This window comes from Ovis canadensis, chromosome 19 (genome assembly GCF_042477335.2).
Source record: "Ovis canadensis isolate MfBH-ARS-UI-01 breed Bighorn chromosome 19, ARS-UI_OviCan_v2, whole genome shotgun sequence".
In the NCBI taxonomy this organism is placed as follows: Eukaryota; Metazoa; Chordata; class Mammalia; order Artiodactyla; family Bovidae; genus Ovis; species Ovis canadensis.
Window position 1 is genome coordinate 882,088 of NC_091263.1, and position 70,058 is coordinate 952,145.

Here is a 70,058-nt window from a genome sequence, read left to right on the forward strand (position 1 = left end):
TTAGGGGTTGGGAGTTCGGGGTTCGGCTTAGGGGTTTGGGGTGTGCGGTTTGGGGTTTGAGGTTTGGGGTTCCGGCTAGGGGTTTGGGGTTTGGGGTTCAGATCAGGGGTTTGGAGTTTGGGTTTGAGGGTTGGGTTTTGGGGTTTGGGTTTCGGGGTTTAGAATTCGGGTTAGGTGTTCGCAGTTTGGGTTAGGGGTTTGGGGTTTGGGTTGGGGGTGTGGGGTGTGGGGTACGGGTTAGGGGTTTGGGTTCAGGGTTTGGGGTTCACTTTATGGGTTTGCGTTTCCGGTAAGGCATTAGGGGTGTGCGGTCTGGGTGTGGGGTTTGTGTTAGCGGTTTGGGGTTGGGGGTTCGGGTTCCAGATTTGGGGTTCGGGGTTTGAGTTATGGATTCGGGGTTTGGGCTACATGGTTCGGGGTTTGTGGTATGGGGTTTGGGGGTCGGGGTTTGGGTTTGGGGCTCGGGTTAGGGGTTCGGGTACGAGTTAGGGGTTCACGGATCGGGTTAGGGGTTTGGGGTTCGGCCTTTGAGGTTCGGTTAAGGGGTTCGCTGTTCTGGTTAGGGGTTAGTGACAGGGGCTTCTGTTTTAGGGTAGGGGGTCGCAGTTCAGGTTATGGGTTAGGGGTTTGGTGTTTCGTTTTCGGGTTATGGTAAAGGGTTCAGGTAGGGGATTGGGTTAGGGGATTCGGGTTCAGGTTGGGAGTTCGGTGCTTGGGGTTAGAGATTTGGATTCGGGAAATGGGTTGGGGTTCATGGTATGGTGTTCGAGTTAGGGGTTTGGGGTTCGGAGTTTGGGGGTTCTTGTTCTGATTAGGGGCTTGGGGTTTGGGGTTCGGCTTCGGGGTTAGAGGTTTGCGGTTTGGGGTTGCGGTTTGGAGATTGGAGTTTGGGTTTGGGATTAAGGGGTAGGTGTTTTGGTTTGAGGTCGGGTTAGGGTTAAGGTATCAGGTTTCAGGTTCATTGTTTGGGGATTCGAGCTAGGCATTCAGTTTACAGGTTTGGGATATAGGGTTTTGAGGTCAGGGTGGAGTTCCGGGATTGGAGTCGCGATTAGGGGCTACTGAGTGCCGCAGAGGCAAGGGCTCCAGCAGTAAAAGCAGGCTGCGAGAAGCTGGGAGACGCTACTGGCGCCTTTCTGGCCTTAGCTCCACTCCTGCCTTGCCTTTGCACCTAGGCCCCAGGCGTCCTTGGGAAGGGCTTAAGGGCCGGTGGCTTGCACACTGTCAAGGGCTCCAGCAGGGAGAGCTCTGTGAGAGGGAAGGGAAGGGCAAGTGCAGGGCTCCTCCAGCAGTTGCTTGGCCGCCCAGACTCAGCGCCGCACGGAGTGCACCAGGCTCCCAGGGCCCCTGGCTGGGGTCTGCAGCCCCGCACACCTGGAGGCTGATTCCCTGGGCGCCTAGCAGCTGCCTTACACACTTGGCTTCCCTAGCGCTCTCCTCCCCAGCAGAGACGTGTGCAGCTGGTTGGGGGAATGCCCCTGCGTGCCTGGGCTCCGGCCCACAGCCCCAGCTCAGGGCAAGCAGCCACTGAGCCAAGACCTGCAAGAGGCGAAGAGCGCCCCCACCTGGAAGCCGAGTGAAGAGCTGGCGGGGAGGCGAGCCTCCTCGAGGGAAGAAGAGGCAGCCCAGCCTCGTTTGGCTCAAGCCCTACTTGGCTGGAGCCGAGTGCGCCTCCAGAACGGCAGAGCTCCAGCTCTGCTCAGAGGCCCGATCTGGCAGAGATGCTGGCGCGAGGCTGCTCTGCCCTGGGCGAGCCTTGCCCAGACTTGCCTGGCTGCTAGGCTTCCTGCCCAGGAAGGAGCAGGCTGCGCGAGGCTGGGAGACGCCACTGGCGCCTTCCTGGCCTCAGCTCCGCTCCTGCCTCACCTTTGGATCTAGGCCCCAGGCGTCCTTTGGGAGGGCTTAGGGGCCGGTGGCTTGCACATGCCAAGGGCTCCAGCAGGAAGAGCTCTGTGCGAGGGAAGGGAAGGGTTAGTGCTGGGCTCCTCCAGCGGTTGCTTGGCCGCCCAGACTCAGTGCCGCACGGAGTGCACCAGGCTCCCTGGGCCGCTGGCTGGGGTCTTCAGCCCCGCACACCCGGAGGCTGACTCCCTGGGCGCCCAGCAGCTGCCTCACACACGAAGATTCCCTAGCGCTCTGCTCCCCAGCAGAGACGTGTGCAGCTGGTTGGGGCCTGCCCCTGCGTGCCTGGGCTCCCGCCCACAGCCCCAGCTCAGGGCAAGCAGCCCCTGAGCGAAGACCTGCACGAGTCGCTGAGCCCCCCCACCTGGAAGCCTAGTGACCAGCTGGCGGGGAGGCGAGCCCCCTCGAGGGAAGAAGAGGCAGCCCAGCCTCGTTTGGCTCAAGCCCTACTTGGCTGGAGCCGAGTGTGCCTCCAGGACGGCAGAGCTCCAGCTCCGCTCAGAGGCCCAATCTGGCAGAGTTGCTCGCGCGAGGCTGCTCTGCCCTCGGCGAGCCTTGCCCAGACTTGCCCGGCTGCTAGGCTTCCTGCCCGGAAGAAGCAGGCTGCGCGAGGCTGGGAGACGCCATTTGCCCCTTCCTGGCCTCAGCTCTGGTCCTGCCTTGCCTTTGCACCTAGGCCCCAGGCGTCCTTAGGGAGGGCTTAGGGACCGGTGGCTTGCACACTGCCAAGGGTTCCAGCAGGGAGAGCTCTGTGAGAGGGAAAGAAAGGCAAGTGTAGGGCACCTCCAGCGGTTGCTTGGCCGCACAGACTCAGCGCCGAACGGAGTGTACCAGCCTCCCAGGGCCCGTGGCTTTTGTCTGCAGCCCCGCACACCCGGAGGCTGACTCCCTGGGCGCCCAGCAGCTGCCTCACACACGTAGCTTCCCTAGCGCTCTCCTCCCCAGCAGAGACGTGTGCAGGTGGTTGGGGCCTGCCCCTGCGTCCCTGGGCTCACGCCGACAGCCCCAGCTCAGGGAAAGTAGCCCCTGAGCCAAGACCTGCAGGACGCGCAGAGCGCCCCCACCTGGAAGCCGAGTGAACAGCTGGCGGGGAGGTGAGCCTCCTTGAGGGAAGAAGAGGCAGCCCAGCCTCGTTTGGCTCAAGCCCTGCTTGGCTGGAGCCGAGTGCGCCTCCAGGACGGCAGAGCTCCAGCTCTGCTCAGAGGCCCGATCTGGCAGAGTTGCTGGCGCGAGGCTGCTCTTCCCAAGGCGAGCCTTGCCCAGACTTGCCTCGCTGCTAGGCTTCCTGCCCAGGAAGGAGCCGGCTGCGCGAGGCTGGGAGACGCCACTGGCGCCTTCCTGGCCTCAGCTCCGCTCCTGCCTTGCCTTTGCACCTAGGCCCCAGGCGTCCTTTGGGAGGGCTTAGGGCCCGGTGGCTTGCACACTGCCAAGGGCTCCAGCAGGAAGAACTCTGTGCGAAGGAAAGGAAGGGCTAGTGCCGGGCTCCTCCAGCGGTTACTTGGCCGCCCAGACTCAGCGCCGCACGGAGTGCACCAGGCTCCCAGGGCCCCTGGCTGGGGTCTGCAGCCCCGCACACCCGGAGGCTGACTCCCTGGGAGCCCAGCAGCTGCCTCACACACGTAGCTTCCCTAGCGCTCTCCTCCCCAGCAGAAACGTGTGCAGCTGGTTGGGGCCTGCCCCTGCGTGCCTGGGCTCCCGCCCACAGCCCCAGCTCAGGACAAGCAGCCCCTGAGCCAAGACCTGCAGGAGGCGCAGAACGCCCCCACCTGGAAGCCGAGTGAACAGCTGGCGGGGAGGCGAGCCCCCTCGAAGGAAGAAGAGGCAGCACAGCCTCTTTTGGCTCAAGCCCTACTTAGCTGGAGCCGAGTGCGCCTCCAGGACGGCAGAGCTCCAGCTCTGCTCAGAGGCCCGATCTGGCAGAGTTGCTGGCGCGAGGCTGCTGTGCCCTGGCCGAACATTGCCCAGACTTGCCTCGCTGCTAGGCTTCCTGCCCAGGAAGGAGCCGGCTGCGCGAGGCTGGGAGACGCCACTGGCGCCTTCCTGGCCTCAGCTCCGCTCCTGCCTTGCCCTTGCACCTAGGCCCCAGGCGTCCATTGGGAGGGCTTAGGGGCCAGTGGCTTGCACACTGCCAAGCGCTCAAGCCAGAAGAGCTCTGTGCGAGGGAAGAGAAGGGCTAGTGCAGGGCTCCTCCAGCGGTTGCTTGGCCGCCCAGACTCAGCGCCGCACGGAGTGCACCAGGCTGCCAGGGCCCCTGGCTGGGGTCTGCATCCCCGCCCACATGGAGGCTGACTCCCTGGGCGCCCAGCAGCTGACTCACACACGTAGCTTCCCTAGCGCTCTCCTCCCCAGCAGAGACGTGTGCAGCTGGTTGGGGCCTGCCCCTGCGTGCCTGGGCTCCCGCCCACAGCCCCAGCTCAGGGCAAGCAGCCCCTGAGCCAAGACCTGCAGGGGGGGAAGAGCGCCCCCACCTGGAAGCCGAGTGAACAGCTGGAGGGGAGCCGAGCCTCCTCGAGGGAAGAAGAGGCAGCCCAGCCTCGTTTGGCTCAAGCCCTACTTGGCTGGAGCCGAGTGCGCCTCCAGGACGGCAGAGCTCCAGCTCTGCTCAGAGGCCCGATCTGGCAGAGTTGCTGGCGCGAGACTGCTCTGCCCTGGGCGAGCCTTGCCCAGACTTGCCTCGCTGCTAGGCTTCCTGCCCAGGAAGGAGCCGGCTGCGCGAGGCTGGGAGACGCCACTGGCGCCTTCCTGGCCTCCTAGGCCCCAGGCGTCCTTTGGGAGGGCTTAGGGGCCGGTGGCTTGCACACTGCCAAGGGCTCCAGTAGGAAGAGCTCTGTGCGAGGGAAGGGAAGGGCTAGTGCACGGCTCATCCAGCGGTTGCTGGGCTGCCCAGACTCATCGCCGCACGGAGTGCAAAAGGCTCCCAGGGTCCCTGGCTGGGGTCTGCAGCCCCGCACACCCTGAGGCTGACTCCCTGGGCGCCCAGCAGCTGCCTCTCACACGTAGATTCCCTAGCGTTCTCCTCCCCAGCAGAGACGTGTGCAGCTGGTTGGGGCCTGCCCCTGCGTGCCTGGGATCCCGCCCACAGCCCCAGCTCAGGGCAAGTAGCCCCTGAGCCAAGACCTGCACGAGTCGCTGAGCGCCCCCACCTGGAAGCCGTGTGAACAGCTGGCGGGGAGGCGAGCCCCCTCGAGGGAAGAAGAGGCAGCCCAGCCTCCTTTGGCTCAAGCCCTACTTGGCTGGAGCCGAGTGCGCCTCCAGGACGGCAGATCTCCAGGTCTGCTCAGAGCCCCGATCTGGCAGAGTTGATGGCGCGAGGCTGCTCTGCCCTGGGCGAGCCTTGCCCAGACTTGCCTCGCTGCTAGGCTTCCTGCCCAGGAAGGAGCCGGCTGCGCGAGGCTGGGAGACGCCACCGGCTCCTTCCTCGCCTCAGCTCCGCTCCTGCCTCGCCTTTGCACCTAGGCCCCAGGCGTCCTTGGGGAGAGCTTAGGGGCCCGTGGCTAGGGCTCCAGCAGGAAGAGCTCTGTGCGAAGGAAGGGAAGGGTTAGTGCAGGGCTCCTCCAGCGGTTGCTTGGCCTCCCAGACTCAGCGCTGCACGGAGTGCACCAGGCTCCCAGGGCCCCTGGCTGGGGTCTGCAGCCCCGCACACCCGGAGGCTGACTCCCTGGGCGCCCAGCAGCTGCCTCTCACACGTAGCTTCCCTAGCGCTCTCCTCCCCAGCAGAGACGTGTGCAGCTGGTTGGGGCCTGCCCCTGCGTGGCTGGGTTCCCGCCCACAGCCCCAGCTCAGGGCAAGCAGCCCCTGAGCCAAGAACTGCAGGAGGCGCAGAGCGCCCCCACCTGGAAGCCGAGTGAACAGCTGGCGGGTAGGTGAGCCTCCTTGAGGGAAGAAGAGGCAGCCCAGCCTCGTTTGGCTCAAGCCCTACTTGGCTGGAGCCGAGTGCGCCTCCAGAACGGCAGAGCTCCAGCTCTGCTCAGAGCCCCGATCTGGCAGAGTTGCTGGCGCGAGGCTGCACTGCCCTGGGCGAGCCTTGCCCAGATTTGCCTCGCTGCAAGGCTTCCTGCCCAGAAGAAGCAGGCTGCGCGAGGCTGGGAGGCGCCACTGGCGCCTTCCTGGCCTCATTTCCGCTCCTACCTTGCCTTTGCACCTAGGCCCCAGGCGTCCTTAGGGAGGGCTTAGGAGCCGGTGGCTTGCACACTGCCAAGGGTTCCAGCAGGGAGAGCTCTGTGAGAGGGAAGGAAAGGCAAGTGCAGGGCACCTCCAGCGGTTGCTTGGCCGCCCAGACTCAGCGCCGAACGGAGTGCAGCAGCCTCCCAGGGCCCCTGGCTGGGGTCTGCAGCCCCGCACACCCGGAGGCTGACTCCCTGGGAGTCCAGCAGCTGCCTCACACACGTAGCTTCCCTAGCGCTCTCCTCCCCAGCAGAAACGTGTGCAGCTGGTTGGGGCCTGCCCCTGCGTGCCTGGGCTCCCGCCCACAGCCCCAGCTCAGGGCAAGCAGCCCCTGAGCCAAGACCTGCAGGAGGCGCAGAGCGCCCCCACCTGGAAGCCGAGTGAACAGCTGGCGGGGAGGCGAGCCCCCTCGAAGGAAGAAGAGGCAGCCCAGCCTCTTTTGGCTCAAGCCCTACTTGGCTGGAGCCGAGTGCGCCTCCAGGACGGCAGAGCTCCAGCTCTGCTCAGAGGCCCGATCTGGCAGAGTTGCTGGCGCGAGGCTGCTCTGCCCTGGGCGAGCCTTGCCCAGACTTGCCTCGCTGCTAGGCTTCCTGCCCAGGAAGGAGCCGGCTGCTCGAGGCTGGGAGACGCCACTGGCGCCTTCCTGGCCTCCTAGGCCCCAGGCGTCCTTTGGGAGCGCTTAGGGGCCGGTGGCTTGCACACCGCCAAGGGCTCCAGTAGGAAGAGCTCTGTGCGAGGGAAGGGAAGGGCTAGTGCAGGGCTCATCCAGCGGTTGCTGGGCTGCCCAGACTCTTCGCCGCACGGAGTGCAAAAGGCTCCCAAGGTCCCTGGCAGGGGTCTGCAGCCCCGCACACCCGGAGGCTGACTCCGTGGGCACCCAGCAGCTGACTCACACACGTAGCTTCCCTAGCGCTCTCCTCCCCAGCAGAGACGTGTGCAGCTGGTTGGGGCCTGCCCCTGCGTGGCTGGGCTCCCGCCCACAGCCCCAGTTCAGGGCAAGCAGCCCCTGAGCCAAGACTTGCACGAGTCGCTGAGCGCCCCCACCTGGAAGCCGAGTGAACAGCTGGCGGGGAGGCGAGCGCCCTCGAGGGAAGAAGAGGCAGCCCAGCGTCGTTTGTCTCAAGCCCTACTTGGCTGGAGCCGAGTGCGCCTCCAGGACGGCAAAGCTCGAGCTCTGGTGAGAGCACCGATCTGGCAGAGTTGCTGGCGCGAGGCTGCTCTACCCTGGGCAAGCCTTGCCCAGACTTGCCTCGCTGCTAGGCTTCCTGCCCAGGAAGGAGCCTGCTGAGCGAGGCTGGGAGACGGCACTGGCTCCTTCCTGGCCTCAGCTCCGCTCCTGCCTTGCCTTTGCACCTAGGCCCCAGGCTTCCTTGGGGAAGGCTTAGGGGCCGGTGGCTTGCACACTGCCAAGGGCTCCAGCAGGAAGAGCTCTGTGCCAGGGAAAGGAAGGGCTAGAGCAGGGCTCCTCCAGCGGTTGCTTGGCCGCCCAGACTCAACGCCGCACGGAGTGCACCAGGCTCCCAGGGCCCCTGGCTGGGGTCTGCAGCCCCGCACACCCGGAGGCTGATTCCCTGGGAGTCCAGCAGCTGCCTCACACACGTAGCTTCCCTAGCGCTCTCCTCCCCAGCAGAAACGTGTGCAGCTGGTTGGGGCCTGCCCCTGCGTGCCTGGGCTCCCGCCCACAGCCCCAGCTCAGGGCAAGCAGCCCCTGAGCCAAGACCTGCAGGAGGCGCAGAGCGCCCCCACCTGGAAGCCGAGTGAAGAGCTGGCGGGGAGCCGAGCCTCCTCGAGGGAAGAAGAGGCAGCCCAGCCTCGTTTGGCTCAAGCCCTACTTGGCTGGAGCCGAGTGCGCCTCCAGGACGGCAGAGCTCCAGCTCTGCTCAGAGGCCCGATCTGGCAGAGTTGCTGGCGCGAGGCTGCGCTTCCCATGGCGAGCCTTGCCCAGACTTGCCTCGCTGCTAGGCTTCCTGCCCAGGAAGGAGCCGGCTGCGCGAGGCTGGGAGACGCCACTGGCGCCTTTCTGGCCTCAGCTCCGCTCCTGCCTTGCCTTTGCACCTAGGCCCCAGGCGTCCATTGGGAGGGCTTAGGGGCCGGTGGCTTGCACACTGCCAAGGGCTCCAGCAGGAAGAGCTCTGTGCGAAGGAAGGGAAGGGCTAGTGCAGGGCTCCTCCAGCGGTTGCTGGGCTGCCCAGACTCAGCGCCGCACGGAGTGCAAAAGGCTCCCAGGGTCCCTGGCTGGGGTCTGCTGCCCCGCACACCCCGACGCTGACTCCCTGGCCCCCAGCAGCTGCCTCACACACGTAGCTTCCCTAGCGCTCTCCTCCCCAGGCGAGACGTGTGCAGCTGGTTGGGGCCTGCCCCTGCGTGCCTGGGCTCCCGCCCACAGCCCCAGCTCAGGGCAAGCAGCCCCTGAGCCAAGAGCTGCAGGAGGCTCAGAGCGCCGCCACCTGGTAGCTGAGTGAAGAGCTGGCGGGGAGGCGAGCCTCCTCGAGGGAAGAAGAGGCCGTCCAGCCTCCTTTGATTCAAGCCCTACTTGGCTGGAGCCGAGTGTGCCTCCAGGACGGCAGGGCTCCAGCTCTGCTCAGAGGCCCGATCTGGCAGAGTTGCTGGCGCGAGGCTGCTCTGCCCTGGGCGAGCCTTGCCCAGACTTACCTCACTGCTAGGCTTCCTGCCCAGGAAGGAGCCGGCTGCGTGAGCCTGGGAGACGCCACTGGCGCCTTCCTGACCTCAGCTCCGCATCTGCCTTGCCTTTGAACCTAGACCCCAGGCGTCCGTGGGTAATGCTTAGGGGCCGGTGGCTTGCATACTGCCAAGAGCTCAGGCAGGGCGAGCTCTGTGAGAGGGAAGGGAAGGGCAAGTGCAGGGATCCTCCAGCGGTTGCTTGGTCGCCGAGACTCAGCGCCGCACGAAGAAACGCACCTCCCAGGGCCACTGGCTGGGGTCTCCATCCCGGCATACCTGGAGGCTGACTCCGTGGGTGCCGATCAGCTGCCTCTCACATGTCGTTCCCTTGCGCTCTCTTCCCCAGCAGAGAAGTGTGCAGCAGTTTGGGGTATGCCCCTGCGTGTCTTGACTCCCGCCCACAGCCCCAGCTCAGGGCAAGCAGCCCCTGAGCCAAGACCTGCAGGAGGCACAGAGCTTCCGCGCCTGGAAGCCGAAGGAAGAGCATTCAAGGTGGCAAGCCTCCTCGAGGTAAGAAGAGGCAGCCCAGCCACGTGCGGCTCAAGCCCTGCTTGGCTGGATCTGAGCGCGCCTCCAGTATGGCAGATCTCCAGCTCTGCTCAGAGGCCCGATCTGGCAGAGTTCCTGGTCTGAGGCTGCTCTGCCCTGGCCGAGCCTTGCCCTGACTTGCCTGGCTGCTAGGCTTCCTGCCATGGAAGGAGCAGGCTCCTTGAGCCTGGGAGATGCCACTGTCGCCTTCCTGGCCTCAGCTCTGCTCCTGCCTTGCCTTTGCACCAGGCGTCCTTGGGGATGGCTTAGGGGCCGGTGGGTTGCACACTGCCAAGGGCTCCAGCAGGGAGAGCTCTGTCAGAGGCAAGGGAAGGGCAAGTGCAGGTCTCCTCCAGCGGTTGCTTGACAGCCCAGACTCAGCGCCGCACGGTGAGCACCAGGCTCCTTGGACCCCTGGCGGGGCTCTGGAGCCCCGCACACCTCGAGTCTGACTCCGTGGGCGCCCAGTAGCTGCCTCACACACGTAGGTTCCCTAGCGCTCTCCTCTCCAGCAGAGACGTGTGCAGGTGGTTGGGTCCTGCACCTGTGTGTCTGGGCTCCTGCCCACAGCCCCAGCTCAGGGGAAGCAGCCCCTGATCCTAGACCGTAAGGAGGGGCAGGGAGCCGGCGCCTGGAAGCCGAGTGAACAGCATGCGGGAATCGAGCTTCCTAGGGGGAAGACGAAGCAGCCCAGCCGCCTTAGGCTGCAAGCCCTGCTTGGGCGGAGTCGAGTGCGCCTCCAGGATGGCAGAGCTCCAGCTCTGCTCAGAGGCCCGATCTGGCAGAGTTCCTGGTGCGAGGCTGCTCTGCCCTGGGCGAACCTTGCCCAGCCTTGCCTCGCTGCTAGGCTTCCTACCCAGGAAGGAGCAGCCTTTGCAAAGTTGGGAGACGCCACTGGCGCCTTCCTGGCCTCAGCTCCACTCCTGTATTGCCTTTGCACCTAGGCCCCAGGCGTCCTTTGGGAGGCCTTAGGGGCCGGTGGGTTCCACACTGCCAAGGGCTCCCATAGTGAGAGGTCTGTTCAAGGGAAGGGATGGGTATATTTGGAGTACAATCCTGTATCAGATGTGAGGCCCACACCTTCACCCTGAACGCTCACTCTGAACCCTCACCCCGAACCCTTACCCTCACCCACGCCCTCACCCTGAACCCTCACCCTCACCCTCTCCCTGAACCCTCACCCTCACCCTCTCCCTGAACCCTCACCCTCACCCTCTCCCTGAATCCTCACCCTCATCCTGAATCCTAACCCTCACCCTGAATCCTTACCCTCACCCTCATCCTGAACCCTCACACCTCACCCCTCACCCTAACAAGTTTGGAGGGCTGTTCCACGAACTCTAACCTTTACCCTACCCTAACCGGACCCCCATCCACATCCTAACCCTAACCCACATCATAGTCACGCCCTCAGCCCTATACTTACCCTTGAAGTACCTACCCGCATCTTCTTCATTTTTGACACTTCCCATGCATAACAAAAGACGAGGTTGTAAGGTTTCAAACATGGATCCAAGACCCATTATCCACATAAAAGGGATATAAATACTATGATCACATCATTTAAATCTCTTGCATCACCAAAATACCTCTCCACCACTTATCCAGTCGCCATTGATGGATCACATCTATCTCATACATTTTATAACTTAGCAATCAAATACGCACCAGGACTCTGGGTAATTATAGAGACAAGATTTATTTATACCATAAATATTTCAACAAATTCCACTTTCTACGATGAGTTCAATCTTCACAAAAGTAGGATGAACAGCACCTGTTTCCACTAGGATCCATAGAGCGTGAAAATCTTAATGATGACCACCAGAAAGGTCAGCACGGTTGATATCACAGATTTTTCAGTGTTCCAATACAAGTTCTACCCAAATCCATAAAGAAAGACATACGCATAGGAAACTACAAATTGAAAGCAAGTCTATTGAGATAAATATTGGACATCAATTGTATGAATCTTTAAGGCATAACTGCAGACATTCTTCAGACATTCTTCAAATTCATAGAATGACAACAAAGTATGGCTACGTACAATCCATTCGGTTTTATGAACCACTCATGAATAACCTCACAAGCCATTTGAAACCAGATGACAATTTCAAATAGCTTTGATCTACAAACAAGGCTGTGAGACAGAAAGTTAAAATCGAAATACATGAAGTAAATCCTCAATAGATATGAAAACATCCCATGGTAGTGAAGTCAATTAGCATTAGTTATTAGGGCTTTCATGCACAGACTCATCTCTGATCGATGTGATCCCAATTCATATTTGGCAAAAAATACGAAAGCTGATCTTAACAGTCATATTATTTTTCTTTGTACCCCTAAAAAGAAAAATGAACATGAAAAACTAAATTAAGCTTGGAGGCTCACATTTCCCAATCGGTATACAAAGCAACAGCATGTCAAACTTTCTAATTCACATATGCATTTAAATGAAATTGGATGAAATACCCCTAAATAAACACATACTTCTATGCCCAATGTTTCACAAGGCAGAAAACGCTCAATGAATGAAACTGAGAGGGTAACAGCCAGGAAGGCCAGGGGTCTCCAAAGGGAGGAAATGGGGTGCAAGTGTCAGACAGTTGTTATCTGTCACTTCCGAGGCAGGAGGAAACAAGCTGTTATCTTTTTTCCCCTTCTTGATACAAATTTAAACAGAGATTTTCTCTTACAATTCTGTGTTGCTATAATGACACCTGGTTCCGCCTGAACTTCACTTTTCTCATACTTTGAGCTGACCAAGGCATTTTTCTCATGGAAAGGTTTGCCTTAAGCTATGTGAATGTACTATGTATTTACCCTAGACTCTATCTTCAAGTAGGTTCTGCCTAAAGGCTCAGAACTGACTTGACAAACCAATATGCTTTACTCATACATGGCTCTCCTGATCTATGTGAATGAAGCTATCCATTTGCTCATATCAATCGTTTTATGGCCCAGGATGACTCACCTGGTGCCACGGTCATCTCCATATATCTTGTGGGTGAGGGGTCTGCTGCCATTCCTTTCTCTAATGAGTAGACTGCTAGTAGCTAGATAACATCCAGCCAAAGATGAGTAGGGGGGCACTCTTTCTGCCCCCTTCTGATGTCTATGTCAGAAGCTTTCTCTCTTTTATACTTTAATAAAACGTTGGGACACAAAAGCTCTGACTGATCAACCCTCATCACTGGCCCCGGGTTGAATTCTTCCTCTAAGGAGCCCAAGAATTCAAGCATCTTTCATGGTTAGACAACAACCTTTCCAAACAATGGTCTTTTCAAAAAAAAAAAATGATGATAAGTGATGAGTATGCATATGTCTACGAATGAAATGGGACCTATATGTCAAACCACATAAAAATATATCTTCCCTCAACATACATATAACACAACCAGGCCTTCACATGCATCGATTCTCCAACTATCAAGTCATACAAATATGGATGTAAAATATCACAATACATTCCAAAGTTTAAAAGTGATGGATATTGACTTTCGCCCGCTGGTGCTTCTTTTTATGTCATCTCCATTATATTAGCTATGACAACGAATCATGTGCTGTGCGAAGTCACTTACATTGTGTCCAACTCCTTGGGATCATATGGACTAGGCCCCACCAGGCTCCTCTCTCCATGAGATTCTCTAGGCAAAGATACTGGAGGGGGTTGCCATGCTCTCCCTCAGGAGATCTTCCTGCCCCAGGGATGGAATCCATACCTCCCATGTCTCCTGCATGGGTATGTTCTGCATGTTCTTTACCACTAGAACCACCTGGGAAGCCCCAAGACACATGAACATCAGTGGATTTGGGGATCCACGGGGCATATACAGAACCATTCCTCCAACAAAACTGAAGAATGACTTTAAAATCTCAAACAAAACATGAGTATATGTGTTCACAAACTTCATGGAGCAAGGGTTTCTTCGATCTGAAAACTGGCATCGATGAAGGACTGTGTGAAGAATACTTCAAAGTCTATTTGGCAAACACAGCCTACGTTGGCTATATTTAGTCCTCAGTTGAATGGAATGTCATGAGTACTGGTCATTTCAAATAAGTAGCCTATGACGCTGTTTACACTTATTGGGACGCGTGGTATACCACATTCACACATTTCAGTAGCATTGGTGCAAAAACGATACATTTCTCAGGGGAAGCTTCTACATGGACTCCTGGGATCAGAGCTCTAACTCATACACACATACTTTTCCTTTTAAAATGATCCTGCATGATAAGCAAACAAAACACTGGATGAACACCTAGACGGTGAGCTCTGTACTAAATGATTTTAAAGCCAGTAGATGGAATGAGCTGATGAGGAAGACTACAAACGAGTCATCTTCTTCAACTTGGTCAAACCGCTCATAGTCATACAAGTGAATGAAAAGTTGAGCCTGTTGTCATTAAATCTGTTTAAAAGAAATAGAATAATAAAACAAATTAGTAACTCTTATTTTCTTAATAAACATTGTATTATTTCTGCACAGCTTTGTTACTGGCATGAATAGAATATCTACAATAATAACTTGTCACAGTGAAATGGATTCACATTCGATATCGATTCACATCTATAATTGATGCCATAGCTGTTTGATACTATTGCTTGAATGAATGCAACTTATGTGACTTCACAAACTACAAACACGACTAACATAATAGGTATTAAAAAACCTTGAGTGACATGAGCGTGAAGACTTAGTAGAGTTGCTCTCAAGAATAATGATACTATTATTCGCTCTAGCCATAGTACTGGAATCTGTACATTAACACCCCTGCAAAACAAAAGGAAAGGATAGAATAATAATAAAGGAACTTCATAACTATATTCCTACTGTAAACATTCAACACTATGTTTTCTTTTAAACTGACTTTCATATTTGGTCTACTGTAACCTCTTCTGTGTTCATTTTATGCTAAACTTATTGCTAACAGTAAAATTACCATACGAGCTCTAATTAATTTTTTTTTTTACTTGCAAAGCTACTGATAGAACCAAAGGCCAATATCTACATCAAACAGGAGAAACGGAATGGAAACTGTAAACAATTTTATGGAAGAACATTTCCGTGCTCCTATTCAGTCAAATGGGCATTCAAAAGGATGTGATTTTTCTGAAAGTTTATTTCAGAAACTTGGAATTGGATGACTGCAAACAATAAAACTAACAATATATTGATACATAATATTAATAATATACAGTGGGTCATTCTTTTTTTATTCTGCCACAGCTAACAGACAGAAAGTCAGTTGTCATAACTACTACTAACATAAGACCCTCACCGATAAGTGAAGATATATAGGAAAATCCATAATAGCTCTAAAAACCATCAAAGATAAAATGGTAATTAAAAAATACACTGACAGTTTAGCTGGTATAAGAAACAGGATGATTATGAAAGCAAAGCCAACAATCATGGATAGGCCATGGAAGCCCGTGGCTGTCACCAGTGTTGACTTATATCCTTCATCTGAGGTTGTTAAAAGCGCTTGGTAAAATCCAGAGGTTTGCAGCAGTGGTAACCTCCTGAACAGACTGAAATAAAAAGGGTTTCCAGAATATCCTGATGATTTCCATCTACTAGGCTGTGATGAGCTCAAGCAATGCATACTCCAGAGGACAGAAGACAGACAGGTTGGGAACACGTCTACTGCACTTACGGAGAAAGGGAATGTTGCTGCTCAGCCTAGTACAAGTGTAGAAGCAACACCTTGGTGATTCGACCTTTAAAGACTCGATACATATGAGAACGACTGGTATGAATAAACCTTCAGAAGTGCTTTCTCAGACCTCCTCCCATCATAAGCACAAGCATAATGAAAACACTGAGTTTTCATGGTCTCACCCAAAATAAGACTCACTTATGGCTTTGCTTTGAGAATAGTTGAACTACTCATTGTTCAAGAGAAATGATCCTTTCTTCTCTGAAGATTTGTGAATCATTCACAGGGTGTGGTGAATAAACTACTTAAGGGTCTAATACATAAAAATGCAATAGGCTAAGCACAGAGATGTTTTTCTCCCTTTCTCAAAGGATGGAATGGAACATTTTGTATTTGCACTGATTTTATGTCTTGACTTCATGTACAATTATATACTGATTTTTTTAGTTGACATACAATAGGACTAAAAATATTGATATAATACTGATAACTCATGTTGGTATGTGTGGTTGTCACATAGGATTCACAGGAGATTTAAATTCACAGTTGTCAACGTAAAGGATGAATGCTATTTAGCTTCTTCGTGAATCTAGACCACGAATGAAGAGTTTTCCTCAACATATTTCACTGAGAGAAATACAAGGATGATAGGCATAATACTATGCTTCGACTCATGGATATCTAAGCATTGCTCACAATACAGATCTGATTTTCAACATCAGGGTTCTTTCAGTGTCCTTGAACAGCATTTGTTTTTCTGTATACAGAAGAAAAAACTCATGAGTATCAAACTGGTTCACATAAAACATGTGTATGAATTGTTATCTTCCTGAACCAGGGATCAAACCCACATCACTTCCCCCTCCTGCACTGGTAGGCAGATTTTTTATTTATCAACTGTGCCACCTAGGAATCGACATACATTTCAAGGACCACTGCCATCAGCTTCTACTGTTCATGACCAAAGTAGGAGAAACAACATTGGAAGAAGTACTCATAAGGGTACTCATAGGAAGTACTCATAAGTCAAGGAACTGTTATACTGGGTACTCTCGTTGTTACTGGGACAAGTCAGTTCCTCCGATGATGATGGGTATAACTGAAAAATTATTACAAATGCATGGGCTGCGATGTCTACGTGATAAATGTGTTCCTCTTATACTATTGCTTCAGGGATGCCTACTTCAGCATGAAGGAATGCACTTCAAGGGATGCCCGCTATTCCAGCTCAAGCAACAGATAGTGAAGTGCAGATCATTGTCCTTTGTTGAAAATAATCAGCACTTTGTCAACATAGGGAACATGCCAGAGGAACCCTTGGGATGGAACTCTAAAAACAGGTTGGGCCCTCTTTTTGCCAAGCCCTGCGATAAAATACAAATCAGAAAAAGAAAAATAGCATCGGTTTTGTCAGGACTTCCTCATCTTTTCTTTCTTGGTAGCAGGAAGCAGACATTGAGGCCAGAGGACTGCAGGATTTCATTGTGAACTAACGTTGGGTGGGGTGGAAGCTCATCACTCTAGTAAGAATGTGGTTCAAAAAAATGGAATTTCATTCACTTCATGGACATAGAGTTCTATAATCCTTCATTAAGGAATTCAATAAGCTATATTTCCTTACACCTTCACAATCTCTTGGTTTACGAGAACATCAATTGCTAGTCCAGCACTTATACAATGAGTGTTACAGGTAGTATGAATGTATAAATGATGATGAGCAATGACAGGAAGTTTATTTAATCTCTGTTTGAATTCTTGATTTTTTATATAATTTTTTATAATATCCTTACAGATGTGAATATTTTACTGACATGTATAAATACACGTTGAGTAGTGCTATGATAACTCATAGTGTTGGCACAATAAATATCATGGTTACTATGTGCTTTTCATATATTCCTTTTGAGATTCTCTTCCATTATACATTATCATAAGATATTTAATAGTTTCCTAAACTGTACAGTAGGTCCTTGTGGCTTCTTTTATATATAGTAATGTACTTGTTAATAATTCAAACAAAAACTGGTACACAAATACTCATAGTGACATTCACAATAGCTCAAAGGTAGAACTCATTCAAGTGTCCGTTGGTGGGAGACTGAATATGCAACACAAGGTATATTCAGAAGCTTGAACGGTATTCCACCATACGAAAAAGTACATTAAATGGTGCTGCCACTCTGCAAGACATTACAGAAATGGCTCCAAAACAAACACATGGAATAAATACATAGTTCGATTCCAATTCAAGCTATGTACCCAAAAGGATTGGGAAAGGGGGCTGAAAAAATGGATACTTCTTCCGTCATACTCACAACAGCATGATTCACACTGGCAAACAAACAGAAGTGATCTAAGTGTCCATGGCAGCCAATTCCATAAACAAACTGTGGTATACACACAATGGAATCTGATTCGGCCCTTCAAAGTCAGTAATTCTGACAATGCGACAATGTGGACAAACCTTATGGTCATTAGATCATGTGAAATAAACCAGACCAAGAAAAGACAAACGTTCTGTGATTCCACTCATATGAGATATCCAAACAAGTCAAATCTGTCAGAAATAGCAGAGAGTGATTCCGACCGATCGAAAAGAGTTCATGTTTCATGGACCTCAGTTTCCCTTGGAAAAACTGACTTCCCGTGATATCTCCAAAACCAATTAGACAAATAATTGGAAGCTATATCCAGTCAAATGAATGTAGACATAATGTTATATACAGTGTACACCAAACTCACTCAAACTTCTTAACAGACAAAAGGCAAAACTGTATCTATGGTACCTCAGCTTAGCTTAAAACTGTATCTACAGTACCTCACTTCTGCTTATAAAATTTAACAACAACACACTAAAGTCTATCCAAAAAAGGATATAAAACATATATAACATTAACTTTAAAGAATTAGACATTTAAACTGTGAAAAACCTTATTCACAAAACTTAAACACAAGCCACAGGAAAATATATTTATAAAATACATATCTGATAAAGGATTGTACTCCAAATATACCAAAAAATCTAGAACAATCTCATAAAAAATGTATACACCTAAACACCTGTCCTACAAAAATATAAAGATAGTAAATAAGCCTATCAAAAAGACTCAAAATCACATATCATTAGGAAATTACAAACTAAAATAACAGTGAGGTAGCACTGCACACCTATTAGATCCAGTAAACTCAAAAAAAAAAACGGGGGTAGGGCACAACTTCTCCGGTGGCTCAGTGGTAAAGAATCTGCCTGACAATGCAAGACACTCTAGTTTGATCCCTTACCCCAGAAGATCCCACATGCCACAGAGAAACATAGCTGGATTTTTCCACAGCTAAACAAAGCTCACCTGTGACCTGAATACTATATGGCTAGCACTTACTAAACAGCTTTGAAAACGTCCAGACAAAAAGTATCACATGATTATATACAACAGCTCTACTTGTAATAACTAAAAACTTTCAAATATCAGGATGTCTTCAGTAGATGACAGTGTAAACAAATGGGGATACATCCAAAGTGAAGGGGAGCAAATGCTACCACAAAATATACCACCTCAGCATGATAATTAGTGGGACCCAATTAACTTTTTTTTTTAGAGGACACATGATCATCTCTGAAACCCAAGTTCAAGACAGCTCTTCTGTGAGTCACATTTACCAGAGAAATCTCATTTCAAAGGAATCCTCTCTATATGCCAGATAGAAGGATGAGACACAGTCTTTTGAAACTCTTTTTTCTTTTCTATCGATAGGGAAAGCTAAGCCGTAAATCTGCACAACAACCATACCCTTCCTTTCCTTTGGTTGTATCTGTAAAATATTTGTTTCTTTTTTAATTTGGCTGCGCCAGGTCAACCTTCATTGAGGTAAGCCAGATATTTAGCTACAACATGCAAATTCTCCTTTGTGGCATGGGAGATCTAGCTCTTGGATCAGGGAATGAACCTGGGCCTCCTTCTTTGGGAGTGTCCAGTCTCAGCCACTGGACCACCAGAAAGTGCCTGTTTTGTTTTCAGATGAAGATGGAATCTAAGGTGATATCTTGGGCCATTTCAGTCACTGACTCAGTTTCCTGAGTTTCTCCAAAGCACGCACAAGGTGCACATTATTAAACTGGTTTGCAAAACAAGAAAAGGTTGTCTGCTACAACACTGTATGCTTACAAATATCTAAATGGTAAATGGCATATTATTTATTTTTAATTACTATGGGGGGGGGGGGAAAGAATGCAGGATTCATACATGTTACCACATGAATAAATATTAAAACCATCTTCAGTGAAAAAGAAATCCACATCGAAAAGGCCACCCAGAACCCTTATTCACCATGTCTGCTTTCAATCCATCAAGTTTGTCCAAATAACTGAAAATCTCAGTAACACTCTAAATAAAGAAAAAAGGATGAAGATGGAAACAAAAGATATATTCATACACTTGAACAATTGCTAAAAGTGGAAGTGGGGCAGTGGATTACATTATAATGTAGGTACCATATGATTTCCTGATTTTGGAGATTATGTGCTGGTTCTGCAGAAGGTACCCATTTTGGATAAAACACATAGAGTATTTTAGATGATGTGGCAAATGCTAGCACTTGTTCCCATTGCTAGGCATTTTCTGTACATTTTAAATGACTGGAAAGTATACTAGGTTTCAAAACAACCATGTCAATACCACAAAAGAAATTTAGCGCAGACAGGCAGGAAACTTTCTGATACAGGCCAAGACTTACCCAGATGAAGTTCAAGGGAAGCTGGGATGCTCACTGCCCGTGAAGGAGTCCACGTGGAATGAAGAAGTAGTGTGGGAAGTCTATTAGTAACCACCATGTCTTGGGTCCTCTGGATGACCTACTGCAGGAGAAACAGATCTTACAGATAAAATGTTCCACATCACTTCACAAAAAGTTGTTAGACTACATTCAGTAAAGCTGAATCATTTTGGATTAATTTACAATCATAAAATACTACCCTTTACAGTCCAAAAATCACTTGCATTTCTATACACTAATAACAATCAGGAAAAAAATATTAAGAAAATTCCACTTAAATAAAACATCTAGCAACAAACTTAATCAAGAACATAAAAAACCAGTAGTCAGAAAACTAGAAGGCACTGATAAAGAAACCAAAGAAAATACAAACACACAGAAAATTATTCCACGCTCATGCACTGGAACAATGAGGAATTAAAAGGTCCATTCCAACCAAAGTCATCAACAAATACACGGACTGCAATCACAAAATAATATTCAATGGCATTTTTCACAGAAATAGAAATATTCCTAATATTAGGCTGCTACTGTTGAACAGGACCTTAAACGGCCAAAAAGACTCTGAGAAAGAGGAACACAGCTGGAGGCATCTTCCTATCCCTCTTCAAACTACATCACGGAGCTGTAGTGACCACCACAGTGAGGAACTGGCAGGAACACAGACACATGGACTCCAGGAGAGAATAGAGAGCCCAGAAACGAACCCACCTGTACATGGTCAGTTCCTGAAAATCAAACCAGGAACGAGCGAAGAGGAAAGGACAGTCTTCTCAAGAAACAGTGACAGGAAAATGGCCACCTACACGGAAGAACATCAGTGTTCATCCTCTACATCATCTAACGCAAATCTAACTGAAAACCCACCGCTTTGCACACGGAGCTCTTTCCCCCTGAGTCCTCTGAGATGGACCTCCAGTCAGCCCTCAGCTGGACACAGGAAACGTCTACTCCATCCTCATTTTTCGCTCTTGCAGCGCCTCCCTGCTGGTGGGCACTGAGGCAACCCTGCTCCTCTCAGCCTGGATGCAGCCCTGTTATCCAGAAGCCTGAGCCCTGATGGTCCTGAGGAGACAAAGCTCCCGCCAGCTGCTCACGGAGCAGAGTCTAAAGGCAAAGCGTCCTGCGCCCGCGGGTCAGAGGGGCCTTTGGCGCCCCCTGCGGGCCACAAGAGAAGAGCGGGCAGCCCGGTGCTCACAGACCTCAGAGGGCTCACCCAGAAGCAGCTCTGCTGTGAGCACTCAGACTGGAAGCCCAAACTGAAATGGAGCAGAATAGCTCCATGACCCTCCGCAAAACATGGCTAAGGAACAATCAGAGCCTGCATGGAATGCAGCCATAAAAAGGAACACATTTGAGTTTGTTCTAATAAAGGGGAGGGAAGTCAGTCAAAGAGAGAAAAACATGGAATCTAGAAGGATGGTACTGACGAGTCTGTTCACAGAGCAGCAATGGAGGTGCAGACATAGAGAACAGACTTACAGACGAGGGTGGGGAACAAGAGGGAGAGGGTGAGATGAATGGAGAGAGCAGCATGGATGCAGGTACACCTACATTTGTAAATAGACAACCAATGGGAATTTGCTGTATGATTCAGGGAACTCAAACTGGGGCTCAGTAGTAACCTGGAGAGGTGGGAATGCGTGCGAGGTGGGAGGGAGATTCAAGAGCAAGAGGACATAGGTACACCTATGGTTAATTCATGTGGATGTATGACAAATCAAACCAGTATTGTAAAGCAATGATCAATCAACTAAAAGAAATAACTTTAAAAAAATATGAACATAAACACAAACTTTGCAACAAGGTAACTCCATTTAAAAAACTATAGAATTTTAGAAAACTGCAAAAGTTCTACATGACCGTTGGTCTGGTGATCAGGTCTAACATACACAAAACAAGCCAACTTACCAAATTATGAATATAAATTATTTAAAACATTGCCTTTTATCATTTCATACATTTACCCTGTGGAGGACCTTACTCGAGAGAACCAAAAACAAACTGTTAAATGAACCACGGACCACCCACCCTGGCCAGGCAACAGAGAAAAGAAAACACTTGCAGGAATCATCTTACAACAGGAGGTCCTGGGAAGGAACAAGGAACGAACAAGCTACCACCAACCAGAATTCTGGAGAGGTCAGGAGATGGGAGGCTCCAGTTCAGAGGTCCTACCAACCTCCCAGGATCCACTTCGCTGGAATCCATCTCAGCTGAGTGATGCGTGTGCCCCCAAGAAGGATCCCAATTCAGAATGCCTGGCAAGAGACAAACCAGAAATGAGCCCGATGACCATAAAACCTGAGACTGTGAGCCACGTGACAGAGTGGTTCTCTCCGTTTCCCTCACCCTCCTGCCCTCCACCCTGGCAGCCCTTCCCAATAAAGCCTCTCGCTTGGACAGCACTCCTCTCCTCAGACAACTCATTGCCCAGTGTCAGACAAGAACTCACTCTCAAGCCCTGAAAGGGATCCCCCTTCCTTCATCAAAAGCAATATCCAGGAGAAAATATCTTCAAAACGCTATCTTGCAGAGAAGGAAATCAGAGAAGGCAATGGCAGCCCACTCCAGTACCATTGCCTGGAGAATCCCACGGACAGAGGAGCCTGGTAGGCTGCAACCCCGGGGTCACTAAGAGACGGACACGACTTCACTGAGTGGCTTCACTTTCACTTTTCACTTTCATGCACTGGAGAAGGACATGGCAACCCACTCCAGTGTTCTTGCCTGGAGAATCCCAGGGACAGAGGAGCCTGGTAGGCTGCTGTCTATGGGGTCGCGCAGAGTCAGGCACGACTGAAGCGACGCAGCAGCAGCAGCAGCAGCAGCAGCAGCAGCAGCAGCAGCAGCAGCAGCAGCAGAGAAGGAAATGGCACCACCTGCAGTACTCTGGTCTCAGAAATCCCAGGGACAGAGGAGCTTGGTGGGCTACAGTCCAAAAGCAGGGCATTTCTGATGGGAGGAAACAGTCCCAGGGAAGCTGAGCTGCTCACCAAAGGCCCCAGAGCTTTGGATAGCACACCAGAGCTGGGGCTGAGGATTCCCAGCTGCCATGCCTCTTGATCCTGGCCTCTTTCACTAGATACATGTGTGGAAAACTAGTCTAAAATATGCCCTGGTGGTTCCATAGTAAAGAATCCACCCCCCGGTGCTGGAGATGCATGTGCGATCCCTAGGATGGGAAGATCCCACATCCTATGGAGCCCGTGTGCCACAACAGCCGAGCGAGCCTGTGCTCTAGATCCTGGAAGCCACGATGCCGAGTTCACATGCTGCAGCCACTGAAGCCCGTGAGCCTGTGCCCCTCAACAAGAGGAGACACTGCAGTGAGAAGCCTGCAAACCACTAGTTATGGCCCATGCTCACCAAAACTAGAGAAAAGCCCACACACAAAGAGGCAACACAGCCAACAATCAATAAAACTGTTTTCCTAAAACAATGCATATCTGACAAAGAAACTGTATTCGAATTGTCCAAGAACACTAGAGCAAACAAGCCCATTCATAATTGGTAGCGACTGAAATAGACACCTGGCCACTGAGGGTATACTGATAGTAAACTATCATACAAAAACATACTCAAGATACTGGTGCAATGCATGCAGAGCCCCCTTTGAAAGACAATCTGACAGTTTTTTTTTCAGTAACCACGTGGGACAAGCACTGAATTCTGTGTATGACAAGCGGTGGAAGCCAGGTATCTTACCATTGGAATGCAAAGTTACAGATAAACAAAAGGAAACGTTACAATGTCCATGTCGTGGTGGATCAGGTTGGAGACATCACAAATTACCTTTAACTGAATATGTTCAAAGGTGAGCTGGAATACATGGATATATATATATATATATCCATGTATTGTCAGCTGAGCATATTGAGCTCCTACATGTATGTTTTAAATATCATTCTCTAATAAAAGGGAACAGGAAACATCTCCAATGGCCCGGTGGTAAAGAATCTGCCTACCGATGCAGGGAACACGGGTTCAATTCCTGTGTAGGAGATTCCACACGCCCAGGGGCAACGAAGCCCTTGAACAGCTCTTGAAGTTTGCATGCTCCAGAGCCCAAGTTCTGCAAACAGAGAAAGCACTGCAATGAGAAGCCATGGCACAGCAACTAGAGGGTAGCCTCTGCTCACTACAACTAGACAAACGAGCAATAAAGACCCAGCACAGTCAAAAATAATGTAATGTTTAAAAAAAGGACAGTTCTTTGAAGAAATGACTGAGACTAGGGGTGAGACTGTAAATATATGAGACAGGGTCATCTTAAATTATGAGAAATTAAAGAAACTAAAGACAACTATCAAGCTGTCCAAACTGATACAAATGAATGATGACACAGTGTTATCTGTATACACCAGCAAATAACAATCTGAAAAGGAATTTAAACAAACGATTCCCTTTCAGTCATGTCAACATTAATAAAAGACTTTGCTATGGACAGAATGAGGATAACAAGACTGGCACACTGGAAATGATACATGATTGCTGAAAAATACCCTAAAGACATGGACAGATATGCCATAGCGATGAAAAGGCTTCAGTTGGCAATACCATGGAATGCATCTTCAATCTGAAATGAAGATTCAATATGAATTTCAAAAGGCTGAAAGGTGGTTGCTAAACCACAAAAGATGCCAGCATTCTTGGACTCCAGAGGAGAATTCAATCCAGGGCAAGTGACGAAGCTTGATGGCTCAGAGGTTTTCTGTTAAAAAGTTTTATTAAAATATAAAAGAGATCGAGAGAGCTGCTGACGTAGACAGTAAAAGGGGGAAGAGTACCCCCTGCTAGTCTTTAGCCAGATGTTATAGAGCCACTAGCAGTCTGCTAATGAAAGAAAGACAATGTGTCAGAGAATGGCACCAGGCCCCTCACCCACAGCATGCATTGAGATAACATTGGCAGCAGATGAGTCATCCCAGGCCATAAAATGATGGACATGAATCTTGAAGAAAGGCAGATTTCCAAGCAAATATATAGTTTCATTCACATAGATTAAGAGAACAAGGTATGAGTAAAACATACTGGTTTGTCAAGTTTTTTCTGAGCCTTTAGGGGAAACTGACCTGAAGACAGAGCCTTGGGTAAATACATAGTACATTAGCATACCTTAAGACAAACATTTCCATAAGAAAAATGCATTGCTTAGTTCAAGGTTTGAGGAAAGTTAAATTCAGGTGGAGCCAGGAGTGGTCATGGCAACACAGAAATTTCTGAGAAACCTTTTAAATTTGTATCAAGATGGAGAAAAAAAAATGCAGCACTCTTTTGTCTCCTCCGGCCTCTTAAGAGAGAGAAAAAAACGTCTGACACTTGCAGTCTATTTTCTCTGTCTGGAGACCCCTGGCCTTCCTGCCTGTTATCCTCTCCAGGCCTGTAGGAAGCAATACACTAGGCTGCTTGGGAAAACCGCGCGGGTCTGAGCTTTATGCAAAGGGGTAAAGCAGTAAAACCCTTGGCCCCAAAGGCGAGGCTTTTCTGCGACCGCCATTTTAGTCGGCTCCGAGACTGCAAACAAAGAGGGCAGAATACATGGTTCCCTGCTCCGCCCAGTCCGAGTTCCCTTACCTGTGGCCCACAGCCCTGCGCTCTGCTCGCTGGATGCCAATCGACGGGGACCCAGGAGCCCACGAAACGAGCATTCCCAGCTGCAATGGCGAGCCCTGAGAGCCCTGGCCCCCGACGCGCCGCCATGTTCATCCCGCCCCAGACCCGCTCACGTGAGCCGCGCTCCTGACCAGCCGCCCAGGCTCGCCCCGCCCCCGACGCGCTCACGGTGCGCCCCACCCCCACGCCCCCTTCCAGGACAGGCCCGCGGGACCGCGACTGCCTCCAGGTGAAACACAAGGACAAGCAAATCCACCCCACCGAGACAATCCAAGCTTTTTCTCAGCTGATCTGTCTATGATTTAGGGATAAAACTATGACTATAGAAAGCAAAGATGACCTAGGACAGCCATGATAGTCTATAGAGCCAGACCCTGGCGGGCAGAGGCTTGAAGAGGGTCCGGGAGCTCTGTCAGAACAGCAAGCCTCTGTAGCGTAGCGGTTAGGTGCGCTGGTGAGCAGGCAGACGATGGTCTGTAAGTCAGGAGTTCAAGTCTGCAGCTTAACTCTTTTGCTCTTAGGGGGCGGGGGACAGCAACAGGCGGGACTTAGACCAGAAACGTTTATTTTTATTTTAGAGGTTTATTGTTTAGCTTAGGGTTAGGGTTCGGGCAACCCCCCAACTTGTTCAGGTTCGGGTTCAGGGTTAGGGTTAGAATTTGGGGATCCCCCCTCTTCTAAGAGTTCGGGTTTGGGTTAGGGTTCATGTCAGGGTCAGGGTTCGGGTTACGGTTAGGGTTAGCATTAGTGTTGGGGTTACAGCTTAAAGTGAGCCCTAATAGGGCCCATAGTTCTTTATTAGCCTGCCCTGGTGGGCCGAGGCTTGAAGAGGGTTCGGGAGCCCTGCTGGAAGCAGCAAGCCTCTGTAGCATAGGGGTTAGGTGGGCCACTAGGCAGGTAGGCTATGGCCTGTAAATCAGGAGTTCAAGTCTCCAGTCTGACCTTTTCGCTTTTCAGGGGCAGGGGACTGCAAGAGCCAGGGCTTAGACCAGAAAATTTTTTTATTTTAGAGGTTTATTGTTAAGCTTAGGGTTAGGGTTCGGGCAACCCCCCCCCACTTGTTAGGGTTCGGGTTCAGGTTAGAATTCGGGGACCCCCCTCTTCTTAGAGTTCGGGTTTGGGTTAGGGTTCATGTCAGGGTCAGGGTTCGGGTTACGGTTAGGGTTGGCATTAACTCTAGGGTTACAGCTAAAGTGAGCGCTAATAGGGTCCATAGTTCTTTATTAGCCTGCAGTGGCGGGGTGAGGCTTGAAGAGCGCCTGGGAGCAAAACAAAACCCAGTAATCCTCTCTAGCGAAGCGGTTAGGCTGACAACCAGTTAAACATCCAACTTGGCTCTGTAGGTCAGGCATTCAAGTCCCAGTTTTGCCTCGTTTGCTTTTAGGGGGTGAGGGACAGCAAGGGGCGGGGCTTAGGCCAGAAAAGTTTATGTTTATGTTAGAGTTTTATTGTTAGGGTTAGGTTTAGGGTTCTGGCATCCCCCCAACTTGTTAGGGTTCAGGTTCAGAGTTCGGGTGCGGGGAATCCCCTCTCTACTTAGGGTTCGGGTTCAGGGTTCGTGTTTGTGGTTTGGGGTTCAGCGTTTGGGGTTAGGGGTTCGCGGTTCTAGTTTGAAGTTTGGGGTTCCGATTAGGGGTTCAAGGTTCAGCTTAGGGGTTTGGGGTTTGGGGTTCGGGTTAGGGGTTCGCGGTTTGGGTTTGGGGTTTGGGGTTCGGGTTAGGGGTTCGCGTTTCAGATTTGGGGATCAGGTTATGGGTTCTCAGTTCAGGTTCGGGGTTCGCAGTTCGGGTTTGGGGTTTGAGGTTCAGGTAAAGGGTTTGGGGTTCGCGGTTTGGGTTTGTGGTTTGAGGTTTGGGTTTGGGGTTTGGGGATCAGGTTAGGGGCTCTCGGATTGGGTTAGGGGTTCACAGTTCGGGTTTGGGTTTGAGGTTAGGGTGAAGGGTTTGGGGTTTGGGGTTCGCGGTTTGGGTTGGAGGTTTGGGATTCGGGTTAGGGGTTTTGGGTTTGGGATTCGGGTTATGGGTTTGGGTTTTGGGGTTCGCGGTTTGGGTTTGGGTTTGGGGTTCTGGTTAGGGGTTCGGGGTTCGGGTTTGGGGTTTGGAGTTCGAGGTTTGGGGTTCGCGGTTCAGGTTAGGGGTTGAGGGTTGGGGTTTGGGGTTCGCGGTTTGGGATAGGGGTTCGCGGATTTGGTTAGGGGTTAGGGATTTGGGGTTTGGAGTCTGGGATTTGGGTCAGGGGTTCGTGGTTTGGGGTTCCAGTTATGGGTTTGGGTTCAGGGTTGTGGGTTGGGGGTTTGGGGTTCGGTTTTTGGGTTTGCAGTTTGGGTTACGGATTAGGGGTTTGGGGTTTGGGTTTGGGGTTCGGGAATTGGGATTCGAGGATTGGGGTTGGGGGTTCCGATTAGAGGTTCAGTAAGTGAGATTTGTGGATCGGGGGTCAAGATTTGAGGTTTGGGGTTTGGGCTTCGGGGGTTTGGGTTCAGGGTTTGGGGATGGGGGTGTGAGGTGCAGTTTCGAGTTTTGCTGTTCAGGTTAGGAGTTAGGGGTTGGGAGTTCGGGGTTCGGCTTAGGGGTTTGGGGTGTGCGGTTTGGGGTTTGAGGTTTGGGGTTCCGGCTAGGGGTTTGGGGTTTGGGGTTCGGATCAGGGGTTTGGAGTTTGGGTTTGAGGGTTGGGTTTTGGGGTTTGGGTTTCGGGGTTTAGAATTCGGGTTAGGTGTTCGCAGTTTGGGTTAGGGGTTTGGGGTTTGGGTTGGGGGTGTGGGGTGTGGGGTACGGGTTAGGGGTTTGGGTTCAGGGTTTGGGGTTCACTTTATGGGTTTGCGTTTCCGGTAAGGCATTAGGGGTGTGCGGTCTGGGTGTGGGGTTCGTGTTAGCGGTTTGGGGTTGGGGGTTCGGGTTCCAGATTTGGGGTTCGGGGTTTGAGTTATGGATTCGGGGTTTGGGCTACATGGTTCGGGGTTTGTGGTATGGGGTTTGGGGGTCGGGGTTTGGGTTTGGGGCTCGGGTTAGGGGTTCGGGTACGAGTTAGGGGTTCACGGATCGGGTTAGGGGTTTGGGGTTCGGCCTTTGAGGTTCGGTTAAGGGGTTCGCTGTTCTGGTTAGGGGTTAGTGACAGGGGCTTCTGTTTTAGGGTAGGGGGTCGCAGTTCAGGTTATGGGTTAGGGGTTTGGTGTTTCGTTTTCGGGTTATGGTAAAGGGTTCAGGTAGGGGATTGGGTTAGGGGATTCGGGTTCAGGTTGGGAGTTCGGTGCTTGGGGTTAGAGATTTGGATTCGGGAAATGGGTTGGGGTTCATGGTATGGTGTTCGAGTTAGGGGTTTGGGGTTCGGAGTTTGGGGGTTCTTGTTCTGATTAGGGGCTTGGGGTTTGGGGTTCGGCTTCGGGGTTAGAGGTTTGCGGTTTGGGGTTGCGGTTTGGAGATTGGAGTTTGGGTTTGGGATTAAGGGGTAGGTGTTTTGGTTTGAGGTCGGGTTAGGGTTAAGGTATCAGGTTTCAGGTTCATTGTTTGGGGATTCGAGCTAGGCATTCAGTTTACAGGTTTGGGATATAGGGTTTTGAGGTCAGGGTGGAGTTCCGGGATTGGAGTCGCGATTAGGGGCTACTGAGTGCCGCAGAGGCAAGGGCTCCAGCAGTAAAAGCAGGCTGCGAGAAGCTGGGAGACGCTACTGGCGCCTTTCTGGCCTTAGCTCCACTCCTGCCTTGCCTTTGCACCTAGGCCCCAGGCGTCCTTGGGAAGGGCTTAAGGGCCGGTGGCTTGCACACTGTCAAGGGCTCCAGCAGGGAGAGCTCTGTGAGAGGGAAGGGAAGGGCAAGTGCAAGGCTCCTCCAGCAGTTGCTTGGCCGCCCAGACTCAGCGCCGCACGGAGTGCACCAGGCTCCCAGGGCCCCTGGCTGGGGTCTGCAGCCCCGCACACCTGGAGGCTGATTCCCTGGGCGCCTAGCAGCTGCCTTACACACTTGGCTTCCCTAGCGCTCTCCTCCCCAGCAGAGACGTGTGCAGCTGGTTGGGGGAATGCCCCTGCGTGCCTGGGCTCCGGCCCACAGCCCCAGCTCAGGGCAAGCAGCCACTGAGCCAAGACCTGCAAGAGGCGAAGAGCGCCCCCACCTGGAAGCCGAGTGAAGAGCTGGCGGGGAGGCGAGCCTCCTCGAGGGAAGAAGAGGCAGCCCAGCCTCGTTTGGCTCAAGCCCTACTTGGCTGGAGCCGAGTGCGCCTCCAGAACGGCAGAGCTCCAGCTCTGCTCAGAGGCCCGATCTGGCAGAGATGCTGGCGCGAGGCTGCTCTGCCCTGGGCGAGCCTTGCCCAGACTTGCCTGGCTGCTAGGCTTCCTGCCCAGGAAGGAGCAGGCTGCGCGAGGCTGGGAGACGCCACTGGCGCCTTCCTGGCCTCAGCTCCGCTCCTGCCTCACCTTTGGACCTAGGCCCCAGGCGTCCTTTGGGAGGGCTTAGGGGCCGGTGGCTTGCACATGCCAAGGGCTCCAGCAGGAAGAGCTCTGTGCGAGGGAAGGGAAGGGTTAGTGCTGGGCTCCTCCAGCGGTTGCTTGGCCGCCCAGACTCAGTGCCGCACGGAGTGCACCAGGCTCCCTGGGCCGCTGGCTGGGGTCTTCAGCCCCGCACACCCGGAGGCTGACTCCCTGGGCGCCCAGCAGCTGCCTCACACACGAAGATTCCCTAGCGCTCTGCTCCCCAGCAGAGACGTGTGCAGCTGGTTGGGGCCTGCCCCTGCGTGCCTGGGCTCCCGCCCACAGCCCCAGCTCAGGGCAAGCAGCCCCTGAGCGAAGACCTGCACGAGTCGCTGAGCCCCCCCACCTGGAAGCCTAGTGAACAGCTGGCGGGGAGGCGAGCCCCCTCGAGGGAAGAAGAGGCAGCCCAGCCTCGTTTGGCTCAAGCCCTACTTGGCTGGAGCCGAGTGTGCCTCCAGGACGGCAGAGCTCCAGCTCCGCTCAGAGGCCCAATCTGGCAGAGTTGCTCGCGCGAGGCTGCTCTGCCCTCGGCGAGCCTTGCCCAGACTTGCCCGGCTGCTAGGCTTCCTGCCCGGAAGAAGCAGGCTGCGCGAGGCTGGGAGACGCCATTTGCCCCTTCCTGGCCTCAGCTCTGGTCCTGCCTTGCCTTTGCACCTAGGCCCCAGGCGTCCTTAGGGAGGGCTTAGGGACCGGTGGCTTGCACACTGCCAAGGGTTCCAGCAGGGAGAGCTCTGTGAGAGGGAAAGAAAGGCAAGTGTAGGGCACCTCCAGCGGTTGCTTGGCCGCACAGACTCAGCGCCGAACGGAGTGTACCAGCCTCCCAGGGCCCGTGGCTTTTGTCTGCAGCCCCGCACACCCGGAGGCTGACTCCCTGGGCGCCCAGCAGCTGCCTCACACACGTAGCTTCCCTAGCGCTCTCCTCCCCAGCAGAGAAGTGTGCAGCTGGTTGGGGCCTGCCCCTGCGTCCCTGGGCTCACGCCGACAGCCCCAGCTCAGGGAAAGTAGCCCCTGAGCCAAGACCTGCAGGACGCGCAGAGCGCCCCCACCTGGAAGCCGAGTGAACAGCTGGCGGGGAGGTGAGCCTCCTTGAGGGAAGAAGAGGCAGCCCAGCCTCGTTTGGCTCAAGCCCTGCTTGGCTGGAGCCGAGTGCGCCTCCAGGACGGCAGAGCTCCAGCTCTGCTCAGAGGCCCGATCTGGCAGAGTTGCTGGCGCGAGGCTGCTCTTCCCAAGGCGAGCCTTGCCCAGACTTGCCTCGCTGCTAGGCTTCCTGCCCAGGAAGGAGCCGGCTGCGCGAGGCTGGGAGACGCCACTGGCGCCTTCCTGGCCTCAGCTCCGCTCCTGCCTTGCCTTTGCACCTAGGCCCCAGGCGTCCTTTGGGAGGGCTTAGGGCCCGGTGGCTTGCACACTGCCAAGGGCTCCAGCAGGAAGAACTCTGTGCGAAGGAAAGGAAGGGCTAGTGCCGGGCTCCTCCAGCGGTTACTTGGCCGCCCAGACTCAGCGCCGCACGGAGTGCACCAGGCTCGCAGGGCCCCTGGCTGGGGTCTGCAGCCCCGCACACCCGGAGGCTGACTCCCTGGGAGCCCAGCAGCTGCCTCACACACGTAGCTTCCCTAGCGCTCTCCTCCCCAGCAGAAACGTGTGCAGCTGGTTGGGGCCTGCCCCTGCGTGCCTGGGCTCCCGCCCACAGCCCCAGCTCAGGACAAGCAGCCCCTGAGCCAAGACCTGCAGGAGGCGCAGAACGCCCCCACCTGGAAGCCGAGTGAACAGCTGGCGGGGAGGCGAGCCCCCTCGAAGGAAGAAGTGGCAGCACAGCCTCTTTTGGCTCAAGCCCTACTTAGCTGGAGCCGAGTGCGCCTCCAGGACGGCAGAGCTCCAGCTCTGCTCAGAGGCCCGATCTGGCAGAGTTGCTGGCGCGAGGCTGCTGTGCCCTGGCCGAACATTGCCCAGACTTGCCTCGCTGCTAGGCTTCCTGCCCAGGAAGGAGCCGGCTGCGCGAGGCTGGGAGACGCCACTGGCGCCTTCCTGGCCTCAGCTCCGCTCCTGCCTTGCCCTTGCACCTAGGCCCCAGGCGTCCATTGGGAGGGCTTAGGGGCCAGTGGCTTGCACACTGCCAAGCGCTCAAGCCAGAAGAGCTCTGTGCGAGGGAAGAGAAGGGCTAGTGCAGGGCTCCTCCAGCGGTTGCTTGGCCGCCCAGACTCAGCGCCGCACGGAGTGCACCAGGCTGCCAGGGCCCCTGGCTGGGGTCTGCATCCCCGCCCACATGGAGGCTGACTCCCTGGGCGCCCAGCAGCTGACTCACACACGTAGCTTCCCTAGCGCTCTCCTCCCCAGCAGAGACGTGTGCAGCTGGTTGGGGCCTGCCCCTGCGTGCCTGGGCTCCCGCCCACAGCCCCAGCTCAGGGCAAGCAGCCCCTGAGCCAAGACCTGCAGGGGGGGAAGAGCGCCCCCACCTGGAAGCCGAGTGAACAGCTGGAGGGGAGCCGAGCCTCCTCGAGGGAAGAAGAGGCAGCCCAGCCTCGTTTGGCTCAAGCCCTACTTGGCTGGAGCCGAGTGCGCCTCCAGGACGGCAGAGCTCCAGCTCTGCTCAGAGGCCCGATCTGGCAGAGTTGCTGGCGCGAGACTGCTCTGCCCTGGGCGAGCCTTGCCCAGACTTGCCTCGCTGCTAGGCTTCCTGCCCAGGAAGGAGCCGGCTGCGCGAGGCTGGGAGACGCCACTGGCGCCTTCCTGGCCTCCTAGGCCCCAGGCGTCCTTTGGGAGGGCTTAGGGGCCGGTGGCTTGCACACTGCCAAGGGCTCCAGTAGGAAGAGCTCTGTGCGAGGGAAGGGAAGGGCTAGTGCACGGCTCATCCAGCGGTTGCTGGGCTGCCCAGACTCATCGCCGCACGGAGTGCAAAAGGCTCCCAGGGTCCCTGGCTGGGGTCTGCAGCCCCGCACACCCTGAGGCTGACTCCCTGGGCGCCCAGCAGCTGCCTCTCACACGTAGATTCCCTAGCGTTCTCCTCCCCAGCAGAGACGTGTGCAGCTGGTTGGGGCCTGCCCCTGCGTGCCTGGGATCCCGCCCACAGCCCCAGCTCAGGGCAAGTAGCCCCTGAGCCAAGACCTGCACGAGTCGCTGAGCGCCCCCACCTGGAAGCCGTGTGAACAGCTGGCGGGGAGGCGAGCCCCCTCGAGGGAAGAAGAGGCAGCCCAGCCTCCTTTGGCTCAAGCCCTACTTGGCTGGAGCCGAGTGCGCCTCCAGGACGGCAGATCTCCAGGTCTGCTCAGAGCCCCGATCTGGCAGAGTTGATGGCGCGAGGCTGCTCTGCCCTGGGCGAGCCTTGCCCAGACTTGCCTCGCTGCTAGGCTTCCTGCCCAGGAAGGAGCCGGCTGCGCGAGGCTGGGAGACGCCACCGGCTCCTTCCTCGCCTCAGCTCCGCTCCTGCCTCGCCTTTGCACCTAGGCCCCAGGCGTCCTTGGGGAGAGCTTAGGGGCCCGTGGCTAGGGCTCCAGCAGGAAGAGCTCTGTGCGAAGGAAGGGAAGGGTTAGTGCAGGGCTCCTCCAGCGGTTGCTTGGCCTCCCAGACTCAGCGCTGCACGGAGTGCACCAGGCTCCCAGGGCCCCTGACTGGGGTCTGCAGCCCCGCACACCCGGAGGCTGACTCCCTGGGCGCCCAGCAGCTGCCTCTCACACGTAGCTTCCCTAGCGCTCTCCTCCCCAGCAGAGACGTGTGCAGCTGGTTGGGGCCTGCCCCTGCGTGGCTGGGTTCCCGCCCACAGCCCCAGCTCAGGGCAAGCAGCCCCTGAGCCAAGAACTGCAGGAGGCGCAGAGCGCCCCCACCTGGAAGCCGAGTGAACAGCTGGCGGGTAGGTGAGCCTCCTTGAGGGAAGAAGAGGCAGCCCAGCCTCGTTTGGCTCAAGCCCTACTTGGCTGGAGCCGAGTGCGCCTCCAGAACGGCAGAGCTCCAGCTCTGCTCAGAGCCCCGATCTGGCAGAGTTGCTGGCGCGAGGCTGCACTGCCCTGGGCGAGCCTTGCCCAGATTTGCCTCGCTGCAAGGCTTCCTGCCCAGAAGAAGCAGGCTGCGCGAGGCTGGGAGGCGCCACTGGCGCCTTCCTGGCCTCATTTCCGCTCCTACCTTGCCTTTGCACCTAGGCCCCAGGCGTCCTTAGGGAGGGCTTAGGAGCCGGTGGCTTGCACACTGCCAAGGGTTCCAGCAGGGAGAGCTCTGTGAGAGGGAAGGAAAGGCAAGTGCAGGGCACCTCCAGCGGTTGCTTGGCCGCCCAGACTCAGCGCCGAACGGAGTGCAGCAGCCTCCCAGGGCCCCTGGCTGGGGTCTGCAGCCCCGCACACCCGGAGGCTGACTCCCTGGGAGTCCAGCAGCTGCCTCACACACGTAGCTTCCCTAGCGCTCTCCTCCCCAGCAGAAACGTGTGCAGCTGGTTGGGGCCTGCCCCTGCGTGCCTGGGCTCCCGCCCACAGCCCCAGCTCAGGGCAAGCAGCCCCTGAGCCAAGACCTGCAGGAGGCGCAGAGCGCCCCCACCTGGAAGCCGAGTGAACAGCTGGCGGGGAGGCGAGCCCCCTCGAAGGAAGAAGAGGCAGCCCAGCCTCTTTTGGCTCAAGCCCTACTTGGCTGGAGCCGAGTGCGCCTCCAGGACGGCAGAGCTCCAGCTCTGCTCAGAGGCCCGATCTGGCAGAGTTGCTGGCGCGAGGCTGCTCTGCCCTGGGCGAGCCTTGCCCAGACTTGCCTCGCTGCTAGGCTTCCTGCCCAGGAAGGAGCCGGCTGCTCGAGGCTGGGAGACGCCACTGGCGCCTTCCTGGCCTCCTAGGCCCCAGGCGTCCTTTGGGAGCGCTTAGGGGCCGGTGGCTTGCACACCGCCAAGGGCTCCAGTAGGAAGAGCTCTGTGCGAGGGAAGGGAAGGGCTAGTGCAGGGCTCATCCAGCGGTTGCTGGGCTGCCCAGACTCTTCGCCGCACGGAGTGCAAAAGGCTCCCAAGGTCCCTGGCAGGGGTCTGCAGCCCCGCACACCCGGAGGCTGACTCCGTGGGCACCCAGCAGCTGACTCACACACGTAGCTTCCCTAGCGCTCTCCTCCCCAGCAGAGACGTGTGCAGCTGGTTGGGGCCTGCCCCTGCGTGGCTGGGCTCCCGCCCACAGCCCCAGTTCAGGGCAAGCAGCCCCTGAGCCAAGACTTGCACGAGTCGCTGAGCGCCCCCACCTGGAAGCCGAGTGAACAGCTGGCGGGGAGGCGAGCGCCCTCGAGGGAAGAAGAGGCAGCCCAGCGTCGTTTGTCTCAAGCCCTACTTGGCTGGAGCCGAGTGCGCCTCCAGGACGGCAAAGCTCGAGCTCTGGTGAGAGCACCGATCTGGCAGAGTTGCTGGCGCGAGGCTGCTCTACCCTGGGCAAGCCTTGCCCAGACTTGCCTCGCTGCTAGGCTTCCTGCCCAGGAAGGAGCCTGCTGAGCGAGGCTGGGAGACGGCACTGGCTCCTTCCTGGCCTCAGCTCCGCTCCTGCCTTGCCTTTGCACCTAGGCCCCAGGCTTCCTTGGGGAAGGCTTAGGGGCCGGTGGCTTGCACACTGCCAAGGGCTCCAGCAGGAAGAGCTCTGTGCCAGGGAAAGGAAGGGCTAGAGCAGGGCTCCTCCAGCGGTTGCTTGGCCGCCCAGACTCAACGCCGCACGGAGTGCACCAGGCTCCCAGGGCCCCTGGCTGGGGTCTGCAGCCCCGCACACCCGGAGGCTGATTCCCTGGGAGTCCAGCAGCTGCCTCACACACGTAGCTTCCCTAGCGCTCTCCTCCCCAGCAGAAACGTGTGCAGCTGGTTGGGGCCTGCCCCTGCGTGCCTGGGCTCCCGCCCACAGCCCCAGCTCAGGGCAAGCAGCCCCTGAGCCAAGACCTGCAGGACGCGCAGAGCGCCCCCACCTGGAAGCCGAGTGAACAGCTGGCGGGGAGCCGAGCCTCCTCGAGGGAAGAAGAGGCAGCCCAGCCTCGTTTGGCTCAAGCCCTACTTGGCTGGAGCCGAGTGCGCCTCCAGGACGGCAGAGCTCCAGCTCTGCTCAGAGGCCCGATCTGGCAGAGTTGCTGGCGCGAGGCTGCTCTGCCCTCGGCGAGCCTTGCCCAGACTTGCCTCGCTGCTAGGCTTCCTGCCCAGGAAGGAGCCGGCTGCGCGAGGCTGGGAGACGCCACTGGCGCCTTCCTGGCCTCAGCTCCGCTCCTGCCTTGCCCTTGCACCTAGGCCCCAGGCGTCCATTGGGAGGGCTTAGGGGCCAGTGGCTTGCACACTGCCACGGGCTCAAGCCGGAAGAGCTCTGTGCGAGGGAAGAGAAGGGCTAGTGCAGGGCTCCTCCAGCGGTTGCTTGGCCGCCCAGACTCAGCGCCGCACGGAGTGCACCAGGCTCCCAGGGCCCCTGGCTGGGGTCTGCAGCCCCGCACACCCGGAGGCTGACTCCCTGGGCACCCAGCAGCTGACTCACACACGTAGCTTCCCTAGCGCTCTCCTCCCCAGCAGTGACGTGTGCAGCTGGTTGGGGCCTGCCCCTGCGTGCCTGGGCTCCCGCCCACAGCCCCAGCTCAGGGCAAGCAGCCCCTGAGGCAAGACCTGCAGGAGGCGCAGAGCGCCCCCACCTGGAAGCCGAGTGAACAGCTGGCGGGGAGGCGAGCCTCCTCGAGGGAAGAAGAGGCAGCCCAGCCTCGTTTGTCTCAAGCCCTACTTGGCTGGAGCCGATTGCGCCTCCAGGACGGCAGAGCTCCAGCTCTGCTCAGAGGCCCGATCTGGCAGAGTTGCTGGCGCGAGGCTGCGCTTCCCATGGCGAGCCTTGCCCAGACTTGCCTCGCTGCTAGGCTTCCTGCCCAGGAAGGAGCCGGCTGCGCGAGGCTGGGAGACGCCACTGGCGCCTTTCTGGCCTCAGCTCCGCTCCTGCCTTGCCTTTGCACCTAGGCCCCAGGCGTCCATTGGGAGGGCTTAGGGGCCGGTGGCTTGCACACTGCCAAGGGCTCCAGCAGGAAGAGCTCTGTGCGAAGGAAGGGAAGGGCTAGTGCAGGGCTCCTCCAGCGGTTGCTGGGCTGCCCAGACTCAGCGCCGCACGGAGTGCAAAAGGCTCCCAGGGTCCCTGGCTGGGGTCTGCTGCCCCGCACACCCCGACGCTGACTCCCTGGCCCCCAGCAGCTGCCTCACACACGTAGCTTCCCTAGCGCTCTCCTCCCCAGGCGAGACGTGTGCAGCTGGTTGGGGCCTGCCCCTGCGTGCCTGGGCTCCCGCCCACAGCCCCAGCTCAGGGCAAGCAGCCCCTGAGCCAAGAGCTGCAGGAGGCTCAGAGCGCCGCCACCTGGTATCTGAGTGAAGAGCTGGCGGGGAGGCGAGCCTCCTCGAGGGAAGAAGAGGCCGTCCAGCCTCCTTTGATTCAAGCCCTACTTGGCTGGAGCCGAGTGTGCCTCCAGGACGGCAGGGCTCCAGCTCTGCTCAGAGGCCCGATCTGGCAGAGTTGCTGGCGCGAGGCTGCTCTGCCCTGGGCGAGCCTTGCCCAGACTTACCTCACTGCTAGGCTTCCTGCCCAGGAAGGAGCCGGCTGCGTGAGCCTGGGAGACGCCACTGGCGCCTTCCTGACCTCAGCTCCGCATCTGCCTTGCCTTTGAACCTAGACCCCAGGCGTCCGTGGGTAATGCTTAGGGGCCGGTGGCTTGCATACTGCCAAGAGCTCAGGCAGGGCGAGCTCTGTGAGAGGGAAGGGAAGGGCAAGTGCAGGGATCCTCCAGCGGTTGCTTGGTCGCCGAGACTCAGCGCCGCACGAAGAAACGCACCTCCCAGGGCCACTGGCTGGGGTCTCCATCCCGGCATACCTGGAGGCTGACTCCGTGGGTGCCGATCAGCTGCCTCTCACATGTCGTTCCCTTGCGCTCTCTTCCCCAGCAGAGAAGTGTGCAGCAGTTTGGGGTATGCCCCTGCGTGTCTTGACTCCCGCCCACAGCCCCAGCTCAGGGCAAGCAGCCCCTGAGCCAAGACCTGCAGGAGGCACAGAGCTTCCGCGCCTGGAAGCCGAAGGAAGAGCATTCAAGGTGGCAAGCCTCCTCGAGGTAAGAAGAGGCAGCCCAGCCACGTGCGGCTCAAGCCCTGCTTGGCTGGATCTGAGCGCGCCTCCAGTATGGCAGATCTCCAGCTCTGCTCAGAGGCCCGATCTGGCAGAGTTCCTGGTCTGAGGCTGCTCTGCCCTGGCCGAGCCTTGCCCTGACTTGCCTGGCTGCTAGGCTTCCTGCCATGGAAGGAGCAGGCTCCTTGAGCCTGGGAGATGCCACTGTCGCCTTCCTGGCCTCAGCTCTGCTCCTGCCTTGCCTTTGCACCAGGCGTCCTTGGGGATGGCTTAGGGGCCGGTGGGTTGCACACTGCCAAGGGCTCCAGCAGGGAGAGCTCTGTCAGAGGCAAGGGAAGGGCAAGTGCAGGTCTCCTCCAGCGGTTGCTTGACAGCCCAGACTCAGCGCCGCACGGTGAGCACCAGGCTCCTTGGACCCCTGGCGGGGCTCTGGAGCCCCGCACACCTCGAGTCTGACTCCGTGGGCGCCCAGTAGCTGCCTCACACACGTAGGTTCCCTAGCGCTCTCCTCTCCAGCAGAGACGTGTGCAGGTGGTTGGGTCCTGCACCTGTGTGTCTGGGCTCCTGCCCACAGCCCCAGCTCAGGGGAAGCAGCCCCTGATCCTAGACCGTAAGGAGGGGCAGGGAGCCGGCGCCTGGAAGCCGAGTGAACAGCATGCGGGAATCGAGCTTCCTAGGGGGAAGACGAAGCAGCCCAGCCGCCTTAGGCTGCAAGCCCTGCTTGGGCGGAGTCGAGTGCGCCTCCAGGATGGCAGAGCTCCAGCTCTGCTCAGAGGCCCGATCTGGCAGAGTTCCTGGTGCGAGGCTGCTCTGCCCTGGGCGAACCTTGCCCAGACTTGCCTCGCTGCTAGGCTTCCTACCCAGGAAGGAGCAGCCTTTGCAAAGTTGGGAGACGCCACTGGCTCCTTCCTGGCCTCAGCTCCACTCCTGTATTGCCTTTGCACCTAGGCCCCAGGCGTCCTTTGGGAGGCCTTAGGGGCCGGTGGGTTCCACACTGCCAAGGGCTCCCATAGTGAGAGGTCTGTTCAAGGGAAGGGATGGGTATATTTGGAGTACAATCCTGTATCAGATGTGAGGCCCACACCTTCACCCTGAACGCTCACTCTGAACCCTCACCCCGAACCCTTACCCTCACCCACGCCCTCACCCTGAACCCTCACCCTCACCCTCTCCCTGAACCCTCACCCTCACCCTCTCCCTGAACCCTCACCCTCACCCTCTCCCTGAATCCTCACCCTCATCCTGAATCCTAACCCTCACCCTGAATCCTTACCCTCACCCTCATCCTGAACCCTCACACCTCACCCCTCACCCTAACAAGTTTGGAGGGCTGTTCCACGAACTCTAACCTTTACCCTACCCTAACCGGACCCCCATCCACATCCTAACCCTAACCCACATCATAGTCACGCCCTCAGCCCTATACTTACCCTTGAAGTACCTACCCGCATCTTCTTCATTTTTGACACTTCCCATGCATAACAAAAGACGAGGTTGTAAGGTTTCAAACATGGATCCAAGACCCATTATCCACATAAAAGGGATATAAATACTATGATCACATCATTTAAATCTCTTGCATCACCAAAATACCTCTCCACCACTTATCCAGTCGCCATTGATGGATCACATCTATCTCATACATTTTATAACTTAGCAATCAAATACGCACCAGGACTCTGGGTAATTATAGAGACAAGATTTATTTATACCATAAATATTTCAACAAATTCCACTTTCTACGATGAGTTCAATCTTCACAAAAGTAGGATGAACAGCACCTGTTTCCACTAGGATCCATAGAGCGTGAAAATCTTAATGATGACCACCAGAAAGGTCAGCACGGTTGATATCACAGATTTTTCAGTGTTCCAATACAAGTTCTACCCAAATCCATAAAGAAAGACATACGCATAGGAAACTACAAATTGAAAGCAAGTCTATTGAGATAAATATTGGACATCAATTGTATGAATCTTTAAGGCATAACTGCAGACATTCTTCAGACATTCTTCAAATTCATAGAATGACAACAAAGTATGGCTACGTACAATCCATTCGGTTTTATGAACCACTCATGAATAACCTCACAAGCCATTTGAAACCAGATGACAATTTCAAATAGCTTTGATCTACAAACAAGGCTGTGAGACAGAAAGTTAAAATCGAAATACATGAAGTAAATCCTCAATAGATATGAAAACATCCCATGGTAGTGAAGTCAATTAGCATTAGTTATTAGGGCTTTCATGCACAGACTCATCTCTGATCGATGTGATCCCAATTCATATTTGGCAAAAAATACGAAAGCTGATCTTAACAGTCATATTATTTTTCTTTGTACCCCTAAAAAGAAAAATGAACATGAAAAACTAAATTAAGCTTGGAGGCTCACATTTCCCAATCGGTATACAAAGCAACAGCATGTCAAACTTTCTAATTCACATATGCATTTAAATGAAATTGGATGAAATACCCCTAAATAAACACATACTTCTATGCCCAATGTTTCACAAGGCAGAAAACGCTCAATGAATGAAACTGAGAGGGTAACAGCCAGGAAGGCCAGGGGTCTCCAAAGGGAGGAAATGGGGTGCAAGTGTCAGACAGTTGTTATCTGTCACTTCCGAGGCAGGAGGAAACAAGCTGTTATCTTTTTTCCCCTTCTTGATACAAATTTAAACAGAGATTTTCTCTTACAATTCTGTGTTGCTATAATGACACCTGGTTCCGCCTGAACTTCACTTTTCTCATACTTTGAGCTGACCAAGGCATTTTTCTCATGGAAAGGTTTGCCTTAAGCTATGTGAATGTACTATGTATTTACCCTAGACTCTATCTTCAAGTAGGTTCTGCCTAAAGGCTCAGAACTGACTTGACAAACCAATATGCTTTACTCATACATGGCTCTCCTGATCTATGTGAATGAAGCTATCCATTTGCTCATATCAATCGTTTTATGGCCCAGGATGACTCACCTGGTGCCACGGTCATCTCCATATATCTTGTGGGTGAGGGGTCTGCTGCCATTCCTTTCTCTAATGAGTAGACTGCTAGTAGCTAGATAACATCCAGCCAAAGATGAGTAGGGGGGCACTCTTTCTGCCCCCTTCTGATGTCTATGTCAGAAGCTTTCTCTCTTTTATACTTTAATAAAACGTTGGGACACAAAAGCTCTGACTGATCAACCCTCATCACTGGCCCCGGGTTGAATTCTTCCTCTAAGGAGCCCAAGAATTCAAGCATCTTTCATGGTTAGACAACAACCTTTCCAAACAATGGTCTTTTCAAAAAAAAAAAATGATGATAAGTGATGAGTATGCATATGTCTACGAATGAAATGGGACCTATATGTCAAACCACATAAAAATATATCTTCCCTCAACATACATATAACACAACCAGGCCTTCACATGCATCGATTCTCCAACTATCAAGTCATACAAATATGGATGTAAAATATCACAATACATTCCAAAGTTTAAAAGTGATGGATATTGACTTTCGCCCGCTGGTGCTTCTTTTTATGTCATCTCCATTATATTAGCTATGACAACGAATCATGTGCTGTGCGAAGTCACTTACATTGTGTCCAACTCCTTGGGATCATATGGACTAGGCCCCACCAGGCTCCTCTCTCCATGAGATTCTCTAGGCAAAGATACTGGAGGGGGTTGCCATGCTCTCCCTCAGGAGATCTTCCTGCCCCAGGGATGGAATCCATACCTCCCATGTCTCCTGCATGGGTATGTTCTGCATGTTCTTTACCACTAGAACCACCTGGGAAGCCCCAAGACACATGAACATCAGTGGATTTGGGGATCCACGGGGCATATACAGAACCATTCCTCCAACAAAACTGAAGAATGACTTTAAAATCTCAAACAAAACATGAGTATATGTGTTCACAAACTTCATGGAGCAAGGGTTTCTTCGATCTGAAAACTGGCATCGATGAAGGACTGTGTGAAGAATACTTCAAAGTCTATTTGGCAAACACAGCCTACGTTGGCTATATTTAGTCCTCAGTTGAATGGAATGTCATGAGTACTGGTCATTTCAAATAAGTAGCCTATGACGCTGTTTACACTTATTGGGACGCGTGGTATACCACATTCACACATTTCAGTAGCATTGGTGCAAAAACGATACATTTCTCAGGGGAAGCTTCTACATGGACTCCTGGGATCAGAGCTCTAACTCATACACACATACTTTTCCTTTTAAAATGATCCTGCATGATAAGCAAACAAAACACTGGATGAACACCTAGACGGTGAGCTCTGTACTAAATGATTTTAAAGCTAGTAGATGGAATGAGCTGATGAGGAAGACTACAAACGAGTCATCTTCTTCAACTTGGTCAAACCGCTCATAGTCATACAAGTGAATGAAAAGTTGAGCCTGTTGTCATTAAATCTGTTTAAAAGAAATAGAATAATAAAACAAATTAGTAAATCTTATTTTCTTAATAAACATTGTATTATTTCTGCACAGCTTTGTTACTGGCATGAATAGAATATCTACAATAATAACTTGTCACAGTGAAATGGATTCACATTCGATATCGATTCACATCTATAATTGATGCCATAGCTGTTTGATACTATTGCTTGAATGAATGCAACTTATGTGACTTCACAAACTACAAACACGACTAACATAATAGGTATTAAAAAACCTTGAGTGACATGAGCGTGAAGACTTAGTAGAGTTGCTCTCAAGAATAATGATACTATTATTCGCTCTAGCCATAGTACTGGAATCTGTACATTAACACCCCTGCAAAACAAAAGGAAAGGATAGAATAATAATAAAGGAACTTCATAACTATATTCCTACTGTAAACATTCAACACTATGTTTTCTTTTAAACTGACTTTCATATTTGGTCTACTGTAACCTCTTCTGTGTTCATTTTATGCTAAACTTATTGCTAACAGTAAAATTACCATACGAGCTCTAATTAATTTTTTTTTTTACTTGCAAAGCTACTGATAGAACCAAAGGCCAATATCTACATCAAACAGGAGAAACGGAATGGAAACTGTAAACAATTTTATGGAAGAACATTTCCGTGCTCCTATTCAGTCAAATGGGCATTCAAAAGGATGTGATTTTTCTGAAAGTTTATTTCAGAAACTTGGAATTGGATGACTGCAAACAATAAAACTAACAATATATTGATACATAATATTAATAATATACAGTGGGTCATTCTTTTTTTATTCTGCCACAGCTAACAGACAGAAAGTCAGTTGTCATAACTACTACTAACATAAGACCCTCACCGATAAGTGAAGATATATAGGAAAATCCATAATAGCTCTAAAAACCATCAAAGATAAAATGGTAATTAAAAAATACACTGACAGTTTAGCTGGTATAAGAAACAGGATGATTATGAAAGCAAAGCCAACAATCATGGATAGGCCATGGAAGCCCGTGGCTGTCACCAGTGTTGACTTATATCCTTCATCTGAGGTTGTTAAAAGCGCTTGGTAAAATCCAGAGGTTTGCAGCAGTGGTAACCTCCTGAACAGACTGAAATAAAAAGGGTTTCCAGAATATCCTGATGATTTCCATCTACTAGGCTGTGATGAGCTCAAGCAATGCATACTCCAGAGGACAGAAGACAGACAGGTTGGGAACACGTCTACTGCACTTACGGAGAAAGGGAATGTTGCTGCTCAGCCTAGTACAAGTGTAGAAGCAACACCTTGGTGATTCGACCTTTAAAGACTCGATACATATGAGAACGACTGGTATGAATAAACCTTCAGAAGTGCTTTCTCAGACCTCCTCCCATCATAAGCACAAGCATAATGAAAACACTGAGTTTTCATGGTCTCACCCAAAATAAGACTCACTTATGGCTTTGCTTTGAGAATAGTTGAACTACTCATTGTTCAAGAGAAATGATCCTTTCTTCTCTGAAGATTTGTGAATCATTCACAGGGTGTGGTGAATAAACTACTTAAGGGTCTAATACATAAAAATGCAATAGGCTAAGCACAGAGATGTTTTTCTCCCTTTCTCAAAGGATGGAATGGAACATTTTGTATTTGCACTGATTTTATGTCTTGACTTCATGTACAATTATATACTGATTTTTTTAGTTGACATACAATAGGACTAAAAATATTGATATAATACTGATAACTCATGTTGGTATGTGTGGTTGTCACATAGGATTCACAGGAGATTTAAATTCACAGTTGTCAACGTAAAGGATGAATGCTATTTAGCTTCTTCGTGAATCTAGACCACGAATGAAGAGTTTTCCTCAACATATTTCACTGAGAGAAATACAAGGATGATAGGCATAATACTATGCTTCGACTCATGGATATCTAAGCATTGCTCACAATACAGATCTGATTTTCAACATCAGGGTTCTTTCAGTGTCCTTGAACAGCATTTGTTTTTCTGTATACAGAAGAAAAAACTCATGAGTATCAAACTGGTTCACATAAAACATGTGTATGAATTGTTATCTTCCTGAACCAGGGATCAAACCCACATCACTTCCCCCTCCTGCACTGGTAGGCAGATTTTTTATTTATCAACTGTGCCACCTAGGAATCGACATACATTTCAAGGACCACTGCCATCAGCTTCTACTGTTCATGACCAAAGTAGGAGAAACAACATTGGAAGAAGTACTCATAAGGGTACTCATAGGAAGTACTCATAAGTCAAGGAACTGTTATACTGGGTACTCTCGTTGTTACTGGGACAAGTCAGTTCCTCCGATGATGATGGGTATAACTGAAAAATTATTACAAATGCATGGGCTGCGATGTCTACGTGATAAATGTGTTCCTCTTATACTATTGCTTCAGGGATGCCTACTTCAGCATGAAGGAATGCACTTCAAGGGATGCCCGCTATTCCAGCTCAAGCAACAGATAGTGAAGTGCAGATCATTGTCCTTTGTTGAAAATAATCAGCACTTTGTCAACATAGGGAACATGCCAGAGGAACCCTTGGGATGGAACTCTAAAAACAGGTTGGGCCCTCTTTTTGCCAAGCCCTGCGATAAAATACAAATCAGAAAAAGAAAAATAGCATCGGTTTTGTCAGGACTTCCTCATCTTTTCTTTCTTGGTAGCAGGAAGCAGACATTGAGGCCAGAGGACTGCAGGATTTCATTGTGAACTAACGTTGGGTGGGGTGGAAGCTCATCACTCTAGTAAGAATGTGGTTCAAAAAAATGGAATTTCATTCACTTCATGGACATAGAGTTCTATAATCCTTCATTAAGGAATTCAATAAGCTATATTTCCTTACACCTTCACAATCTCTTGGTTTACGAGAACATCAATTGCTAGTCCAGCACTTATACAATGAGTGTTACAGGTAGTATGAATGTATAAATGATGATGAGCAATGACAGGAAGTTTATTTAATCTCTGTTTGAATTCTTGATTTTTTATATAATTTTTTATAATATCCTTACAGATGTGAATATTTTACTGACATGTATAAATACACGTTGAGTAGTGCTATGATAACTCATAGTGTTGGCACAATAAATATCATGGTTACTATGTGCTTTTCATATATTCCTTTTGAGATTCTCTTCCATTATACATTATCATAAGATATTTAATAGTTTCCTAAACTGTACAGTAGGTCCTTGTGGCTTCTTTTATATATAGTAATGTACTTGTTAATAATTCAAACAAAAACTGGTACACAAATACTCATAGTGACATTCACAATAGCTCAAAGGTAGAACTCATTCAAGTGTCCGTTGGTGGGAGACTGAATATGCAACACAAGGTATATTCAGAAGCTTGAACGGTATTCCACCATACGAAAAAGTACATTAAATGGTGCTGCCACTCTGCAAGACATTACAGAAATGGCTCCAAAACAAACACATGGAATAAATACATAGTTCGATTCCAATTCAAGCTATGTACCCAAAAGGATTGGGAAAGGGGGCTGAAAAAATGGATACTTCTTCCGTCATACTCACAACAGCATGATTCACACTGGCAAACAAACAGAAGTGATCTAAGTGTCCATGGCAGCCAATTCCATAAACAAACTGTGGTATACACACAATGGAATCTGATTCGGCCCTTCAAAGTCAGTAATTCTGACAATGCGACAATGTGGACAAACCTTATGGTCATTAGATCATGTGAAATAAACCAGACCAAGAAAAGACAAACGTTCTGTGATTCCACTCATATGAGATATCCAAACAAGTCAAATCTGTCAGAAATAGCAGAGAGTGATTCCGACCGATCGAAAAGAGTTCATGTTTCATGGACCTCAGTTTCCCTTGGAAAAACTGACTTCCCGTGATATCTCCAAAACCAATTAGACAAATAATTGGAAGCTATATCCAGTCAAATGAATGTAGACATAATGTTATATACAGTGTACACCAAACTCACTCAAACTTCTTAACAGACAAAAGGCAAAACTGTATCTATGGTACCTCAGCTTAGCTTAAAACTGTATCTACAGTACCTCACTTCTGCTTATAAAATTTAACAACAACACACTAAAGTCTATCCAAAAAAGGATATAAAACATATATAACATTAACTTTAAAGAATTAGACATTTAAACTGTGAAAAACCTTATTCACAAAACTTAAACACAAGCCACAGGAAAATATATTTATAAAATACATATCTGATAAAGGATTGTACTCCAAATATACCAAAAAATCTAGAACAATCTCATAAAAAATGTATACACCTAAACACCTGTCCTACAAAAATATAAAGATAGTAAATAAGCCTATCAAAAAGACTCAAAATCACATATCATTAGGAAATTACAAACTAAAATAACAGTGAGGTAGCACTGCACACCTATTAGATCCAGTAAACTCAAAAAAAAAAAACGGGGGTAGGGCACAACTTCTCCGGTGGCTCAGTGGTAAAGAATCTGCCTGACAATGCAAGACACTCTAGTTTGATCCCTTACCCCAGAAGATCCCACATGCCACAGAGAAACATAGCTGGATTTTTCCACAGCTAAACAAAGCTCACCTGTGACCTGAATACTATATGGCTAGCACTTACTAAACAGCTTTGAAAACGTCCAGACAAAAAGTATCACATGATTATATACAACAGCTCTACTTGTAATAACTAAAAACTTTCAAATATCAGGATGTCTTCAGTAGATGACAGTGTAAACAAATGGGGATACATCCAAAGTGAAGGGGAGCAAATGCTACCACAAAATATACCACCTCAGCATGATAATTAGTGGGACCCAATTAACTTTTTTTTTTAGAGGACACATGATCATCTCTGAAACCCAAGTTCAAGACAGCTCTTCTGTGAGTCACATTTACCAGAGAAATCTCATTTCAAAGGAATCCTCTCTATATGCCAGATAGAAGGATGAGACACAGTCTTTTGAAACTCTTTTTTCTTTTCTATCGATAGGGAAAGCTAAGCCGTAAATCTGCACAACAACCATACCCTTCCTTTCCTTTGGTTGTATCTGTAAAATATTTGTTTCTTTTTTAATTTGGCTGCGCCAGGTCAACCTTCATTGAGGTAAGCCAGATATTTAGCTACAACATGCAAATTCTCCTTTGTGGCATGGGAGATCTAGCTCTTGGATCAGGGAATGAACCTGGGCCTCCTTCTTTGGGAGTGTCCAGTCTCAGCCACTGGACCACCAGAAAGTGCCTGTTTTGTTTTCAGATGAAGATGGAATCTAAGGTGATATCTTGGGCCATTTCAGTCACTGACTCAGTTTCCTGAGTTTCTCCAAAGCACGCACAAGGTGCACATTATTAAACTGGTTTGCAAAACAAGAAAAGGTTGTCTGCTACAACACTGTATGCTTACAAATATCTAAATGGTAAATGGCATATTATTTATTTTTAATTACTATGGGGGGGGGGGAAAGAATGCAGGATTCATACATGTTACCACATGAATAAATATTAAAACCATCTTCAGTGAAAAAGAAATCCACATCGAAAAGGCCACCCAGAACCCTTATTCACCATGTCTGCTTTCAATCCATCAAGTTTGTCCAAATAACTGAAAATCTCAGTAACACTCTAAATAAAGAAAAAAGGATGAAGATGGAAACAAAAGATATATTCATACACTTGAACAATTGCTAAAAGTGGAAGTGGGGCAGTGGATTACATTATAATGTAGGTACCATATGATTTCCTGATTTTGGAGATTATGTGCTGGTTCTGCAGAAGGTACCCATTTTGGATAAAACACATAGAGTATTTTAGATGATGTGGCAAATGCTAGCACTTGTTCCCATTGCTAGGCATTTTCTGTACATTTTAAATGACTGGAAAGTATACTAGGTTTCAAAACAACCATGTCAATACCACAAAAGAAATTTAGCGCAGACAGGCAGGAAACTTTCTGATACAGGCCAAGACTTACCCAGATGAAGTTCAAGGGAAGCTGGGATGCTCACTGCCCGTGAAGGAGTCCACGTGGAATGAAGAAGTAGTGTGGGAAGTCTATTAGTAACCACCATGTCTTGGGTCCTCTGGATGACCTACTGCAGGAGAAACAGATCTTACAGATAAAATGTTCCACATCACTTCACAAAAAGTTGTTAGACTACATTCAGTAAAGCTGAATCATTTTGGATTAATTTACAATCATAAAATACTACCCTTTACAGTCCAAAAATCACTTGCATTTCTATACACTAATAACAATCAGGAAAAAAATATTAAGAAAATTCCACTTAAATAAAACATCTAGCAACAAACTTAATCAAGAACATAAAAAACCAGTAGTCAGAAAACTAGAAGGCACTGATAAAGAAACCAAAGAAAATACAAACACACAGAAAATTATTCCACGCTCATGCACTGGAACAATGAGGAATTAAAAGGTCCATTCCAACCAAAGTCATCAACAAATACACGGACTGCAATCACAAAATAATATTCAATGGCATTTTTCACAGAAATAGAAATATTCCTAATATTAGGCTGCTACTGTTGAACAGGACCTTAAACGGCCAAAAAGACTCTGAGAAAGAGGAACACAGCTGGAGGCATCTTCCTATCCCTCTTCAAACTACATCACGGAGCTGTAGTGACCACCACAGTGAGGAACTGGCAGGAACACAGACACATGGACTCCAGGAGAGAATAGAGAGCCCAGAAACGAACCCACCTGTACATGGTCAGTTCCTGAAAATCAAACCAGGAACGAGCGAAGAGGAAAGGACAGTCTTCTCAAGAAACAGTGACAGGAAAATGGCCACCTACACGGAAGAACATCAGTGTTCATCCTCTACATCATCTAACGCAAATCTAACTGAAAACCCACCGCTTTGCACACGGAGCTCTTTCCCCCTGAGTCCTCTGAGATGGACCTCCAGTCAGCCCTCAGCTGGACACAGGAAACGTCTACTCCATCCTCATTTTTCGCTCTTGCAGCGCCTCCCTGCTGGTGGGCACTGAGGCAACCCTGCTCCTCTCAGCCTGGATGCAGCCCTGTTATCCAGAAGCCTGAGCCCTGATGGTCCTGAGGAGACAAAGCTCCCGCCAGCTGCTCACGGAGCAGAGTCTAAAGGCAAAGCGTCCTGCGCCCGCGGGTCAGAGGGGCCTTTGGCGCCCCCTGCGGGCCACAAGAGAAGAGCGGGCAGCCCGGTGCTCACAGACCTCAGAGGGCTCACCCAGAAGCAGCTCTGCTGTGAGCACTCAGACTGGAAGCCCAAACTGAAATGGAGCAGAATAGCTCCATGACCCTCCGCAAAACATGGCTAAGGAACAATCAGAGCCTGCATGGAATGCAGCCATAAAAAGGAACACATTTGAGTTTGTTCTAATAAAGGGGAGGGAAGTCAGTCAAAGAGAGAAAAACATGGAATCTAGAAGGATGGTACTGACGAGTCTGTTCACAGAGCAGCAATGGAGGTGCAGACATAGAGAACAGACTTACAGACGAGGGTGGGGAACAAGAGGGAGAGGGTGAGATGAATGGAGAGAGCAGCATGGATGCAGGTACACCTACATTTGTAAATAGACAACCAATGGGAATTTGCTGTATGATTCAGGGAACTCAAACTGGGGCTCAGTAGTAACCTGGAGAGGTGGGAATGCGTGCGAGGTGGGAGGGAGATTCAAGAGCAAGAGGACATAGGTACACCTATGGTTAATTCATGTGGATGTATGACAAATCAAACCAGTATTGTAAAGCAATGATCAATCAACTAAAAGAAATAACTTTAAAAAAATATGAACATAAACACAAACTTTGCAACAAGGTAACTCCATTTAAAAAACTATAGAATTTTAGAAAACTGCAAAAGTTCTACATGACCGTTGGTCTGGTGATCAGGTCTAACATACACAAAACAAGCCAACTTACCAAATTATGAATATAAATTATTTAAAACATTGCCTTTTATCATTTCATACATTTACCCTGTGGAGGACCTTACTCGAGAGAACCAAAAACAAACTGTTAAATGAACCACGGACCACCCACCCTGGCCAGGCAACAGAGAAAAGAAAACACTTGCAGGAATCATCTTACAACAGGAGGTCCTGGGAAGGAACAAGGAACGAACAAGCTACCACCAACCAGAATTCTGGAGAGGTCAGGAGATGGGAGGCTCCAGTTCAGAGGTCCTACCAACCTCCCAGGATCCACTTCGCTGGAATCCATCTCAGCTGAGTGATGCGTGTGCCCCCAAGAAGGATCCCAATTCAGAATGCCTGGCAAGAGACAAACCAGAAATGAGCCCGATGACCATAAAACCTGAGACTGTGAGCCACGTGACAGAGTGGTTCTCTCCGTTTCCCTCACCCTCCTGCCCTCCACCCTGGCAGCCCTTCCCAATAAAGCCTCTCGCTTGGACAGCACTCCTCTCCTCAGACAACTCATTGCCCAGTGTCAGACAAGAACTCACTCTCAAGCCCTGAAAGGGATCCCCCTTCCTTCATCAAAAGCAATATCCAGGAGAAAATATCTTCAAAACGCTATCTTGCAGAGAAGGAAATCAGAGAAGGCAATGGCAGCCCACTCCAGTACCATTGCCTGGAGAATCCCACGGACAGAGGAGCCTGGTAGGCTGCAACCCCGGGGTCACTAAGAGACGGACACGACTTCACTGAGTGGCTTCACTTTCACTTTTCACTTTCATGCACTGGAGAAGGACATGGCAACCCACTCCAGTGTTCTTGCCTGGAGAATCCCAGGGACAGAGGAGCCTGGTAGGCTGCTGTCTATGGGGTCGCGCAGAGTCAGGCACGACTGAAGCGACGCAGCAGCAGCAGCAGCAGCAGCAGCAGCAGCAGCAGCAGCAGCAGCAGCAGCAGCAGAGAAGGAAATGGCACCACCTGCAGTACTCTGGTCTCAGAAATCCCAGGGACAGAGGAGCTTGGTGGGCTACAGTCCAAAAGCAGGGCATTTCTGATGGGAGGAAACAGTCCCAGGGAAGCTGAGCTGCTCACCAAAGGCCCCAGAGCTTTGGATAGCACACCAGAGCTGGGGCTGAGGATTCCCAGCTGCCATGCCTCTTGATCCTGGCCTCTTTCACTAGATACATGTGTGGAAAACTAGTCTAAAATATGCCCTGGTGGTTCCATAGTAAAGAATCCACCCCCCGGTGCTGGAGATGCATGTGCGATCCCTAGGATGGGAAGATCCCACATCCTATGGAGCCCGTGTGCCACAACAGCCGAGCGAGCCTGTGCTCTAGATCCTGGAAGCCACGATGCCGAGTTCACATGCTGCAGCCACTGAAGCCCGTGAGCCTGTGCCCCTCAACAAGAGGAGACACTGCAGTGAGAAGCCTGCAAACCACTAGTTATGGCCCATGCTCACCAAAACTAGAGAAAAGCCCACACACAAAGAGGCAACACAGCCAACAATCAATAAAACTGTTTTCCTAAAACAATGCATATCTGACAAAGAAACTGTATTCGAATTGTCCAAGAACACTAGAGCAAACAAGCCCATTCATAATTGGTAGCGACTGAAATAGACACCTGGCCACTGAGGGTATACTGATAGTAAACTATCATACAAAAACATACTCAAGATACTGGTGCAATGCATGCAGAGCCCCCTTTGAAAGACAATCTGACAGTTTTTTTTTCAGTAACCACGTGGGACAAGCACTGAATTCTGTGTATGACAAGCGGTGGAAGCCAGGTATCTTACCATTGGAATGCAAAGTTACAGATAAACAAAAGGAAACGTTACAATGTCCATGTCGTGGTGGATCAGGTTGGAGACATCACAAATTACCTTTAACTGAATATGTTCAAAGGTGAGCTGGAATACATGGATATATATATATATATATCCATGTATTGTCAGCTGAGCATATTGAGCTCCTACATGTATGTTTTAAATATCATTCTCTAATAAAAGGGAACAGGAAACATCTCCAATGGCCCGGTGGTAAAGAATCTGCCTACCGATGCAGGGAACACGGGTTCAATTCCTGTGTAGGAGATTCCACACGCCCAGGGGCAACGAAGCCCTTGAACAGCTCTTGAAGTTTGCATGCTCCAGAGCCCAAGTTCTGCAAACAGAGAAAGCACTGCAATGAGAAGCCATGGCACAGCAACTAGAGGGTAGCCTCTGCTCACTACAACTAGACAAACGAGCAATAAAGACCCAGCACAGTCAAAAATAATGTAATGTTTAAAAAAAGGACAGTTCTTTGAAGAAATGACTGAGACTAGGGGTGAGACTGTAAATATATGAGACAGGGTCATCTTAAATTATGAGAAATTAAAGAAACTAAAGACAACTATCAAGCTGTCCAAACTGATACAAATGAATGATGACACAGTGTTATCTGTATACACCAGCAAATAACAATCTGAAAAGGAATTTAAACAAACGATTCCCTTTCAGTCATGTCAACATTAATAAAAGACTTTGCTATGGACAGAATGAGGATAACAAGACTGGCACACTGGAAATGATACATGATTGCTGAAAAATACCCTAAAGACATGGACAGATATGCCATAGCGATGAAAAGGCTTCAGTTGGCAATACCATGGAATGCATCTTCAATCTGAAATGAAGATTCAATATGAATTTCAAAAGGCTGAAAGGTGGTTGCTAAACCACAAAAGATGCCAGCATTCTTGGACTCCAGAGGAGAATTCAATCCAGGGCAAGTGACGAAGCTTGATGGCTCAGAGGTTTTCTGTTAAAAAGTTTTATTAAAATATAAAAGAGATCGAGAGAGCTGCTGACGTAGACAGTAAAAGGGGGAAGAGTACCCCCTGCTAGTCTTTAGCCAGATGTTATAGAGCCACTAGCAGTCTGCTAATGAAAGAAAGACAATGTGTCAGAGAATGGCACCAGGCCCCTCACCCACAGCATGCATTGAGATAACATTGGCAGCAGATGAGTCATCCCAGGCCATAAAATGATGGACATGAATCTTGAAGAAAGGCAGATTTCCAAGCAAATATATAGTTTCATTCACATAGATTAAGAGAACAAGGTATGAGTAAAACATACTGGTTTGTCAAGTTTTTTCTGAGCCTTTAGGGGAAACTGACCTGAAGACAGAGCCTTGGGTAAATACATAGTACATTAGCATACCTTAAGACAAACATTTCCATAAGAAAAATGCATTGCTTAGTTCAAGGTTTGAGGAAAGTTAAATTCAGGTGGAGCCAGGAGTGGTCATGGCAACACAGAAATTTCTGAGAAACCTTTTAAATTTGTATCAAGATGGAGAAAAAAAAATGCAGCACTCTTTTGTCTCCTCCGGCCTCTTAAGAGAGAGAAAAAAACGTCTGACACTTGCAGTCTATTTTCTCTGTCTGGAGACCCCTGGCCTTCCTGCCTGTTATCCTCTCCAGGCCTGTAGGAAGCAATACACTAGGCTGCTTGGGAAAACCGCGCGGGTCTGAGCTTTATGCAAAGGGGTAAAGCAGTAAAACCCTTGGCCCCAAAGGCGAGGCTTTTCTGCGACCGCCATTTTAGTCGGCTCCGAGACTGCAAACAAAGAGGGCAGAATACATGGTTCCCTGCTCCGCCCAGTCCGAGTTCCCTTACCTGTGGCCCACAGCCCTGCGCTCTGCTCGCTGGATGCCAATCGACGGGGACCCAGGAGCCCACGAAACGAGCATTCCCAGCTGCAATGGCGAGCCCTGAGAGCCCTGGCCCCCGACGCGCCGCCATGTTCATCCCGCCCCAGACCCGCTCACGTGAGCCGCGCTCCTGACCAGCCGCCCAGGCTCGCCCCGCCCCCGACGCGCTCACGGTGCGCCCCACCCCCACGCCCCCTTCCAGGACAGGCCCGCGGGACCGCGACTGCCTCCAGGTGAAACACAAGGACAAGCAAATCCACCCCACCGAGACAATCCAAGCTTTTTCTCAGCTGATCTGTCTATGATTTAGGGATAAAACTATGACTATAGAAAGCAAAGATGACCTAGGACAGCCATGATAGTCTATAGAGCCAGACCCTGGCGGGCAGAGGCTTGAAGAGGGTCCGGGAGCTCTGTCAGAACAGCAAGCCTCTGTAGCGTAGCGGTTAGGTGCGCTGGTGAGCAGGCAGACGATGGTCTGTAAGTCAGGAGTTCAAGTCTGCAGCTTAACTCTTTTGCTCTTAGGGGGCGGGGGACAGCAACAGGCGGGACTTAGACCAGAAACGTTTATTTTTATTTTAGAGGTTTATTGTTTAGCTTAGGGTTAGGGTTCGGGCAACCCCCCAACTTGTTCAGGTTCGGGTTCAGGGTTAGGGTTAGAATTTGGGGATCCCCCCTCTTCTAAGAGTTCGGGTTTGGGTTAGGGTTCATGTCAGGGTCAGGGTTCGGGTTACGGTTAGGGTTAGCATTAGTGTTGGGGTTACAGCTTAAAGTGAGCCCTAATAGGGCCCATAGTTCTTTATTAGCCTGCCCTGGTGGGCCGAGGCTTGAAGAGGGTTCGGGAGCCCTGCTGGAAGCAGCAAGCCTCTGTAGCATAGGGGTTAGGTGGGCCACTAGGCAGGTAGGCTATGGCCTGTAAATCAGGAGTTCAAGTCTCCAGTCTGACCTTTTCGCTTTTCAGGGGCAGGGGACTGCAAGAGCCAGGGCTTAGACCAGAAAATTTTTTTATTTTAGAGGTTTATTGTTAAGCTTAGGGTTAGGGTTCGGGCAACCCCCCCCCACTTGTTAGGGTTCGGGTTCAGGTTAGAATTCGGGGACCCCCCTCTTCTTAGAGTTCGGGTTTGGGTTAGGGTTCATGTCAGGGTCAGGGTTCGGGTTACGGTTAGGGTTGGCATTAACTCTAGGGTTACAGCTAAAGTGAGCGCTAATAGGGTCCATAGTTCTTTATTAGCCTGCAGTGGCGGGGTGAGGCTTGAAGAGCGCCTGGGAGCAAAACAAAACCCAGTAATCCTCTCTAGCGAAGCGGTTAGGCTGACAACCAGTTAAACATCCAACTTGGCTCTGTAGGTCAGGCATTCAAGTCCCAGTTTTGCCTCGTTTGCTTTTAGGGGGTGAGGGACAGCAAGGGGCGGGGCTTAGGCCAGAAAAGTTTATGTTTATGTTAGAGTTTTATTGTTAGGGTTAGGTTTAGGGTTCTGGCATCCCCCCAACTTGTTAGGGTTCAGGTTCAGAGTTCGGGTGCGGGGAATCCCCTCTCTACTTAGGGTTCGGGTTCAGGGTTCGTGTTTGTGGTTTGGGGTTCAGCGTTTGGGGTTAGGGGTTCGCGGTTCTAGTTTGAAGTTTGGGGTTCCGATTAGGGGTTCAAGGTTCAGCTTAGGGGTTTGGGGTTTGGGGTTCGGGTTAGGGGTTCGCGGTTTGGGTTTGGGGTTTGGGGTTCGGGTTAGGGGTTCGCGTTTCAGATTTGGGGATCAGGTTATGGGTTCTCAGTTCAGGTTCGGGGTTCGCAGTTCGGGTTTGGGGTTTGAGGTTCAGGTAAAGGGTTTGGGGTTCGCGGTTTGGGTTTGTGGTTTGAGGTTTGGGTTTGGGGTTTGGGGATCAGGTTAGGGGCTCTCGGATTGGGTTAGGGGTTCACAGTTCGGGTTTGGGTTTGAGGTTAGGGTGAAGGGTTTGGGGTTTGGGGTTCGCGGTTTGGGTTGGAGGTTTGGGATTCGGGTTAGGGGTTTTGGGTTTGGGATTCGGGTTATGGGTTTGGGTTTTGGGGTTCGCGGTTTGGGTTTGGGTTTGGGGTTCTGGTTAGGGGTTCGGGGTTCGGGTTTGGGGTTTGGAGTTCGAGGTTTGGGGTTCGCGTTTCAGGTTAGGGGTTGAGGGTTGGGGTTTGGGGTTCGCGGTTTGGGATAGGGGTTCGCGGATTTGGTTAGGGGTTAGGGATTTGGGGTTTGGAGTCTGGGATTTGGGTCAGGGGTTCGTGGTTTGGGGTTCCAGTTATGGGTTTGGGTTCAGGGTTGTGGGTTGGGGGTTTGGGGTTCGGTTTTTGGGTTTGCAGTTTGGGTTACGGATTAGGGGTTTGGGGTTTGGGTTTGGGGTTCGGGAATTGGGATTCGAGGATTGGGGTTGGGGGTTCCGATTAGAGGTTCAGTAAGTGAGATTTGTGGATCGGGGGTCAAGATTTGAGGTTTGGGGTTTGGGCTTCGGGGGTTTGGGTTCAGGGTTTGGGGATGGGGGTGTGAGGTGCAGTTTCGAGTTTTGCTGTTCAGGTTAGGAGTTAGGGGTTGGGAGTTCGGGGTTCGGCTTAGGGGTTTGGGGTGTGCGGTTTGGGGTTTGAGGTTTGGGGTTCCGGCTAGGGGTTTGGGGTTTGGGGTTCGGATCAGGGGTTTGGAGTTTGGGTTTGAGGGTTGGGTTTTGGGGTTTGGGTTTCGGGGTTTAGAATTCGGGTTAGGTGTTCGCAGTTTGGGTTAGGGGTTTGGGGTTTGGGGTTGGGGGTGTGGGGTGTGGGGTACGGGTTAGGGGTTTGGGTTCAGGGTTTGGGGTTCACTTTATGGGTTTGCGTTTCCGGTAAGGCATTAGGGGTGTGCGGTCTGGGTGTGGGGTTCGTGTTAGCGGTTTGGGGTTGGGGGTTCGGGTTCCAGATTTGGGGTTCGGGGTTTGAGTTATGGATTCGGGGTTTGGGCTACATGGTTCGGGGTTTGTGGTATGGGGTTTGGGGGTCGGGGTTTGGGTTTGGGGCTCGGGTTAGGGGTTCGGGTACGAGTTAGGGGTTCACGGATCGGGTTAGGGGTTTGGGGTTCGGCCTTTGAGGTTCGGTTAAGGGGTTCGCTGTTCTGGTTAGGGGTTAGTGACAGGGGCTTCTGTTTTAGGGTAGGGGGTCGCAGTTCAGGTTATGGGTTAGGGGTTTGGTGTTTCGTTTTCGGGTTATGGTAAAGGGTTCAGGTAGGGGATTGGGTTAGGGGATTCGGGTTCAGGTTGGGAGTTCGGTGCTTGGGGTTAGAGATTTGGATTCGGGAAATGGGTTGGGGTTCATGGTATGGTGTTCGAGTTAGGGGTTTGGGGTTCGGAGTTTGGGGGTTCTTGTTCTGATTAGGGGCTTGGGGTTTGGGGTTCGGCTTCGGGGTTAGAGGTTTGCGGTTTGGGGTTGCGGTTTGGAGATTGGAGTTTGGGTTTGGGATTAAGGGGTAGGTGTTTTGGTTTGAGGTCGGGTTAGGGTTAAGGTATCAGGTTTCAGGTTCATTGTTTGGGGATTCGAGCTAGGCATTCAGTTTACAGGTTTGGGATATAGGGTTTTGAGGTCAGGGTGGAGTTCCGGGATTGGAGTCGCGATTAGGGGCTACTGAGTGCCGCAGAGGCAAGGGCTCCAGCAGTAAAAGCAGGCTGCGAGAAGCTGGGAGACGCTACTGGCGCCTTTCTGGCCTTAGCTCCACTCCTGCCTTGCCTTTGCACCTAGGCCCCAGGCGTCCTTGGGAAGGGCTTAAGGGCCGGTGGCTTGCACACTGTCAAGGGCTCCAGCAGGGAGAGCTCTGTGAGAGGGAAGGGAAGGGCAAGTGCAGGGCTCCTCCAGCAGTTGCTTGGCCGCCCAGACTCAGCGCCGCACGGAGTGCACCAGGCTCCCAGGGCCCCTGGCTGGGGTCTGCAGCCCCGCACACCTGGAGGCTGATTCCCTGGGCGCCTAGCAGCTGCCTTACACACTTGGCTTCCCTAGCGCTCTCCTCCCCAGCAGAGACGTGTGCAGCTGGTTGGGGGAATGCCCCTGCGTGCCTGGGCTCCGGCCCACAGCCCCAGCTCAGGGCAAGCAGCCACTGAGCCAAGACCTGCAAGAGGAGAAGAGCGCCCCCACCTGGAAGCCGAGTGAAGAGCTGGCGGGGAGGCGAGCCTCCTCGAGGGAAGAAGAGGCAGCCCAGCCTCGTTTGGCTCAAGCCCTACTTGGCTGGAGCCGAGTGCGCCTCCAGAACGGCAGAGCTCCAGCTCTGCTCAGAGGCCCGATCTGGCAGAGATGCTGGCGCGAGGCTGCTCTGCCCTGGGCGAGCCTTGCCCAGACTTGCCTGGCTGCTAGGCTTCCTGCCCAGGAAGGAGCAGGCTGCGCGAGGCTGGGAGACGCCACTGGCGCCTTCCTGGCCTCAGCTCCGCTCCTGCCTCACCTTTGGACCTAGGCCCCAGGCGTCCTTTGGGAGGGCTTAGGGGCCGGTGGCTTGCACATGCCAAGGGCTCCAGCAGGAAGAGCTCTGTGCGAGGGAAGGGAAGGGTTAGTGCTGGGCTCCTCCAGCGGTTGCTTGGCCGCCCAGACTCAGTGCCGCACGGAGTGCACCAGGCTCCCTGGGCCGCTGGCTGGGGTCTTCAGCCCCGCACACCCGGAGGCTGACTCCCTGGGCGCCCAGCAGCTGCCTCACACACGAAGATTCCCTAGCGCTCTGCTCCCCAGCAGAGACGTGTGCAGCTGGTTGGGGCCTGCCCCTGCGTGCCTGGGCTCCCGCCCACAGCCCCAGCTCAGGGCAAGCAGCCCCTGAGCGAAGACCTGCACGAGTCGCTGAGCCCCCCCACCTGGAAGCCTAGTGAACAGCTGGCGGGGAGGCGAGCCCCCTCGAGGGAAGAAGAGGCAGCCCAGCCTCGTTTGGCTCAAGCCCTACTTGGCTGGAGCCGAGTGTGCCTCCAGGACGGCAGAGCTCCAGCTCCGCTCAGAGGCCCAATCTGGCAGAGTTGCTCGCGCGAGGCTGCTCTGCCCTCGGCGAGCCTTGCCCAGACTTGCCCGGCTGCTAGGCTTCCTGCCCGGAAGAAGCAGGCTGCGCGAGGCTGGGAGACGCCATTTGCCCCTTCCTGGCCTCAGCTCTGGTCCTGCCTTGCCTTTGCACCTAGGCCCCAGGCGTCCTTAGGGAGGGCTTAGGGACCGGTGGCTTGCACACTGCCAAGGGTTCCAGCAGGGAGAGCTCTGTGAGAGGGAAAGAAAGGCAAGTGTAGGGCACCTCCAGCGGTTGCTTGGCCGCACAGACTCAGCGCCGAACGGAGTGTACCAGCCTCCCAGGGCCCGTGGCTTTTGTCTGCAGCCCCGCACACCCGGAGGCTGACTCCCTGGGCGCCCAGCAGCTGCCTCACACACGTAGCTTCCCTAGCGCTCTCCTCCCCAGCAGAGACGTGTGCAGCTGGTTGGGGCCTGCCCCTGCGTCCCTGGGCTCACGCCGACAGCCCCAGCTCAGGGAAAGTAGCCCCTGAGCCAAGACCTGCAGGACGCGCAGAGCGCCCCCACCTGGAAGCCGAGTGAACAGCTGGCGGGGAGGTGAGCCTCCTTGAGGGAAGAAGAGGCAGCCCAGCCTCGTTTGGCTCAAGCCCTGCTTGGCTGGAGCCGAGTGCGCCTCCAGGACGGCAGAGCTCCAGCTCTGCTCAGAGGCCCGATCTGGCAGAGTTGCTGGCGCGAGGCTGCTCTTCCCAAGGCGAGCCTTGCCCAGACTTGCCTCGCTGCTAGGCTTCCTGCCCAGGAAGGAGCCGGCTGCGCGAGGCTGGGAGACGCCACTGGCGCCTTCCTGGCCTCAGCTCCGCTCCTGCCTTGCCTTTGCACCTAGGCCCCAGGCGTCCTTTGGGAGGGCTTAGGGCCCGGTGGCTTGCACACTGCCAAGGGCTCCAGCAGGAAGAACTCTGTGCGAAGGAAAGGAAGGGCTAGTGCCGGGCTCCTCCAGCGGTTACTTGGCCGCCCAGACTCAGCGCCGCACGGAGTGCACCAGGCTCGCAGGGCCCCTGGCTGGGGTCTGCAGCCCCGCACACCCGGAGGCTGACTCCCTGGGAGCCCAGCAGCTGCCTCACACACGTAGCTTCCCTAGCGCTCTCCTCCCCAGCAGAAACGTGTGCAGCTGGTTGGGGCCTGCCCCTGCGTGCCTGGGCTCCCGCCCACAGCCCCAGCTCAGGACAAGCAGCCCCTGAGCCAAGACCTGCAGGAGGCGCAGAACGCCCCCACCTGGAAGCCGAGTGAACAGCTGGCGGGGAGGCGAGCCCCCTCGAAGGAAGAAGAGGCAGCACAGCCTCTTTTGGCTCAAGCCCTACTTAGCTGGAGCCGAGTGCGCCTCCAGGACGGCAGAGCTCCAGCTCTGCTCAGAGGCCCGATCTGGCAGAGTTGCTGGCGCGAGGCTGCTGTGCCCTGGCCGAACATTGCCCAGACTTGCCTCGCTGCTAGGCTTCCTGCCCAGGAAGGAGCCGGCTGCGCGAGGCTGGGAGACGCCACTGGCGCCTTCCTGGCCTCAGCTCCGCTCCTGCCTTGCCCTTGCACCTAGGCCCCAGGCGTCCATTGGGAGGGCTTAGGGGCCAGTGGCTTGCACACTGCCAAGCGCTCAAGCCAGAAGAGCTCTGTGCGAGGGAAGAGAAGGGCTAGTGCAGGGCTCCTCCAGCGGTTGCTTGGCCGCCCAGACTCAGCGCCGCACGGAGTGCACCAGGCTGCCAGGGCCCCTGGCTGGGGTCTGCATCCCCGCCCACATGGAGGCTGACTCCCTGGGCGCCCAGCAGCTGACTCACACACGTAGCTTCCCTAGCGCTCTCCTCCCCCGCAGAGACGTGTGCAGCTGGTTGGGGCCTGCCCCTGCGTGCCTGGGCTCCCGCCCACAGCCCCAGCTCAGGGCAAGCAGCCCCTGAGCCAAGACCTGCAGGGGGGGAAGAGCGCCCCCACCTGGAAGCCGAGTGAACAGCTGGAGGGGAGCCGAGCCTCCTCGAGGGAAGAAGAGGCAGCCCAGCCTCGTTTGGCTCAAGCCCTACTTGGCTGGAGCCGAGTGCGCCTCCAGGACGGCAGAGCTCCAGCTCTGCTCAGAGGCCCGATCTGGCAGAGTTGCTGGCGCGAGACTGCTCTGCCCTGGGCGAGCCTTGCCCAGACTTGCCTCGCTGCTAGGCTTCCTGCCCAGGAAGGAGCCGGCTGCGCGAGGCTGGGAGACGCCACTGGCGCCTTCCTGGCCTCCTAGGCCCCAGGCGTCCTTTGGGAGGGCTTAGGGGCCGGTGGCTTGCACACTGCCAAGGGCTCCAGTAGGAAGAGCTCTGTGCGAGGGAAGGGAAGGGCTAGTGCACGGCTCATCCAGCGGTTGCTGGGCTGCCCAGACTCATCGCCGCACGGAGTGCAAAAGGCTCCCAGGGTCCCTGGCTGGGGTCTGCAGCCCCGCACACCCTGAGGCTGACTCCCTGGGCGCCCAGCAGCTGCCTCTCACACGTAGATTCCCTAGCGTTCTCCTCCCCAGCAGAGACGTGTGCAGCTGGTTGGGGCCTGCCCCTGCGTGCCTGGGATCCCGCCCACAGCCCCAGCTCAGGGCAAGTAGCCCCTGAGCCAAGACCTGCACGAGTCGCTGAGCGCCCCCACCTGGAAGCCGTGTGAACAGCTGGCGGGGAGGCGAGCCCCCTCGAGGGAAGAAGAGGCAGCCCAGCCTCCTTTGGCTCAAGCCCTACTTGGCTGGAGCCGAGTGCGCCTCCAGGACGGCAGATCTCCAGGTCTGCTCAGAGCCCCGATCTGGCAGAGTTGATGGCGCGAGGCTGCTCTGCCCTGGGCGAGCCTTGCCCAGACTTGCCTCGCTGCTAGGCTTCCTGCCCAGGAAGGAGCCGGCTGCGCGAGGCTGGGAGACGCCACCGGCTCCTTCCTCGCCTCAGCTCCGCTCCTGCCTCGCCTTTGCACCTAGGCCCCAGGCGTCCTTGGGGAGAGCTTAGGGGCCCGTGGCTAGGGCTCCAGCAGGAAGAGCTCTGTGCGAAGGAAGGGAAGGGTTAGTGCAGGGCTCCTCCAGCGGTTGCTTGGCCTCCCAGACTCAGCGCTGCACGGAGTGCACCAGGCTCCCAGGGCCCCTGGCTGGGGTCTGCAGCCCCGCACACCCGGAGGCTGACTCCCTGGGCGCCCAGCAGCTGCCTCTCACACGTAGCTTCCCTAGCGCTCTCCTCCCCAGCAGAGACGTGTGCAGCTGGTTGGGGCCTGCCCCTGCGTGGCTGGGTTCCCGCCCACAGCCCCAGCTCAGGGCAAGCAGCCCCTGAGCCAAGAACTGCAGGAGGCGCAGAGCGCCCCCACCTGGAAGCCGAGTGAACAGCTGGCGGGTAGGTGAGCCTCCTTGAGGGAAGAAGAGGCAGCCCAGCCTCGTTTGGCTCAAGCCCTACTTGGCTGGAGCCGAGTGCGCCTCCAGAACGGCAGAGCTCCAGCTCTGCTCAGAGCCCCGATCTGGCAGAGTTGCTGGCGCGAGGCTGCACTGCCCTGGGCGAGCCTTGCCCAGATTTGCCTCGCTGCAAGGCTTCCTGCCCAGAAGAAGCAGGCTGCGCGAGGCTGGGAGGCGCCACTGGCGCCTTCCTGGCCTCATTTCCGCTCCTACCTTGCCTTTGCACCTAGGCCCCAGGCGTCCTTAGGGAGGGCTTAGGAGCCGGTGGCTTGCACACTGCCAAGGGTTCCAGCAGGGAGAGCTCTGTGAGAGGGAAGGAAAGGCAAGTGCAGGGCACCTCCAGCGGTTGCTTGGCCGCCCAGACTCAGCGCCGAACGGAGTGCAGCAGCCTCCCAGGGCCCCTGGCTGGGGTCTGCAGCCCCGCACACCCGGAGGCTGACTCCCTGGGAGTCCAGCAGCTGCCTCACACACGTAGCTTCCCTAGCGCTCTCCTCCCCAGCAGAAACGTGTGCAGCTGGTTGGGGCCTGCCCCTGCGTGCCTGGGCTCCCGCCCACAGCCCCAGCTCAGGGCAAGCAGCCCCTGAGCCAAGACCTGCAGGAGGCGCAGAGCGCCCCCACCTGGAAGCCGAGTGAACAGCTGGCGGGGAGGCGAGCCCCCTCGAAGGAAGAAGAGGCAGCCCAGCCTCTTTTGGCTCAAGCCCTACTTGGCTGGAGCCGAGTGCGCCTCCAGGACGGCAGAGCTCCAGCTCTGCTCAGAGGCCCGATCTGGCAGAGTTGCTGGCGCGAGGCTGCTCTGCCCTGGGCGAGCCTTGCCCAGACTTGCCTCGCTGCTAGGCTTCCTGCCCAGGAAGGAGCCGGCTGCTCGAGGCTGGGAGACGCCACTGGCGCCTTCCTGGCCTCCTAGGCCCCAGGCGTCCTTTGGGAGCGCTTAGGGGCCGGTGGCTTGCACACCGCCAAGGGCTCCAGTAGGAAGAGCTCTGTGCGAGGGAAGGGAAGGGCTAGTGCAGGGCTCATCCAGCGGTTGCTGGGCTGCCCAGACTCTTCGCCGCACGGAGTGCAAAAGGCTCCCAAGGTCCCTGGCAGGGGTCTGCAGCCCCGCACACCCGGAGGCTGACTCCGTGGGCACCCAGCAGCTGACTCACACACGTAGCTTCCCTAGCGCTCTCCTCCCCAGCAGAGACGTGTGCAGCTGGTTGGGGCCTGCCCCTGCGTGGCTGGGCTCCCGCCCACAGCCCCAGTTCAGGGCAAGCAGCCCCTGAGCCAAGACTTGCACGAGTCGCTGAGCGCCCCCACCTGGAAGCCGAGTGAACAGCTGGCGGGGAGGCGAGCGCCCTCGAGGGAAGAAGAGGCAGCCCAGCGTCGTTTGTCTCAAGCCCTACTTGGCTGGAGCCGAGTGCGCCTCCAGGACGGCAAAGCTCGAGCTCTGGTGAGAGCACCGATCTGGCAGAGTTGCTGGCGCGAGGCTGCTCTACCCTGGGCAAGCCTTGCCCAGACTTGCCTCGCTGCTAGGCTTCCTGCCCAGGAAGGAGCCTGCTGAGCGAGGCTGGGAGACGGCACTGGCTCCTTCCTGGCCTCAGCTCCGCTCCTGCCTTGCCTTTGCACCTAGGCCCCAGGCTTCCTTGGGGAAGGCTTAGGGGCCGGTGGCTTGCACACTGCCAAGGGCTCCAGCAGGAAGAGCTCTGTGCCAGGGAAAGGAAGGGCTAGAGCAGGGCTCCTCCAGCGGTTGCTTGGCCGCCCAGACTCAACGCCGCACGGAGTGCACCAGGCTCCCAGGGCCCCTGGCTGGGGTCTGCAGCCCCGCACACCCGGAGGCTGATTCCCTGGGAGTCCAGCAGCTGCCTCACACACGTAGCTTCCCTAGCGCTCTCCTCCCCAGCAGAAACGTGTGCAGCTGGTTGGGGCCTGCCCCTGCGTGCCTGGGCTCCCGCCCACAGCCCCAGCTCAGGGCAAGCAGCCCCTGAGCCAAGACCTGCAGGAGGCGCAGAGCGCCCCCACCTGGAAGCCGAGTGAACAGCTGGCGGGGAGCCGAGCCTCCTCGAGGGAAGAAGAGGCAGCCCAGCCTCGTTTGGCTCAAGCCCTACTTGGCTGGAGCCGAGTGCGCCTCCAGGACGGCAGAGCTCCAGCTCTGCTCAGAGGCCCGATCTGGCAGAGTTGCTGGCGCGAGGCTGCTCTGCCCTCGGCGAGCCTTGCCCAGACTTGCCTCGCTGCTAGGCTTCCTGCCCAGGAAGGAGCCGGCTGCGCGAGGCTGGGAGACGCCACTGGCGCCTTCCTGGCCTCAGCTCCGCTCCTGCCTTGCCCTTGCACCTAGGCCCCAGGCGTCCATTGGGAGGGCTTAGGGGCCAGTGGCTTGCACACTGCCACGGGCTCAAGCCGGAAGAGCTCTGTGCGAGGGAAGAGAAGGGCTAGTGCAGGGCTCCTCCAGCGGTTGCTTGGCCGCCCAGACTCAGCGCCGCACGGAGTGCACCAGGCTCCCAGGGCCCCTGGCTGGGGTCTGCAGCCCCGCACACCCGGAGGCTGACTCCCTGGGCACCCAGCAGCTGACTCACACACGTAGCTTCCCTAGCGCTCTCCTCCCCAGCAGTGACGTGTGCAGCTGGTTGGGGCCTGCCCCTGCGTGCCTGGGCTCCCGCCCACAGCCCCAGCTCAGGGCAAGCAGCCCCTGAGCCAAGACCTGCAGGAGGCGCAGAGCGCCCCCACCTGGAAGCCGAGTGAACAGCTGGAGGGGAGCCGAGCCTCCTCGAGGGAAGAAGAGGCAGCCCAGCCTCGTTTGGCTCAAGCCCTACTTGGCTGGAGCCGAGTGCGCCTCCAGGACGGCAGAGCTCCAGCTCTGCTCAGAGGCCCGATCTGGCAGAGTTGCTGGCGCGAGACTGCTCTGCCCTGGGCGAGCCTTGCCCAGACTTGCCTCGCTGCTAGGCTTCCTGCCCAGGAAGGAGCCGGCTGCGCGAGGCTGGGAGACGCCACTGGCGCCTTCCTGGCCTCCTAGGCCCCAGGCGTCCTTTGGGAGGGCTTAGGGGCCGGTGGCTTGCACACTGCCAAGGGCTCCAGTAGGAAGAGCTCTGTGCGAGGGAAGGGAAGGGCTAGTGCACGGCTCATCCAGCGGTTGCTGGGCTGCCCAGACTCATCGCCGCACGGAGTGCAAAAGGCTCCCAGGGTCCCTGGCTGGGGTCTGCAGCCCCGCACACCCTGAGGCTGACTCCCTGGGCGCCCAGCAGCTGCCTCTCACACGTAGATTCCCTAGCGTTCTCCTCCCCAGCAGAGACGTGTGCAGCTGGTTGGGGCCTGCCCCTGCGTGCCTGGGATCCCGCCCACAGCCCCAGCTCAGGGCAAGTAGCCCCTGAGCCAAGACCTGCACGAGTCGCTGAGCGCCCCCACCTGGAAGCCGTGTGAACAGCTGGCGGGGAGGCGAGCCCCCTCGAGGGAAGAAGAGGCAGCCCAGCCTCCTTTGGCTCAAGCCCTACTTGGCTGGAGCCGAGTGCGCCTCCAGGACGGCAGATCTCCAGGTCTGCTCAGAGCCCCGATCTGGCAGAGTTGATGGCGCGAGGCTGCTCTGCCCTGGGCGAGCCTTGCCCAGACTTGCCTCGCTGCTAGGCTTCCTGCCCAGGAAGGAGCCGGCTGCGCGAGGCTGGGAGACGCCACCGGCTCCTTCCTCGCCTCAGCTCCGCTCCTGCCTCGCCTTTGCACCTAGGCCCCAGGCGTCCTTGGGGAGAGCTTAGGGGCCCGTGGCTAGGGCTCCAGCAGGAAGAGCTCTGTGCGAAGGAAGGGAAGGGTTAGTGCAGGGCTCCTCCAGCGGTTGCTTGGCCTCCCAGACTCAGCGCTGCACGGAGTGCACCAGGCTCCCAGGGCCCCTGGCTGGGGTCTGCAGCCCCGCACACCCGGAGGCTGACTCCCTGGGCGCCCAGCAGCTGCCTCTCACACGTAGCTTCCCTAGCGCTCTCCTCCCCAGCAGAGACGTGTGCAGCTGGTTGGGGCCTGCCCCTGCGTGGCTGGGTTCCCGCCCACAGCCCCAGCTCAGGGCAAGCAGCCCCTGAGCCAAGAACTGCAGGAGGCGCAGAGCGCCCCCACCTGGAAGCCGAGTGAACAGCTGGCGGGTAGGTGAGCCTCCTTGAGGGAAGAAGAGGCAGCCCAGCCTCGTTTGGCTCAAGCCCTACTTGGCTGGAGCCGAGTGCGCCTCCAGAACGGCAGAGCTCCAGCTCTGCTCAGAGCCCCGATCTGGCAGAGTTGCTGGCGCGAGGCTGCACTGCCCTGGGCGAGCCTTGCCCAGATTTGCCTCGCTGCAAGGCTTCCTGCCCAGAAGAAGCAGGCTGCGCGAGGCTGGGAGGCGCCACTGGCGCCTTCCTGGCCTCATTTCCGCTCCTACCTTGCCTTTGCACCTAGGCCCCAGGCGTCCTTAGGGAGGGCTTAGGAGCCGGTGGCTTGCACACTGCCAAGGGTTCCAGCAGGGAGAGCTCTGTGAGAGGGAAGGAAAGGCAAGTGCAGGGCACCTCCAGCGGTTGCTTGGCCGCCCAGACTCAGCGCCGAACGGAGTGCAGCAGCCTCCCAGGGCCCCTGGCTGGGGTCTGCAGCCCCGCACACCCGGAGGCTGACTCCCTGGGAGTCCAGCAGCTGCCTCACACACGTAGCTTCCCTAGCGCTCTCCTCCCCAGCAGAAACGTGTGCAGCTGGTTGGGGCCTGCCCCTGCGTGCCTGGGCTCCCGCCCACAGCCCCAGCTCAGGGCAAGCAGCCCCTGAGCCAAGACCTGCAGGAGGCGCAGAGCGCCCCCACCTGGAAGCCGAGTGAACAGCTGGCGGGGAGGCGAGCCCCCTCGAAGGAAGAAGAGGCAGCCCAGCCTCTTTTGGCTCAAGCCCTACTTGGCTGGAGCCGAGTGCGCCTCCAGGACGGCAGAGCTCCAGCTCTGCTCAGAGGCCCGATCTGGCAGAGTTGCTGGCGCGAGGCTGCTCTGCCCTGGGCGAGCCTTGCCCAGACTTGCCTCGCTGCTAGGCTTCCTGCCCAGGAAGGAGCCGGCTGCGCGAGGCTGGGAGACGCCACTGGCGCCTTCCTGGCCTCCTAGGCCCCAGGCGTCCTTTGGGAGCGCTTAGGGGCCGGTGGCTTGCACACCGCCAAGGGCTCCAGTAGGAAGAGCTCTGTGCGAGGGAAGGGAAGGGCTAGTGCAGGGCTCATCCAGCGGTTGCTGGGCTGCCCAGACTCTTCGCCGCACGGAGTGCAAAAGGCTCCCAAGGTCCCTGGCAGGGGTCTGCAGCCCCGCACACCCGGAGGCTGACTCCGTGGGCACCCAGCAGCTGACTCACACACGTAGCTTCCCTAGCGCTCTCCTCCCCAGCAGAGACGTGTGCAGCTGGTTGGGGCCTGCCCCTGCGTGGCTGGGCTCCCGCCCACAGCCCCAGTTCAGGGCAAGCAGCCCCTGAGCCAAGACTTGCACGAGTCGCTGAGCGCCCCCACCTGGAAGCCGAGTGAACAGCTGGCGGGGAGGCGAGCGCCCTCGAGGGAAGAAGAGGCAGCCCAGCGTCGTTTGTCTCAAGCCCTACTTGGCTGGAGCCGAGTGCGCCTCCAGGACGGCAAAGCTCGAGCTCTGGTGAGAGCACCGATCTGGCAGAGTTGCTGGCGCGAGGCTGCTCTACCCTGGGCAAGCCTTGCCCAGACTTGCCTCGCTGCTAGGCTTCCTGCCCAGGAAGGAGCCTGCTGAGCGAGGCTGGGAGACGGCACTGGCTCCTTCCTGGCCTCAGCTCCGCTCCTGCCTTGCCTTTGCACCTAGGCCCCAGGCTTCCTTGGGGAAGGCTTAGGGGCCGGTGGCTTGCACACTGCCAAGGGCTCCAGCAGGAAGAGCTCTGTGCCAGGGAAAGGAAGGGCTAGAGCAGGGCTCCTCCAGCGGTTGCTTGGCCGCCCAGACTCAACGCCGCACGGAGTGCACCAGGCTCCCAGGGCCCCTGGCTGGGGTCTGCAGCCCCGCACACCCGGAGGCTGATTCCCTGGGAGTCCAGCAGCTGCCTCACACACGTAGCTTCCCTAGCGCTCTCCTCCCCAGCAGAAACGTGTGCAGCTGGTTGGGGCCTGCCCCTGCGTGCCTGGGCTCCCGCCCACAGCCCCAGCTCAGGGCAAGCAGCCCCTGAGCCAAGACCTGCAGGAGGCGCAGAGCGCCCCCACCTGGAAGCCGAGTGAACAGCTGGCGGGGAGCCGAGCCTCCTCGAGGGAAGAAGAGGCAGCCCAGCCTCGTTTGGCTCAAGCCCTACTTGGCTGGAGCCGAGTGCGCCTCCAGGACGGCAGAGCTCCAGCTCTGCTCAGAGGCCCGATCTGGCAGAGTTGCTGGCGCGAGGCTGCTCTGCCCTCGGCGAGCCTTGCCCAGACTTGCCTCGCTGCTAGGCTTCCTGCCCAGGAAGGAGCCGGCTGCGCGAGGCTGGGAGACGCCACTGGCGCCTTCCTGGCCTCAGCTCCGCTCCTGCCTTGCCCTTGCACCTAGGCCCCAGGCGTCCATTGGGAGGGCTTAGGGGCCAGTGGCTTGCACACTGCCACGGGCTCAAGCCGGAAGAGCTCTGTGCGAGGGAAGAGAAGGGCTAGTGCAGGGCTCCTCCAGCGGTTGCTTGGCCGCCCAGACTCAGCGCCGCACGGAGTGCACCAGGCTCCCAGGGCCCCTGGCTGGGGTCTGCAGCCCCGCACACCCGGAGGCTGACTCCCTGGGCACCCAGCAGCTGACTCACACACGTAGCTTCCCTAGCGCTCTCCTCCCCAGCAGTGACGTGTGCAGCTGGTTGGGGCCTGCCCCTGCGTGCCTGGGCTCCCGCCCACAGCCCCAGCTCAGGGCAAGCAGCCCCTGAGCCAAGACCTGCAGGAGGCGCAGAGCGCCCCCACCTGGAAGCCGAGTGAACAGCTGGCGGGGAGGCGAGCCTCCTCGAGGGAAGAAGAGGCAGCCCAGCCTCGTTTGTCTCAAGCCCTACTTGGCTGGAGCCGAGTGCGCCTCCAGGACGGCAGAGCTCCAGCTCTGCTCAGAGGCCCGATCTGGCAGAGTTGCTGGCGCGAGGCTGCGCTTCCCATGGCGAGCCTTGCCCAGACTTGCCTCGCTGCTAGGCTTCCTGCCCAGGAAGGAGCCGGCTGCGCGAGGCTGGGAGACGCCACTGGCGCCTTTCTGGCCTCAGCTCCGCTCCTGCCTTGCCTTTGCACCTAGGCCCCAGGCGTCCATTGGGAGGGCTTAGGGGCCGGTGGCTTGCACACTGCCAAGGGCTCCAGCAGGAAGAGCTCTGTGCGAAGGAAGGGAAGGGCTAGTGCAGGGCTCCTCCAGCGGTTGCTGGGCTGCCCAGACTCAGCGCCGCACGGAGTGCAAAAGGCTCCCAGGGTCCCTGGCTGGGGTCTGCTGCCCCGCACACCCCGACGCTGACTCCCTGGCCCCCAGCAGCTGCCTCACACACGTAGCTTCCCTAGCGCTCTCCTCCCCAGGCGAGACGTGTGCAGCTGGTTGGGGCCTGCCCCTGCGTGCCTGGGCTCCCGCCCACAGCCCCAGCTCAGGGCAAGCAGCCCCTGAGCCAAGAGCTGCAGGAGGCTCAGAGCGCCGCCACCTGGTAGCTGAGTGAAGAGCTGGCGGGGAGGCGAGCCTCCTCGAGGGAAGAAGAGGCCGTCCAGCCTCCTTTGATTCAAGCCCTACTTGGCTGGAGCCGAGTGTGCCTCCAGGACGGCAGGGCTCCAGCTCTGCTCAGAGGCCCGATCTGGCAGAGTTGCTGGCGCGAGGCTGCTCTGCCCTGGGCGAGCCTTGCCCAGACTTACCTCACTGCTAGGCTTCCTGCCCAGGAAGGAGCCGGCTGCGTGAGCCTGGGAGAC

General features: G+C 54.4%; 2 long non-coding RNA genes across 2 annotated transcripts; both read right to left on the bottom strand.

The window, feature by feature from the left end:
- Positions 1-10,952: 10,952 nt before the first annotated feature.
- Positions 10,953-25,444, bottom strand: LOC138424716 (uncharacterized). The gene is made up of 6 exons (XR_011250948.1): positions 25,291-25,444; positions 23,682-23,788; positions 21,841-21,974; positions 19,675-19,795; positions 12,858-13,691; positions 10,953-11,618 (listed from the first exon to the last, which is right to left on the bottom strand). It is a non-coding gene; the product is annotated as an uncharacterized lncRNA (long non-coding RNA).
- A 14,077-nt stretch (positions 25,445-39,521) lies between these two features.
- Positions 39,522-54,014, bottom strand: LOC138424718 (uncharacterized). Its single transcript, XR_011250949.1, has 6 exons — positions 53,863-54,014; positions 52,254-52,360; positions 50,410-50,543; positions 48,244-48,364; positions 41,427-42,260; positions 39,522-40,187 (listed from the first exon to the last, which is right to left on the bottom strand). It is a non-coding gene; the product is annotated as an uncharacterized lncRNA (long non-coding RNA).
- Between the last annotated feature and the right edge of the window lie 16,044 nt (positions 54,015-70,058).